A 60,948-nucleotide genomic window follows, 5' to 3' on the forward strand; every position below is an offset into this window, starting at 1 on the left:
ACTAAAAAGAAATTAGTCAAGAAATAGCTATATTCACAGTATAAAATAAAGTATGATCATCCCAGTACTTGCATTAAAATTCCACGATAAAATCCAAAATGCTTTCAAAATTAAAACAAGGCGTTCCTGTCGTGGCACAGTGGTTAACGAATCCGACTAGGAACCATGAGGTTTCGGGTTCGATCCCTGCCCTTGCTCAGTGGGTTAAGGATCCAGCGTTGCCCTGAGCTCTGGTGTAGGTTGCAGACGCCCCTCGGATCCCGCATTGCTGTGGCTCTGGCGTAGGCCGGCGGCTACAGCTCCGATACGACCCCTAGCCTGGGAACCTCCATTTGCCATGGGCGTGGCCCTAGAAAAGACCAAAAAAAAAAATTGAAATAACTTGTAGAAAGTAAGGATGAAATGGCACATGCTTAACCTAGAAAAAAATAATTATAACCCTTGGTCCATAGTCACCCTGTGTAACGGTTAATCCCTGTGAACTCACTCCTCATGAATGGGAAGAAAACAGGATAACTCTTTTCATCTTTGTGCCAGAGGATATGACCCCCAAAGCAGGGCAAGAATATGACTAGCATAAGTTTGGGAAAGGAAGAAACATAATTTTCCCATTAGATGTTATGATTTTGTGTATATAAACTCCAAAGAATCTAGAGTTTAAGAAATAGAAATAAGAGAGCTTTACAAGGTGTAAGTGGATAAAAATATCAATACACAATAATCACTTATATTTGTGTATATCAGAAACAAACTCTATTTCTGTAAGATAAAGTTTAAAGTTGAGATACTCTCTAGTGTAAAAATATCAAGTAGCTATAAACAAAGAGATAAGAGACAAGAATGCAGTAAAAGAAAAAGTATGTAGCCGCGTTAAGAAACATTAAAGCCCTGAACAAATGCAGAGGTGCACCATGCTGAAGAACTCAATAGGTACTATGTTAGTGACGTCAATTTTTAAAAATGACATATGGATATTATGGAATCCAACTCCATTCTTGTTTTTTTACGGGCCACACCCATATGGAAGTACCCAGACCAGGGGTCAAATGGGAGCTGCAGCTGCCGGCCGATGCCGCAGCCACAGCAATGGCAGACCTGAGCCATGTCTGCGACCTACGCCACAGCTCTCGTCAGCGCTGGCTCCTTTAACCCACTGAGCAAGGCCAGGGACTGAACCTGCATCCTCATGGATCCTAGTCAGGATCATTGCCACTGAGCCAAAACAGGAATTCCCAAATCTATTCTGAAAATGATTTTCCCAACTGTTGAATGTCTATGCTGCACACAACATCAGCAATAGCCAAAGCAATTTCTTTAAAAGAAGAAGAATGTGTAAATAATGGTTCCAGGAGGTACCAAGAGAAATCATTAAGATACAAAGGTTTTGGTCCAGGAAGCCCCTATGAAACATCTTAGAATTCCTAGAAATCAACCTATACATTTTTCTAGTCCTGATACGTGATAGAGGAAGTAAAGAAGCGATGGAGGAAAAGAAGGATCTTTCACAAAAGCGGTGTTGAGTTTTTCTAAAAAATGGCCTTAGCTATTTCTGTTATAACACCATATGATCGCCATTTTCATATCCAGTGAACACCTCATAAAACAAATTTATTAAATAGTTTGGAATATAGAGAGCATCTTCAAGAGTTTAGTCCAGATATATTTTCTAAAATTTTTTAAAAGAACAAATACAAATAAGAATATCAAAAGTTTTGACCACATTAAAATTAAGAATATAAAGTGAGAATAATAACAAGCCCTACGGATGAGGAACCAACTTGCCACAAACATCACTTCAACTTCTGGTATGCAGATGTACTCAGGAATAAAAAAATATATTTAGGCTAAAAGATAGTAGAATCGAGTATAACCTAATGAGAACAAAAAAAGAAAAACAAAAGATCAAATACTCCTCTGAAAATAGGGGATGATGGAGAAGGTCATGGAAAGCACAGAAATGCTATAAGCAGCAGCAGGGAGAAAAGGATGATACACGTAAAGATGTAGCTAAATGGAAGAACAGAGAAAATGACTTGAAATATTAATTGGCAGGAAAAATTACTGGATATATACTTAAAAGAAACAAAGGTCTGTGAAGTGTTAAAACAAGGGTGTGAAAATTGAAAAGAAAGTGCAGCAAGAAAAGAAGCAAGGAATAGAACAGGTGTTCAGTCACGTTCTTCAAGTGTGAAGGACCAAAAAGAAATCATCAAAGAAAAACAGCCCCCAAAATGCTGTGTAATCAATACATGATGCGTTTTAATTTATAATCAAACACACATGATTATATTAACTACATGGAGGAGTTTTTTGGAAAATGAACAAATACTAAAGAAAAGAAATGAAAATGACTAGGAAGGCCAAAGAAATTTTAAAAGAGGAACGAGGAATTCAGTAAGGGAGATTAACTCACAGCAGAGAAAAAGATAAACAGAAGAAATTGTAAAAGTTTATAGAGTAAAACCACAACATAGTCGTATCATTAACATTTACCATAACAAAGAAGTTGAACTAGAAGGGGATGTAAGAGGGATGAACACGAGTTTAGATTTGGAAAGAAGAGAACAGAATGTGTAGGAGAAATTGCAGGAAAGGTTTAGCATCTTCCTTGCAGCCCTGACACCTCAGTCACACCCGCATACTTACCGAAGCTGGTCTTGGTGGCCCTGGTGCAGGGAGATAACCCTCTTGGGCTGTCAGAAAAGCAGTGACAGGATGCCACAGTTATGGGGAAGGGGCTGTGTGACTTCATCTCCCACTGGGCACTAACTAGTTTGTTATCCAGAACGGCAATGGCTTTGTATACAGGGACTCTGACGTGCCCTCTGTAGTCTAAACTGCCCTCCCTGATGCCTTGTGTCCCCTGTTAGTTATTATGCTCATCAGTTTCAAGTGTGCAATTACCTTCTGAGGTAAAAATGGCTCCTGAGTGTAACTGAGCCTGCTAATTATTCCTCAGCGTTCCAGAACAATAACAGGAAGGTAATCAGAAATTTAATTCTCTCAGATGACAGAAATTAAGCCAATATTCAGTGCTACACTGGCCACCATGCAGCATCTCTGAGGCTGTGGTGGTGACTATTCAGAGCTGAATTCCAAGTTTATAAATTTTCCATGTAAAACAAGGGCATTGCTTTATCTTGCTCAGTGACCAAATCCTAATTTTTACTTGAGTTTCTAATACATACTCAGGAATATAAATTAAAATTAAACACATGAAAAATTTTACATTTTAAATTTCAAATCTTTTATTTTGAAGTGATTACAGATGCACAGTAAGTTGAGAAAGTAGTATGCAGAAGCCCCATTACCTCTTCACCCAGGTTCCCCAATGGTTGCACTCTTCATATTTACAACACACTACAAAACTTTTTTACAGCAATGCAGTATATATGTACAGTCATGTCATTTTTTCGCATGTATAGATTCATATAACTATCATCTCCATCAAGATACAAAACTGTTGGAGCCACACAGATTTCCCTTGTGCTGCCTCTTAAACTCACATCCACATCACCAACACAAATCTGTTTCCCACTATAATTTTGTTTTTTTCAGGAACATTATCTAAAAATAATCATGTAATCCTACAGCATATAATCTTTGGGGATTTCCCTTTATCACTTAACATTATCCTCTAGATCCGTCCAAGTGGCTGCATGTCTCAAGAGTGCAATTGCTTTTGTTATTAAGTAGGAATCCTAAGGTGGATGCACCACAGTTTAACACCTACCCATCAAGAGACACTATTGTTGTTTTGCAGTTTTGGCTATTACGAAGAAACAAGTTTTGCCTATTACTATGAACAATCATGTACAGGTTTTTGTGTAAACATAAGTTTTTATTTCTCTGAAATAAATGCCCAACAGTACAATCAATGGATAGTATGAAAACTGCACATTCAGTTTTTTAAGAAATTGCAAAATTGTTTCCCAGAGTGGCTGTACCATTTTACATTCCTATCAGCAATGTATGAGAGATCCAGTTTCTCTGAATTCTTTCCAGCATTTGGCATTTTAATGATTTTTTGTAACTTGTAGCAAATAACACACAACATAATCCTTATCATCTTAACTATTTATAGGCATATAGTTCAGTGGTGTTAGGTACATTCGCATTATTATGTATCAGATCTCCAGAATTTTTCATCTTGCAAATCTGAAATGTTACACCTATTAAACAACAACCTGCCTTTCCCTCCTTCTCCCAACGTTCTATTTTCTGTTGCTATGAACTTGGCTACTATAGATACATCATATAAATAGAATCATAAAAGTATTTCTCTTTTGCCACTGTTTCATTTCTCTTAGCTAATATCCATGCTATAGTGTGTGACAGAATTTCCTTCCTTTTAAAGAATGAATACTATTCTACTGTAGGTATATGTCACATTTTGTTTGTTTGTTGTCTGCAGCATATGGAGTTCCTGGGCTAGGAATCAGATCTGAGCCACAGTTGTGACCTATGACAGAGCTGTGGCAATGCCAGATCATTTAACCCACTGTGCCAGGCCAGGGATGGAACCTGTGTTCTAGTGTTGTAGAGATGCCCACTGATCCTGTTGCTCCACAGTGGGAACTCCTGTTTATCCATTTATTTTTTTTAATTTTTTGTTTTCTGTAATTATACTATTCTATTTATTTATTTTTTCTGTTCTTTTTGCCTTTTCTAGGGTTGCTCCAGCAGCATATGGGGGTTCCCAGGCTAGAGGTCTAATCAGAGCTGTAGCCACCAGCCTACGCCAGAGCCACAGCAACACAGGATCCGAGGGGCGTCTGCAACCTACACCACAGCTCACGGCAACGCCGGATCCTTTATCCACTGAGCAAGGCCAGGGATCGAACCCGCAACCTCATGGTTCCTAGTCGGATTCGTTAACCACTGAGCCACGATGGGAACTCCGATATGTGAATTCTATCAAACATTTAAAGAAGAGTTATCACCTATCCTCTGAAACTCTTTCAAAAAATTGCAGAGGAAGGAACAGTCCCAAACTCATTCCATGAGGACACCATCATCCTGATATCGAAGTAAAAGATACCACCAAAAAAAGAAAATTGCAGACCAATATCAGTGAACATAGATGCAAATATCCTTGACAAAATACTAGCTAACAATATCCAGCAATACATTAAAAGGATCATACATCATGATCAAATAGGATTTATCCAGTGATGCAAAGATATTTTTCAACATCTGCAAATATACCTCAAACAATAAAAAAAGTATATGAAAAACCCACAGCTAACATCATTCTCAATGGTGAAAAATTGAAATTATTTCCACTAAGATCAGGAACAAGACAAAGGATGTCCACTTTCACCGCTATAATTCAACATAGTTTTGGAAGTCCTAGCCACAGCAATCAGAGAAGAAAAAGAAATAAAAAGAATCCAAATTGGAAAAGAAGTAAAACTATCACTGTTTGCAGATGACATGATACTATCCCTAGAAAACCCTAAAGACAGCACCAGGAAACTGTTAGAACTCATCAATGAATTTGGCAAAGTTGCAGGCTACAAAATTAATACACAGAAATCAACTGCATTTCTATATACTAACTGAAAGATCAGAAAGAGAAGTCAGAGAAACCATCCAATTTACTATTCCAGCAGCTTTCAATATTTTCTGTCTTTAATTTTGGCCAGTTTGATTAGTATGTGTATTGGGGTGTTCCTCCTTGGCTTTATTCTGTACGGTATTCCCTGTGCTTCCTGGGCTTAAGCGAATGATTCCTTTCCCATGTTAAGGAAGTTTTCAGCTATTATCCTTTAAAATATTTTCTCCAGAACTTTCTCTCTCTCCTCATTCTGGCACCTATTACGTGATTATTGGTGCATTTAATGTTGTCCTAGAGTTCCCTTAGACTGTCCTCATTTATTTTCATTCTTTTTCTTTATTCTATTCTGCATCAGTGATTTCCACCAGACTGCCTTCCACCTCACTTACTTGTTTTTCTGTCTCCTGTATTCTGCTATTTGTTCTTTCTAGTGATTTTTTTTTATTTTGGTTACTGTATTTTGCATTTCTTCTTGTTTAATTTTTAAATCTTCTATTTCTTTGTCCAAAGTTCTTTATAACTTATGGATATTTGCCTCTATTTTTTTTTCCAAGATCTTGGATCAGCTTTACTATAATTACCTGAAATTCTTTTTTTAATAAGGGTTGCTAATCTCCAGTTCACTTAGCTGTTTTTCTTGGGTTTTGCCTTGCCCCTTTATTTGAGTCATATTTCTCTGCTTTTGTATAGCTTCTTCTGTGGTTTCCTTTTTGCAGGCTGGAGGGTTGTATAGCCTCTCTTGCTTCTGATGTCTGCCTCCTTGTGGGTGAAGTTGATACTGAGGCTTGTGGCTGGCTTCCTGGGAGGGACTGGTGCCTGCCCACTGGTAAGTGGAGCTAAGTCTTGTCCTTCTGGTGGGTTGGGCTTTGTCTCTGGGTGTGATTAGAAGTGGTTGTTTTCCTAGGAGGACTTTAGACAGCCTGTTTGTGGATGGGTGGGGCTGTGTTCCTACCCAGTTTGTTGTTTGCCCTGGAGATTCTCAGCCCTGATGGGTGGAGCCAGATTTTTCCAAAATGGCATCCTCTAGAGGATCTCATGCTGACAATTATTCCTTGTGACTCCACCTCCAATGTCATACCCCCGCAGCAAGCCATGGCCAACCCCAGCTTTCCAGGAGACACTCCAAGAACCCCAGGTAGGTCTGACCTAAATTCTTATGGAGACCCTGCTTTTCCCGAAGACTCAGTGCACATGAAGCCCTGTGTGTGCCCTCCAAGAGTGGAGTCTCTGTTTCCTCAAGTCTGGTGGAGCTCCTACACATAAACCCTGATGGCCCTCAAAGCCCAATGATCCATGGGCTCCTTCTCCTAATGCCATCCCCCCAGGCATGGGAACCTGATGTGGAGTTCAGAACTCTCACCCTTGTGGGAGAGCCTCTGTGATATAATTACCTTCCAGTTTATGGGTCACCCACCTGGTGGGTATGGGATTGCTTATATCATGAAAGTGCCCCCTCCTGCCACCTTGATGTGGCTTATTTGTCTTTGGGTGTAGTTTTGGTAGCTTCCAGTCTACTTTGTTGATGGCTGTTCAGCAGTTAGTTGCAATTCTGGTGTTTTCATGAGAGCTTACTTCTGCCCTACCGCCTTGTCCCTAACCCAGCACTATTTGTTGAACGGCTGTTCTCCCTCTTTTGAATTGCATTTGCTTCTTTGCAAAATATCAGCTAGGCATATTTGCACATGCCTATTTCTGGGTTCTCTATTCTGTTTTTATTGACTTTTGTGTCTATCCCTTCATCAATACCACAAAATCTTGATTCCTGTAGCTCTTGCTATATAATATAGTCTTGAAATTGAGGAAACTTATTCCTCTTACCTTATAGTTATTTTTCAAAATCATTTTATTTATCCTAGTTCCCTTGTCTCTCCATATAAATTTAAGGTATATATCATGTGTCTCTCCAAAGTGTTTACTGAAAAATTTAAAGGAATTATGTTAAGTATATAATGTAATTTGGGGAGAAATGACATGTGTGCTATGGACAATTCCAATCTGTGGAATGCATTTGTTTAGATTTTTGATATATTTCTTTAGCATTTTTTATTTTCAGGAGACAATTAGCTTTAATCAAGTATTTCATGTACATTTGTCATATTTTTAAGTTTTGATTCCATGTGTTCATGCTAGTATACAGAAATGTAATTTTTTTACATGTTTATCTTTTATCTTGCCACTTGCTGAATTCACATATTATTTACAGGATTTCTTTTAAAAAGTTAGTGGATTCTTTGAAATTTTAATGTAGACAATCATGTTATCTATAGATAAGATAGATTACTTATCTTATCCCATCTATGTACCTATTTCTTCCTTTCCCACCAGTGTACCTATTATTTCCTTCTCTTGCCTCCTTGTACTGACCAGAATTTGCAGCACTATGTTAAATAAAAGGGGTAATGGAAGCATCCTTACTTTTTTTATTGCTTAAGAGAAAAATATCTAATAGTTCACCATTAAGTATGAAGTTAGGTTTTCATAGGGTTTGTTAAAGGAAAGAAATACTCAAAACAATTAAAGTCCTCATTTCTGTACCTGGTTACATGTTTGTAGCTGATATTTGTAGTATCTTCTTCTACCCATTCTGTGTATTCACTTTGCCTTCAGAAAGCACTTCTTCTGATCATAGCTCTTGGTAGGTAAGTTATACAAACCTTCATTCCTGAAGGGTATGGGCCACTAACTGTCCTGCCTGAATTGGGCATTGACATTCACCACAAGACGTGGTGGCACTAAGAGTCACTCCAAGGCGTCATATGTACTTCAGACACGTACTCCATACATCCATGGTACAGCAGCAATCCAGATCAATGATCCCAATGAGCAGAGTAATTCAGTTTTTTTCAGTTGCTTCAGAGACATGATGAGCCCAAACTGGCCAGATGATAATCAACATCCCAGCCCATAGAATGATTGTTGTATCTCCCGGTGGAGGCATTCCTGCCTTTGACTAAGACCTCTAAGCCAGCAGATGCTAAGGTCATATGAACAGGAGGTTAAAATTGTGTCAGCGGCTATCTAGGGGTAATAGTGAGTGGTGTCACTCCCATTCCACCTCTTGATTCCTGGATCCATGGATTCAGGCTGTGGGAGAGGGAGCATTAAGTATTGGATACTGGTTTTGAGCATATATAGTCTCCTAGACATCATTGTCCCAGCCGTGTCAAGGATGGTCACTGGTGTATCCCTATCACCTAAAACTGCCAGCACATGAATATGCACTGATTGCATCCCCTCTGATCACAGCCAGCTCCCCTCCCAGCACTCTCACCCGATCCCTTCCCTACACCAAGATCCTCAGGCCTCAGGAGACTTCCTCCTTCAGGAGGTGACGTATTGCTCAGGCTCTGGAGTCCATCTGAATCCCAGACCTAGCATGATACTGGAGTTAATGTTTTTTGAGCTCTATCTTCCTCATCTGCGAAATGAAGCTAATAACTGTACTTGCATCTTAGGGTGATGGTGATGACTAAATAGGTAAGCATGTAAACCACTTAAGAGAGTGCCTGGCAATGATAAGAGATCAATAAAATCAGGATTATTTGTCTTCTTCCCTCAACATTTTCTTCACTATCCAGCAAGGAGCTCATTTTTATCACTTTGATTATACCCCTTGGCCAGGATATGCAGCTCTCCTTAGCCACTGTCTTTCCAGCCCTCTCACCCAGCACATGACAAAAACACTCAACAACCTAGGGAGAAGGGAACTTCCTCAAACCAGTCAAGGGCGTGCACAAAGAACCCGCAAATAACATCATACCTAATGGCAAATAAATGGATGGTGTGCCCCTAAGATCAGGGCTCTTGCCATTTCTCTCAACACGGTACTAGTCAGGGCAATTAGGCAAGTTAAGTAAAAGGAGTACAGATTGGAACGGGATAAGGAAAATCTCTACTCACAGGTGACATGATCTTAAATAACGAAGATCCAAAGGGCTTCACTTTAGAAAGTTAGAACTAGCAAGTGAGTTCAGAAGATACCAATTGGTAAGCAATTGTTAGACTTAATGAAAAAGACAAAATACACAAAATGAAAATTTAGTAAATTGGACTTCATGAAAGTTTTTTTGAAAAAAACAAGAAACAGACCAGGAGAAAATGTTTCCAAACCACTCATCTGACCAAGGAACTCTGTCTAGAATATGTCTCAAAACCCAATAGCAAGTAAAACAAATGATCCTTTTAGAAAATGGGAGAAAGATATGTCCAGCACAACTCACTGAAGGTGTATGGGTGGACCATGAGCACATGAATAGGTGCCCAATACCATTAGCCATCGGAGAAATGCAAATTCAACCACAATGAGATATCATCACATGCTCATGAAAATGGCTAAAATTTTTAAAGTGAGTGAAAAATGCCAGACAGAGAAAGGCAAATACTGCATGATATCACGTATGTGTGAAATCTTTAAAAAGTCAGAGAAACAGAGTAGACAGGTGGGTTGCCAGCCAAGGGCTAAGGTGGGAAGGAACAGGAAGGTGGTAAAAGGGTATAAACTTTCAGCTAGAAGATAGATAAGGTCTAAGGATCTAATTATAACATGGCTTCTATAGTTGATAACACAGTATTCTATCACTAAAATTTGCTAAATAAGTGTAACTTAAATGTAAAAAAAATAAAAAGCAAGCAGTGGCAACACCAAATGCTATGAAGGTGAGGAAAAACTAGATGACTTATACATGGCGAGTGGGATGTAAATTTTTTTTAAAGAGTCAGTCTGGAATTCAATTTGACAGTTAAAAAAGAAAAGAAAAGAAAAGAAAACTGAACATGAAGCTTCTCTATGACCTGACAATGACATTCCTGCACATTTATCTCAGATAAATGAAACTATATGTTCACACAAAAACCTGCACCCTTCATTCATAACTGTCCCAAGCTGGAAACAATCCAAATGTGTTCAACAGGTGAAGGGTACATCCATACCTTGGAACACCAACTTTATGTGCAATAAAAAGAACAAAATATTGCTATGCACAACACTGCAACACAACACAACAACAGAATGAATCTCCAGAGAATTACATCATGTGAAAAAAAATCAATCCCAAGAGGTTACATATAAATATTTCCACTTATATAAGATTCTTGAAATTACTAAACTGTAGAAACCCAGGACAGATTAGTGCTTGCCATGGGAGGATAGGAGAGACAGGCAATGACTATAAAACAGGAAGATGAGGATTCTTGTGTTGATAGGACAGTCTTGCATCTTGGCTGAGTCAAAGTGGACCCTGGTTGTGATATATTTCTGCCTGGTGTTACCATTGGAAAACCTGAGTAAAGAATTCACAGATCGCTCTCTTATTTCTTACAACTGCATGGAAATCTAAAATAATCTCATATTTAAAGTTTAAATTATAAAATTAGCTATTCAAGTTTTCTTTGTTTTGGGAGTTCCCGGCATGGTGCAGCAGAAACAAATCTGACTAGGAACCATGAGGTTGTGGGTTCGATCCCTGGCCTCACTCAGTGTGTTAAGGATCCAGCGTTGCCGTGAGCTGTGGTGTAGGTCGCAGACATGGCTCGGATCTGGTGTTGCCGTGGCTCTGATGTAAGCCAGCTGTAGCTCCGATTAGACCCCTAGCCTGGGAACCTCCATATGCTGTGGGTGCAGCCCTGAAAAGAAAAAGACCAAAAAAAAAAAAGTTTTCTGTTTTATTTTTCTATATAAACCAAACTTAAGTTGCAACAAACATTTTCAAAATTAAATAATGAAATTTTGGGATTGTTATTTTTAAAGGGGGGGCTGTTAGCTGCCCAAACTGGGAAAAATGGAAAGATCAAAGAGTGGCTCCAAAGTCATCAGCCCCTGACTGCACCCCTCTTCCTCTGTGGTGGTAGAGAAGGAATACGCAGCTGTGCCAAAGCAGCGCGTTGCCTGAGTGCTCTATTTTGCAGCCCAGGCAACATCACCTCCACTGCCTCCACTCCCTGGATTGATGTCAACCCTCTCACCTTCCCTCTGCACTCTCAGTACTTCCCGAACACCCTTGTGGACACTGCTCTGGCACCAGGAGCACAACTGAACCAACGATGACATATCTGCCCTCAAGAGCACCAGCCTGGTGAGGGAGACATTTGAGTAAACAAACATCTGCAAAGCAGATGCGCATGGAGAAGACACTGGATGGGACACATAACCCAACTTTAGCAACTGTTATCCCTACCGGTGTGAGCCAGGTGATTTTTAATTTTACACACACCTGGATTTTCCACATGTTTTACAATGGACACATATGACTTATATTCAGGAAATAACTTTTCAAGAAGCTTTCAATCAGTATGATAAGAGCTATATGGAGACATGCCCAGAGTCCCAAGGGAGGCGGGGGCTGGGGGGGGGAGATCATGGGAGTCCTGAGTTGCATGTTGAAGAATAGAAAAAATGCATACGTCAAATAAAGGGGAAATGGATCACTCTGTGAGAAGGAAGCCCACATTAAAGGAGATGGAGACGTGGAATCTGGAAACCACATATTGTTAAACAAGGTCGCAGGTGTAAATGGGGGTGGGGGCAACAGATGCATCTGAAGGGACAGAGGTGGATGATGTCTAAGGCTCGGAAGACCAATGAAGAGTCACATACAGACTCTACCCAGGTCATGGGGACCCACCAAGGAATTTCGAGCAAGAGGGCAGCATGATGATCATTTTTTTCAGAAAGATGACCCTCAGACCTGGAAAAACAAATTAATAAGAAAGCAGCAGCTCTGAAGAAGAACAGGCTCACTGGCCAGGAATCCAGGACAGGGTTGTTAACTGCAGAGAACAGAAGCCGCTGTGGATGGCTGGAGCAGAAAGGCAATCAATTAGTGGGTAGCGGGAGTTCACAGGATCTCTGGAGACAAGGGACCAGCCTCTGAGACTAGGCAGCCAGGAGCACAGCTCAGCAGTGAGGGGTGTGCCTGATGGAATCCCACAGTCCCGGCTCCTCCCACTGACAATGCCCAGAAGCCAGGATCCCTCGGCCAGTGCCAAGAATCAGGCAGCACCAGTTCGATTGTGGACAGTGGGCAGCTTCCCTTGTTCTCTGCTACCTGCTCACACCTGCCCTGTGAGCCCAAGACCTGCAGATGCACCTGGCAGGGAGGGCACTGCACGATCATGTGCCTAAGCAAGTGCCTAGGAGTCTAGTAAGATGGGTTTTCTGACCTCCTCCTTGGAAGGGGGGGGGGGCCTAGTATGGAAAATGACTGAAGCATAAGAAGGGCATGGGGGCTGCCACAAGAAACAGATGTCCATTTAGTGCCAGGTAAGAAATTGCGGAGCCTCTGAACAAAGGCAGTGCTGGCAGAGTTGGGGCTGAGGGATCGGAATGCAGACCCCAAGAAGCTGGGTCAGCAGAATCTGGTCCCTTTTGAGATGGAAGGAGGGGGTAGGAAAGGGCAGCATGGAGACTCCCAAGTGCATAAATCAAGAGCAAACCACCCACATCTGGAAGGAGGTGTGCACAGATAAGAATTCCTAAACCTGCATCTGGAAGCAGATGGTTCTTATCTAGATGATTGGCCTGATCTGAATACCCTGCTGACAGTTATGTGCCCCTAAATATCCATCTACCCAGGAAAACAACAGCCAAGGTCAACAGCACCTTCTCAGGTACCCAGTAGGGTACAGAGCATAAGGTTAGCGGCAAGTCTTTTTTTTTTTTTTTTTTGTCTTTTTGCTATTTCTTGGGCCGCTCCCGCGGCATATGGAGGTTCCCAGGCTAGGGGTCCAATCGGAGCTGTAGCCACCAGCCTACGCCAGAGCCACAGCAACGCAGGATCCGAACCGCGTCTGCAACCTACACCACAGCTCACGGCAACGCCGGACCCTTAACCCACTGAGCAAGGGCAGGGATCGAACCCGCAACCTCATGGTTCCTAGTCGGATTCGTTAACCACTGCGCCACGACGGGAACTCCGAGCGGCAAGTCTTTAGATAAAAGCTTACCGGTTACACAAACTGTGCTTTTTATATTTTGATGGAAATAACTTTAAAATATACACTTCACTGTCCTGTTAATGAAAGTATTCCTATAAGTTGTACCTAGTTTACTTTTGTTAATGAGTAGAGCTGATCCTTGCAAACACTGGGGACTTTACTGAGCTGTGGTTACTGGATCTGGAGGGCTGGCTCAGTGCCTTAAGGAGAGAATGCTTACTTTTCATGCATCATGGTGCCATGAGGAGAAGGGAGCTTCACTCCCATTTGAAGGGATTTTAAGACAACCTCAAGTTTGCTGGTCCACTAGACTCACAAGACTCAATGCAAGTTGAGGGGAAAGGTTAGCAAAAAAGTGCAGAGCAGCAGGAAGAAGATGTGTATCCGGTGGGGTCCAGAGAACAGGCACAAGCTTCTGAGCTTTCCCCCTTCAGGGACACTCAAGATGTGCCTTCTGCTTATAAATAAACTACAGAAACATATGTGAAATGTCTTTCCTCAGGGAAAACAATTGGCGTCTTGGGGTCCAGGGATTTTACAGAAGGCTGGTCACACAGGCACATCCTGTTACAATCAGTCGCGGTAACCAAGACACAGGACCCCAACAACGAAATCAAGAACATATCATCAGTCTTTGACATGTGTGCAGTCCTGACAAGCTGATGTGGCCTGGCCCACTTCTCAGACACACAAAACGAGTCATCAACCACCTACGTAAAGAACTTTCCTAATGCCACATTCCGGGTATCGAGCCAGTAGTGAGTCCAGGCGCCCTTGGAGACATGTAAAGACTGAACAGCTAGATCTGCTGTGCTCTCTCCTCACACTCCATCCCCTGACTCCTGGTCAAGGTCACAAATATTTGGTCTCTTTCATTTTTCCTCCTATTTTTTTCTAGGGGGAGGGGGGAAGGAATCTTTTTCTCTCTGGAAACTCATAGAAATGATTTTATTTTGAATGTCATGAAATGCCAAGGTATTTCAGTCTTTTCTTTTCTGCTGTTTATCACCTCTGCTGAGGGTTTTCTTCTTCATACGTTTTGTGTTTGCTGTGTTACCATACCCTCCTTTATCTCTGGACAGATATTATCAAACTTGGACTGCCTGTGGCTCGACTTGCTTTCTTTACATGGGTTTCTGCTCCAGCTGCTGGGGGGTGGCAGCCCTAGCAGCTCTAGCTCACCTCTTCATTGGCTACTGTCTCAGGGAGCTCAGGCCTCCATAACAGGTACCACAGACTGGGTAGCTCAAACAACAGACATTTATTTTCTCACAGTTCTGGAAGTGGAAGTCCAAGATCAGGTTGCCAGCACAGTCAAGTTCTGGTGAAAGCTCTCTTCCTGCCTGCCAGATAGCCACCTTCTTGCTGTGTCCTGGTATGGAGCAGGGAAAGAGATGGGAGTCGGAGAGGGGGCAGAAAGAGAGCGGGGGAGGTCCTCTGGCATCTCTTCTTATGAAAGTAATAATGCCATCACGAGGGCCCCAGGCTTGTGGCTTCATCGAAGCCTAATTACCTCCCAAAGGCCCTGTCTCCAAATACTGTCACGTTGGGGCTCAGGCTTCAGTAGCGTATAGAGTGCCTCCGAGCACAACCTGGACTAGGCTTCCTGGAACCTCCCTCTGGACTCTGCTCCTTGCCATGAGCCCCCAGTGCATGGGGAACGGGGTGTGCAGGGGCCACCTACTCCACCCACACCATTTGTTACCTATGTGTCATCTCCTCTGGGCATCAGGGCCCACCTCCCACAGGCACCATGTGGCTCTGCTGCTTCTCTGTCCTGGGTGCCGAAGGGTGAAGGCATGGTGGGTGCAGCTGCGGACCTAGGCGAGGACAGCCTTGGAACCTCCGTGTGACACTGGCCACCTGCCCCCTCCCAGCACTGTCACTTGATGCCCGTGGCTATCTCAGTTTCATGGCAGCTGTCCAGTCCACACACTTTTTGTGGTGCTGCTCCCCAACCTCAGACAAGGCCAGGACCTTCCTCCTACCAGTCTTCCAGAAGCTTCCCTACGAACAGGGCATGTTGCAGGTCATGACACAAAGACTCTCAAATTCTTCAAGAGGGCTCTCCACTCAAAGAAAGAAATCACACCACTTTCATTCAGAAAGACACCAACTGGACTTTTACTGCCCAGGGCAACTAGCTCCTGAGAAAGACAACCCATTTTTCAAGACATCTTAGAAATCATAAATGACTTTCCTTAAAATCAAGCATTCGCTAAACCTGGGGATTTTAATGGGTTGTTTGGTTTTTGGCCACCCCATAGCACATGGAGTTCCCAGACCAGGAATCAGATCTGAGCGGCAGCTGTGACCTACTGTGACACCAGATTCTTAACCCATTGTGCCTGGCCAGGGACCAAACCTGCAACTCAGTGTTCCAGAGACACTGCCAATTTCTTTGCACCACAGCAGGAACTCCTGGGGATCTTAGAAGATTCATTTGTTACTGGTGATATTTCAGTAGTAACAGGAAACAGGGTAGACTGCATACAGTTAAAAACCTCCATGCAAGCATAAGCACTGAGGAGAAAAAGACTGTTTTCTAGAAGCACCTGAGGTGCCACCATCAGGGGCACCTCATACTTCCTTAAGGCTCAGACTTTGTCAGCCTGTGAGGGAAGTTGGGCGGGGGGGGCACTTCATCTCTCCTTCCTCATAAGCTTCCATTGGGAGGGTCTACCCTCCCTCCTCCCCCACTCACTCAGCCCTGGATGCATGCCAGGGTCTCTGGGAATGGGGTTGGACACCAGCGTGTATTAAAAGTCCCCCAGGAGAGTCTGACGTGCAGCTGAAGACAAGAATCCCCAGGCTATGCTCTTAAGACAAAGGAAGGACTCACAGTGGAATCGCAGTTATTAGCTGTTGGGAAGAACAGGCCCATAAAATCTAAAACGGACAAAATTAAAAAGAAAATTTTAACTTGCCCTGCTTTTCCCCTGGGAAGGGTGGCCTTCTCTCCTGAATTCAACAAGGTCTTCTGACAGAGGGGTCTCCCCAGAGCCATGTGAAGGGTTCCCTCCTGGGTTTGGAGTCAGCCTCTGGTGCAACCTGTGAATCTGCATTTCTGACTACTCCCCCTTGACGCTGATGCTGCTGGTCTCTGGAACCCACGTTGAGTAGCAAAGCGCTAGATGGCGTCACAGCCCAGAACATAAAATGCAGCCCAGGCTGTTCTCCACCTGATAAACAGTATTCCTCCCTGGCAGGACTCCCAGGGCAAGACCGTCCTTCCAGAGCTTCCAGATGTGGGCGTGCTGCTCTGAGGTCCTTAGGTAACTGTTTACCCCAAGTTCTAGGGAATTAATGGCACTCATGAGAATATCAGAGCACCATTACCCTAGAATTTTGAAAACTCACCCAAACTGCACAATGTCAGGTCTTGAGCTAATACAAAGCAATTCCCAGAGACTTCCAAACTCCCTCTGTCTCTCTCTCCATCTCTGTCTCTGCCTCTCTCTCCTCTGCTCCTCCTTTTACTCTCCATCTCTCTGTCTCCCTCACTTCCCCCCTCTGGCTTTCTGCCTCTCTCTTTCTCCATCTCTCTGTCTCTCCCTTTATCTCTCCTCCCTGTCTCTGGCTTTGTCTCTCCATCTCCCTCCGTCTCTTCACATGGACTGTGGCCATATGCTGCCACCCCTGGGCCTGCCCTCTTCAGTCTCCTCCCCTAAGATGCTCAGGAGAATGTGGGCACCAGGAACATGGTCCAAGTCAACCAGCAAGCCTCCAGGTGGACCCCAAAGACCTGCAGCCGATGTGCCCAGGTCCAGGGCACCACAGCCAGCAGGAGGTGGACCCTGCACTGCTGCCTCTCCCCCCAGGCAGTCACAGAACCACAGAGCTCACTAAGGAGGCCCACACATGGGGAGTAAACCCAGGACATAAGCTTGTCTCTCCCAGCATATAGCAGGTGCTCACATAACACCTGTTTAACACTGAGGCTTGGGACACCTTCCCAGATAGTCTCTGTGGTACAAGGATTTCTGAGAGCTTGAGGACCAGCCCCTCGGCTCAGCCTCCTGCAACCTCCTACATGGCCACCTTCCATTGCCCCCCCCAACCCTCCAGCATGTGTGTCCAGATAATCTGAGCCTTTCCCTTGTATTTAAGACAGGACATCCAATAAAGACAGAGTCCAAGAGAAGATGATTGTTTGGCCCCCCACAGAGCTCAGGAGGTTGGGCCACAGTCAAGCCTCCCTCTCCACGTGCAGCCTTTTTCTGGCCCCACCCTTGATCCACACAACCTTGTGCAAAGTCCTCACCCATTCAGCTCCACCCTTCACAGGCGGGGTCTTCACAGCAGGACATAATGCGGGGGCTTCTTCCCCAAGCCCCGCTCACAGCCCCAAATCCTTCACTCCCAGAATCACACACAGACACGCATCCAGCAGAATTAAGCACAAAGGCTCCCGGGCACAGACTTACAAACCAAGGCCTTCGCTTCCTGGAGGAGATTGCTTGTCTGCTTCCTGGGTCACACGTGAAAGAGTCACTCTAGGCGAGCTGGTTGCTGGAAGGTGCGGTCTGGTGCCGCACTGAGTCACAACTTACGAGTGTGGCGCACAGCTGCCAAGGAGGAAACCTGTGTTCGCCTGGACAGAGAGTCCCCGGGGAAGCCGGCCAATCTTGCTCCACCTTCCGCATCCCTTGCCCGAAATCCCGGAGGACCCCCCTCAGCCGGCGGACCCGCGCTCCCCTGACCCGGGAGGGGCTGGTGCAGACCCTTCCAGGCGCCGGCGGCCAGGCACTCTCCTGCCCTGGGAGGGAATATTGACGACCCGTCCAGGTGTACCCGGGTGCGACGAGCACGTGTGGTGCGGTCACGGTCAGAAAGGGAGGGCCGTGACCTCGGAGCTGGCAACCTTCGGGCGAGACCCAGCGGAGCAGGCGGGCTCCGGAGGGAGGCCCAGCTTACTGGCGCTGGGCGGCGCCCCCAGCCTGCGCCCTTGTGTGCTGCCACCTACGGGCACCATGCTGTCCACCGGGGGCCAGTACGCCGTGAAGAAGAGGAGAAAACCGGTGCGGAAGAGGTATGTGGGGCAGAGGGGACGGGAGGGGGCAGCGAAGCCCGGGGGGACTGGTTGGGTGCGGGAGTGGGGGTGGGGTTCTGAGTCCTCTCGCAGCCCCCAGCTCCGCACTCTGCGCGTCCTCCGCGGGTTGAGAGCCGACTTTATCTGCCTGGGGAGGACAGATTTCATTTTAGAGTCCCTGCTCCCACCCCTGACACCCCTGCTGGGTTTTTGACGGTAAGGTCAAAGTGCAATTTGGGACACTTGTTTCTGGGAAGCACCGGGTCTCCATATTAGTGACCTGTGCCTTCCCGCCGGCCCCCGGCTCCAGGGCTGAGTTTGCTGGGCGCGCGCATCAGCAGGTGGCGGGTCCTGAGTCACAGCGGGACTGGAAGGGAGAGGCTTCCGGGATGGGCCACCCAACCCGGTTACAGAGCGGGTGCCGAGCCCCGCGGGGTGAGAACCCCCACGGGTGTGCGTCCTGCCCCGACTGACCAGGCAGGGTCCCTTCTAGGCTCTTCAGTCTGGAGCGGCAGCTCTGTGGGGCGACGGGGCTCTGGCAGGGAGGACAATGGCTCGAAGGTCCGGTGGAGCAGACTCTCCGAGGGCTTCCCGAGGCCCCGAGCGCTGGGATGACCCAGGAAGCGGGGCTGGTCCGGGGCGCTGCAGAAAACCGAGCGGCGGCGGCCGGGGCACCGGGAATCTTCCAAGCGACCTGAGATGCTCACCCGGCTGGCGCAAGGTTCCCAATGCCAGAGGCTCATCCATGTCTGAGAAATTTCCAAAAGCTCTGGAGACAAACTATTCTAGGTCCCTTTAATTTTTAAATACCAAAAAAAAAAAAAAAATGCCATGAGAGAAGCAAGGTACAAAAGGGAAACTGTCCTATGAGTCCATGTATATGAAGCGTCTATCTACGAAAAGCAGATGGGAACGGCGGCCAGGAGCGACTGCCAATGCTAAGGGATTTCTTTGGGGGCTGAAAAAGATCTGGAACTGGACAGTGGTGATGGTGACACAACATCCTGAGTATACTTAATGCCACTGAATGGTACACTTTAAAATGGTTAAAATGTAGCATTTACCTTATGTGTGTTTTACCACAATTAAAAAAAAAAATAGGGGGTTCCCCTTGGGGCTCAGCGGTAAGGAACTCAACTAGTATCCGTGAGGATTCAGGTTCCATCCCTGGGTGCGATCAGTGGGTTAAGAATCCTGCGTCGCCGTGACTGTGGCTGTGGTGTAGACTGCTCCAATTAGACTCTCAGCCTGGGAATTTCCATATGCTGCAGGTGCAGCCCTAAAAAGCAAAATGAAATAAATAAAATGAAATAAAATAAAATAAAATACAACCATGCAACTTCTCCATGGGAGCACGTGTATCCCAGACCAAGCTTATCAGAAGTTCCCTTTTCAGGGCAGCAAACCAGTAAGCATTGGTTAATTGGAAAATGTGCTCAAAATGGTGGGGTCTCTAAGAGTGCTGCAAATATCTTACATATTTTAAGTGAAAGAGTCAACATATATCAACTTGCCAGTCTCGTAATGCTGGTACACTTTATTGCACAAGTCATTTCCACAAGGTACTGTCTACAATTTAAAGAGCTTGTGACACTATACAGATATTAAACAACTTTCTCCCAGGTTTTACAGGAATGCCTGGTCCAACAGAAATTTTTTTTTTTTCCCAACAAATGTCCATTGATGCTTTTCAAAGCACCAGTATTGTTTCCTTAAAAACTGTGCTTTTGGAGTTCCCATTATGGCTCAGTGGTTAACGGACCTGACTGGTAACCATGAGGCTGAGGATTTGATCTCTGGCCTTGCTTAGTGGGCTAAGGCATTGCTGTGAGCTGTGGTGCAGGTCACAGACACAGCTTGGATCCCGCGTGTCTGTGGCTATGGCGTAGACCAGTGGCTACAGCTCCGATTCAACCCCTAGCCTGGGAACTTCCATATGCCAAAAAAAAAAAAAAAAAAAAGACAGAAACAAAAACCTGTGCTTTTGTTTCCTTGATGATTATTGACAAGATCTGACATGACACAGTCTTGGGACTTTAAGCAGTGATTCTCCATTAGCACAGAGCTCACCTTGTGGGAGCAAAGCTTCAGGCACCTGCGCCCCCCTGCCCGCAGCGCTGTGGTGTGGGCATGTTAGATTTTCGGAGCGACAGAACAGCACTGTACATGGGGGAACAGAGTTAGGTGGTTGCCAGTTAAAAGTCCTCTACTGGAATAACATCCTTCTTGTTTGCAAAAACCCTACACTCTTGCTTTCAGAATCATTTGAAATGTATTAATGTACTTGGTCCTCAGGCAACCCAGGAGGAAGCATGATTCCCTATTACCACTTGGGAAATATTGTGCACCAGGCTGCGTGGTGAGGGGGCTGCCTCCTTGCCTACCACCTCACTTGGACCCAGCCTCTTCTGCAGCCCCTTTGTGTGGCTTGTTGAAGAGGCTGAGATCCTGCCAGCAGGCTGGGGCAGACCTATCGGGATACATCTTCCGGACAGCAGGCTGCACTTTAGAGGATGGAGGGCAGAGTACCGAGCCCCCTCCCCACTGCCTTGGCCAGCTGGTCCGCCCCAGAAACTGGGGCGCAGCCGATGGAAGTGATCGGCACCAGCCTGAGTGGCCTTGCCCACAGCCAGTTGTCCTGTGTCATATATGTGGCGCCACAATGCAGAACCTGGGCCTACTGTGAGTGGCTTACTACACATTAGTCTCTGTCTTCCATCACTGTATTATGTAGAAATGTACACAGTTTTACTTCACATTTGAAAGAACTAGGGCCCTGGGTCATGGGTGGATTCACTTGTTAAATCTGCATAAACTTTGAATTTGAGCCCTGGGGAGAGCAGGGTGCAGCCGCCAACACCTGGTCCGATATTGTGTGTTCAAGATGCCCCAGAGACACTATGGCCCCATTCCGTCCGTCTGGAGGTGCTGGTGATCAGAACCTCCTCCTCGGTCTGCCTTTCAAATCTGTGGGGGGACCCTGGGCCCGAGCACGGAGAGCCCTCTGTCTCTGAGACACATACCCCCAGGTGAGAAGTATTGGCAGCCTCAGCTCGGGAGCTACTGATTTTATTTTATTTTTTGTCTTTTTTTTTTTTTTTTTCAGGTCTGCACCCGCGGCATATGGAAGTTCCCAGGCTAGGGTCCAATCAGAGCTGCAGCTGCCAATCTGTGCCAGAGCCACATCAGATCCAAACCATATCTGTGAACCACACCACAGCTCATGGCAACACTGGATCCTTAACCCGCTGAGGGAGGCCAGGAATCAAACCTGCATCCTCATGGATACTAGTCAGGTTCATTACCACTGATCCACGACAGGAACTTCAAGGAGCTACTGATTTTACTGAGTCTTCCCTTCAGCTTAGGAACAAAAGGCGAGGGATGTGGTCCAGGTGGGAAGAGCCCCTGTGAGTGGGGCTCCCTGGGGATGCACCCCTTGATGTAGAAGTACCCCTGCCCAGGCTAAGAACTGCTGACATCACAAGGGCTTTGAAGACTGGTCCTCACGCCAGCCTGTGCCTTTCTGGGCTCTCCGCCATATGCCTTCTTCCCTTGTCCACTGGCTCTCTGCCAGGCCTTTGTCTTCCCACCAGAACTCCTCTGCTGATCCATCTCCTGAGGTGGCATTCCAGCCCTCCTTCACTGGAAGGGTCCTGGAGGCCTCCACCACCTGCAGAGAGGCCCTCCTTTCCTTGCACTCTGAGGGAACAGGACTCACCACCCCACAGAGTCACAGAGCCTTCACCCCCATCGCTGCCACCTACTTAGGTGCTGGACCACTTCCTGCCCCTCTGGCTGCTCGGTCCTGGCTATGTGACACTGCCTACCCTGTTCACCCATGATCTCTGACCACCAGAATGGCCCTGCCCAGTTCGTCCCCCTCCCTTCCAGGCCCAGGGGCTCCCTGATTTCCCTGCACCCCACCTTTCTCACCTTCACTGGTCTCCTTGCCTTGCTCTCCTCTCCAGCCCAGCCCAGGCTCCAAAATGCTGTGTGCACCCCACAGACCTCCCACCAGACTCGTGGGCAGAGATCGGCCCCATCCCTCTGCCTGGACACCCTCCCATGGCCAGAGTCTCTGGGGTCCTGCCCACCTTCCATGTCTGTGGCTGACCAGGGGACCCCCTTCTCTGCTCAGCCCCTCCTCAGAGTGTCCTGAGCTCCTGGGCCAGGGATGGTGGCTCTTCCATCTCTGTCCCAGGCTCTTGCACTGTGCTCTACTGTTTGCTGTACTTAGCTGGAGTTCCAAAATCTGGGACCAGCTAACAAATCCCTCTCAGTTAGACAACCATTAAGGGAAAGTGGTGCCAGCTGAATTCGTGATCACCAGAAGTTTAAGATCTTTCAGGTCTCTACAGTGATGTGGGTGTGTGTGTGTGTGTGTGTGTGTGTGTGTGTGTGTGTGTGGTCAAGCCTCGGTTTAAACCCCACATCTGTCCTGACCTTTGCCCCCCACCCCACCCCACTGCAAGGCCTCCCTCCCCAGTTGGTGTCCTGGAGCTCACCGTCAGCTTCAGGGCTGTTCTCTGGGGCCCTACTCTGCCCCCACCACTGTCAGAGTCACCTGCACTTCGGTCCTCTGAGCCCCTCCCAGACCCGCCGGTCCTCGCACACACTCCACACCCACCTCTAGGGGGCAGCAAACAGCAGTGTAGTCGTCAAAGATGCCCTTGATCGTCTCTGTGGACGTCATAACTTTCCAGCTGAGGACGCCTGATTTTTCGCATCGGAGGGAACCCAGCACTTTCAAATTGCTGGTGAGGGCACAGGATGGGCGAAAAGGTGAGGTAAGGAACCAAGCCGTTCCCTTTAACACATATGGATCAGGTAAATTGACCCAGTGTGTCACAATGTCTTCTTATGATTTGTGGCTTGTTTTTCAACTCTCTTCATAGTATTTCTGTGAACAGAAGTTCTTCATTTAAATCTTTTTGAAGGCATCAATCTGTTCCTTTGTGGTTAGAGGTTTTTTTCTCTTGCCTAAAATGTCTGTCACCACTATGACGTCATAAAGTGTGCCCTCTGCTTTCTGAAAGCTTCATAATTTGTCATTCACATTTTAAGCCTGTGGTCCACCTTGAGCTATTTTAGGATGTGGTAGGGGGTGCCCCCTTAGAGACTTTTCCTATGTGAAATGCCAGTTATGCCAGCACAGTGGTTAACAGGTCCAGTTCCCCCTGCCCTTCCCAGTTCCCCTTGAGTCGGGTTTCCTTCTCGGTGCCGGCTCCAGGCTGAGCCTCTGCCCTCCCCCACCTCCACCCCACCTGAGTGGCGCCAGCTTTGCTTTCCTCGTGTTTCTTCCTCTCCAGGTATGTCTGACTCCTTTGCACCTCAGCTCACCCACATCGACATGAGAATCACCTTGCTAAGTTCCACCAAGGCACACTAAACAGAAACAAACGAGACACCTCTGGGGAGAAGCTCTTTGGGGAAATGGGCGTCTTTACTCTGCAGACCTTCCTGTGACCAGACTCGGTCTCTCCGTGTGGTGGGACCTTTTTAAATGACTCTTTTTGAATTTTATAAATTTCTCTGTACAGATCTTGCATATCATGACATGTACTCCTAAACAGGTTTTTATTTTATAGGGGTTTTTTGGTAAGATTTTTTTTCTATTATAGTTGATTTACATTGTTCTGTTAATTTCTGCTGTACAGCAAAGTGACCCAGTCTCTCTCTCTCTCTCTCTCTCACACACAGCACACACACATACACATTCTTTTTCTCACATTATCTTCCATCATGTACCATCACAAGTGACTAGAAATAGTTCCCCATGCTATACAACAGGATCTCATCCTCTCCAAATGCAATAGCTTTTGTATCTACTAACTCCAAACTCCCAGTCTATCCCATTCCCTCCCCCTTCCCCTCCCCCGGCAACCACAAGTCTGTTTTCCATGTCCATGAGTTTGTTTCTTTTCTGCAGAAAAGTTCATCTGTGCTGTATATTAGAATCCACATATAAGTGATATCATGTGGTATTTGTCTTTCTCTTTCTGACTTACTTCACTTAGAACGAGAGTCTCTAATGCCATCCATGTTGCTGCAAATGGCCTTATTTTTATGGCTGAGTAGTGTTCCATTGTATATATGTACCACATCTTCTTAATCCATTCTTCTGTCAATGGACATTCAGGTTGTTTCCATGTCTTGGCTATTGTGAATAGCAGTGCAATGAACATACAAGTGCATGTATCTTTTTCAGTGAAAGTTTTGTCTGGATGTGTGCCCAGGAGTGGGATGGCTGAGTAATGTGGTAGTTCTATATTTAGTTTTCTGAGGTACCTCCATACTGTTTTCCACAGTGGTTGTACCAATTTACATCCCACCAACAGTGAAGGAGGGTACCCTTTTCTCCACGCCCTCTCCAGAATTTGTTACTTTAAACTTGCTACTAATGGACATTCTGACCAGTGTGAGGTGGTACCCCATTGTAGTTTTGATTTGCATTTGTCTGATAATGAGTGATGTTGAGCGTTTTTTCATGTGCCTATTGGCCATCTGTATATCTTCTTTGGAGAAATGTCTATTTAGGTTCTCTGCCCACTTTTCCATTGGGTTTCTTTGGTTGTTGTTTTTTTGTGTGTATTTGCTGTTGAGGTGTGTAAGTTGTTTGTACATTTTATTTATTTTTTAAATTATTTTTAATAGTTATTTCCCCAATACAATTTTTTTTCCTACTATACAGCACGGTGACCCAGTCACATTCTATTTTTTTATATTATTATGCTCCATCATAAGTGACTGGGCATAGTTCCCAGAGCTACACAGGGCATAGTTCCCATTGCTAATCCATTCCAAAGGCAAAGTTTGTCTATTAACCCCAAGCTGCCCAACCACCCCACTCCCTCCCCCTCCCCCTTGGCAACCACAATTCTATTCTCCAAGTCCATGATTTTCTTTTCTGTGGAAAGGTTCATTTGTGCCATGTATTGGATTCCAGATATAAGTGATGTCATATGGTATTTGTCTTTCTCTTTCTGACTTACTTCACTTAGGATGAGAGTCTCTAGTTCCATCCATGTTGCTTCAAATGGCATTATGTCATCCTTTTTTAAGGCTGAGTAGTATTCCATTGTGTGTATATACCACTTCTTCCTAATCCAATCATCTGTCAATGGACATTTGGGTTGTTTCCAGTCTTGGCTATTGTGAATAGAGCTGCAATGAACATGCAGGTGCATGTGTCTTTTTTAAGGAAAGTTTTGTCCAGATATATGCCCAAGAGTGGGATTGCTGGGTCATATGGTAGTTCTATGTGTAGATTTCTAAGGTACCTCCATACTGTTCTCCATAGTGGTTGTACCAGCTTACATTCCTACCAGCAGTGCAGGAGGGTTCCCTTTTCTCCACACCCCCTCCAGCATTTGTTATTTGTGGACTTATTAATGATGGCCATTCTGACTGGTGTGAGGTGGTATCTCATGGTAGTTTTCATTTGCATTTCTCTAATAATCAGTGATGTTGAGCATTTTTTCAAGTACTTGTTGGCCATCCGTATATCCTCCTTGGAGAAATGTCTATTCAGGTCTTTTGCCCACTTTCCCATTGGGTGATTGGCTTTTTTGCCATTGAGTTGCATAAGTCGCTTGTATATCCTGGAGGTTAAGCCCTTGTCCATTGCATCGTTTGAAACTATTTTCTCCCATTCTGTAAGTTGTCTTTTTGGTTTCTTTTTGGTTTCCTTTGCTGGGCAAAAGCTTGTCAGTTTGATTAGGTCCCATTGGTTTATTTTTGCTCTTATTTCTGTTGCCTTGGGAGAATGACCTGAGAAAATATTCATGAGGTTGATGTCAGAGAATGTTTTGCCTATGTTCTCTTCCAGGAGGTTGATGGTGTCCTGTCGTATATTTAAGTCTTTCAGCCATTTTGAGTTTATGTTTGTGCACAGTGTGAGGGTGTGTTCTAATTTCATTGCTTTGCATGCAGCTGTCCAGGTTTCCCAGCAATGCTTGCTGAATAGACTTTCTTTTTCCCATTTTATGCTCTTGCCTCCCTTGTCAAAGATTAATTGACCATTAGTGTCAGGGTTTATTTCTGGGTTCTCTATTCTGTTCCATTGGTCTGTATGTTAGTTTTGGCACCAGTACCACACTGTCTTGAAGACCATGATTTTGTAATATTGCTTGAGGTCTGGGAGAGTGATGCCTCCTGCTTGGTTTTGTTTCTCAGGATTGCTTTAGCAATTCTGGGTCTTTTGTGGTTCCATATAAATTTTTGGATTGTTTCTTCTAGTTCTGTGAGAAATGTCTTGGGTAATTTGATAGGGATTGCGTTGACTCTGTAGATTGCTTTGGGTGGTATGGCCATTTTTACAAGATTAGTTTTTCCAACCCAGGAGCATGGATATCTTTACATCTTCTTTAATTTCCTTTATTAGTGCCTTATAGTTCTCGTCATATAAGTCCTTTACCTCCTTGGTCAAGTATATGCCCAGGTATTTGATTTTTGGGGGTGCTATTTTAAAAGGTATTGTATTTTTGTGTTTCTTTTCTAATATTTCATTGTTTGTATACAGAAATGCAACTGATTTCTGAATGTTAATCTTATATTCTCCACTTTGCTGAGTTTGTTGATCAGTTCAGTTAGGTTTTGGGTTGAGTCCTTAGGGTTTTCCATGTATAGTATCATGTCATCTGCATGCAGTGACAGTTTTACCTCTTCTCTTCCCATTTGGATTCATTTTATTTCTTTTGTTTGTATGATTGCTGTCGCCAGGACTTCCAGCACTATGTTGAATAACAGTGGTGAGAGTGGACATCCTTGTCTTGTTCCAGATTTTAGTGGAAAGGCTTTCAGCTTTTCTCCATTGAGTGTTATATTTGCTGTGGGTTTGTCATAAGTGGCTTTGATTATGTTAAGGTATGTTCCTGCTATAGCCACTTTGGTAAGAGTTTTGATAGTGAATGCATGTTGGACTTTGCATCTATTGAGATGATCATGTGGTCTTTGACTTTTCTTTTGTTAATGTGGTATATGACATTGTTGACCTGCACATGTTGAACCATCCTTGTGCACCTGGGATAATCCCACCTGGTGGTGGTATATGATGTTTTTGATATATTGTTGGATTCGGATGGCTGAAATTTTGTTGAGAATTTTTGTGTCTATATTCATCAAAGATATTGGCCTATGGTTTTTTTTTTTTTTTTTTTGGTGGTATCTTTGTCTGGTTTTGGAATGAGGGTGTTGGTGGCATCATAGAATGTCTTTGGGAGTGTTCCTTCTCCCTCAACCTTTTGAAAAAGTTTAAGGAGGATGGGTATAAGTTCTTCTTTGTATGTTTGGTAGAATTCACCTATGAAGCCATCTGGTCCTGGGCTTTTATTTTTAAGGAGTGTTTTTATGACGTATTCAATTTCACTTCTGGTGATCGGTCTGTTCAGTTGATCTATTTCTTCTTGATTCAGTTTTGGCAGGCTGTAAGTCTCTAGAAAGTTGTCCATTTCTTCCAGGTTGTCAAATGTGTTGGCATACAACTGTTCATAGTATTCTCTCATGGTTTTTGTATTTCTGTGGTATCCATTGTGACTTCTTCTTTTTCATTTCTGATTTTGTTTATTTGGGTTTTTTCTCTCCTCTTCTTGGTGAGTCTGGCCAGAGGTTTGTCCATTTTGTTTACCATTTCAAAGAGGCAGCTCTTGGTTTTATTGATTTCTTCAATTGTTTTTTGAATCTCTATTTTATTGATTTCCTCTTTGATCTTTATGAGTTCCTTCCTTCTGCTGAGTTTAGGTTTGGTTTGTTCTTTTTCTAATTCATTTAGGTGGTGGGTTAAGTTGTAGATTTGAGATTTTTCTTCTTTTTTGAGGAAGGTCTGTATTACTGTGAATTTCTCTCTGAGCTCTGCTTTTGCAGCATCCCATAGATTTTAAGTGGATGTGTCTTCATTGTCATTTGTCTTGAGATATTTTTTAATTTTCTTCTTGATTTCCTTATTGACCCATTGGTTTATTAGTAGCACGTTGTTTAGTCTCCATGTAGTTAGTTTTTTCTCATTTCTTTTCCTGTGGTTGAATTCTAGTTTCATGCCATTGTGGTCAGAGAAGATACTTGAAATAATTTCTATATTCTTAAATTTGTTGAGGTTAGCTTTGTGCCCCTCTATGTGATCAATTCTTGTGAATGTTCCATGTGCACTTGATAACTTGATAAGATGTATATTCTAATTTTTTTAGGTGTAATTTCCTGAAAAATGTCAGTTAAGTCTAACTTTTCTACTGTTTCCTTTAGGATCTCTGTTGCCTTATTGATTTTCTGTCTAGAGGATCTGTCCATTGCTGTGAGTGGGGCGTTAAAGTCTCCTACTATGATTGTATTCCCATCCATTTCTCCTTTTATGTCTGTTAGTATTTGTTGTAGGTATCTGGGTGCTCCTATATTAGGGACATATATATTGACGATTGTAATGTCCTCTTCTTGAATGGATCCTTTAACCATTAAATAGTGTCCATCTTTGTCTTTCTTTATGGCCTTCGTTTTAAAGGCTATTTTGTCTGATATGAGTATTGCAACTCCTGCTTTCCTGTCTTGTCCATTGGTATGAAATATCTTTTCCCATCCCTTCACTTTCTATCTGTATGTGTCCTTTGCCCTAAGGTGAGTTTCTTATAGGCAGCAGATTGAAGGTTTTTGCTTTTTTATCCAACCTGCCACTCTGTGTCTTTTGATTGGAGCATTTGGTCCATTGACATTGAAAGTGATTATTGATAGATACATATTTATTGCCATTTTAAACCTTGTTTTCCAGTTGATTCTGTTTCTCCTTTGTTCCTTTCTTTTTCTGGTTGGATGATTTCCTTTTCTTTTATGCTTGTTGTCATCTTCTTTTTGGTTTTCGTGGATGTAGTATTTGGTTTTGATTTGTGGTTGCCCTGTTTTTCAAGTATGTTAACCTCTTCCTGTATCTGCTTGCTTTAGCCTGATAGTCATATAAGCTCTAACACATTCTTTAAAAAAACAGTCTAGATTTTCTTATTTTCCTTCCCCACATTTGATGATTTTGAAGTCCTTTTTTTTTAACATCTTCATATTTGTCCTTTTGCTGTTCCTTGTGTTTATTGTTGCTTTTACAATAGGGTTTTTTTTTTCTTTTAGATCTGTATACTGGCTTATTTCAGTGATTGCTTTCCAACTGTTATTTCCTACATCCTATTCCTTCTTACTTCTTTTTTATTTAGAGGAGCCCTTTCAGCATTTCTTTTAGAATGGGTTTAGTATTGCTGTACTCTTTTAGCTTTGTTTGTTGGGGAAATTCTTTATTTCTCCTTCTATTTTAAATGACATTCTTGCTGTGTAGAGTATTCTAGGCTGCAAATTTTTCCCTTTTAAAACTTTGGATATATCTTGCCACTGTTTTCTGGCCTGTAGTGTTTCTTTAGAGAAATCAGCTGGTAGTCTTATGGGAGATCCCTTATAATTAACTCTTTGTTTTTCTCTTACTGCCTTTAGAATCCTCTCTTTAACTTTTGCCATTTTTCTTGTAATATGTCTTGGTGTGAGCCCGTTTGGTCAACTTGTTTGGGGCCCTCCGTGCTTTCTGTATCTTGGTATCTGTTTCTTTTCAATTTGGAAAGTTTTCAGCCATAATTTTTTCAAATATATTTTCAATCCCCTTTTCTTTTTCTTCTCCTTCTGTAACCCTTATTATGAATAGATCAGACCACTTTGTATTATCCCATAGATCTCTCATATTGTTTTCATGTTTTTTCACTTGGTTTTCTGTCTGATGTCCCGACTGGGTGATTTCTATTATTCTACCTTCCAAGTCACTAATTCATTCCTCTGCATCATCCATTCTGCTCTTCAGTGACTTTAAGTCAGCTTGCATCTCTGAAAATGAATTTTCAAATTTTTCTTGGCTCTTCCTTATATATTCTAGTTCCTTTCCAAAGTAATCTGCATTAGTGTTCATATCCACTTTTAATTCCTTCAAGTTTTATCTTAATTCCTTCAGTATTTTCACTATCTCCTTTTTGGACTCGGTGTCTTTTTAGAATCCAGAGTTCTATTGCATTATTTGCTCCTTTAGGAGAATTCTCCTGTTCTCTTAACTGGGAATGGTTCATGAGCTTCTTCATTTTGCTTATATTTTCTTATTCTGTGAGTTTAGTGAAAACAACTACTGTAGTCTTGGAGGGCTATTTATATGCATGAGTTCCCCTGGGTATTTTGTGAGAGCTTATTACTTTTTATTTCTAGGGTGTGTATGTGCTTCCAGGGAGATGGAGGCAATTGGCAGGGCTAATAGCTAGTGCCTGGTTGCTGGACACTTGGCAGCAGCAAGGACCCATGAGAAGGTGGTGCAGGCTGCTCCTAGTTACAGGGGCCTTGGAAGTGATAGTAATCAGGCAGGTGTAGGTGGTGCCTGGAGCATTTGGCAGTGGCAGCTGCAGGGTGGGTGTGTTCCCAGAGAGGTGAGAGCCACAACGGGTGGTGCTTGCTCGCAGTGCCCTCTTCTTTGCCCACCAATGAGGTGCCTGGGGCTGCAGGTGGTACCTGTTCACAGCCCCTACTGGTGGCAGGCCATGCCTACCTCTGGTGTCTGAGATGACTGCTGCAGTTTGCCACCTGTCCATCATGCAAGAGGTGCCATATTGCACTTAGCCCCCCACTGCCCTAGCCCAAGCAAGAGGTGCCTGGCCACAACTAGCCCACACAGGAGGCGACCTGTCACCCATAGCCTGTGCAAGTGGTACCTTGCCATCTGTAGCCTGCACCAGAGATCCCCCACCCTCTGAGATTCCATACATGTGAGGGAAATATATTCCTATGGAAGGTCTGCCCTTCCTCCTCTTGCCCTCCCCAAAAATGGTGCCTTGCTTATTCTGAGGGCCCAGACCTCCTCCCGGTTTCCCTCTGCTGTGGCATTCTGCACCCCGGCTTATGGCACACCGCTCCCCAGCCCATAGCACACTGCTCTTTAGCCCCTCAGGGTGTCTCCAAACAGCGAACAGCAGTCCTCTCCCCAGAACTGTCCTCTGGAGCCTGAGTCTCAGTGCCCAGCCCCCACTGAGCATCTCAGGCTGTGGTGTCCAGGGTGGTGGTACAGATGGTCTGTGTGGCTGTCACTTCTCAGTCCAGCTGTTTTGCCCTTCTCAGTCCAGCTGTTGCACTTTTCTCTGTGACTTTGAGGTCCTCCATCTCTGCTGACTTCCCTGTGGGTTAGGTAGCTCCCCAGGGTGTGGATTCCTTTCCTCTTTAACAGCTCCCTCTCAGGGGTGCTAGTCCCATCCTGATTCCTTTTCTCTCTCTCTCTTTTTTTTCTACCCAATTCTGTGGAGGGTTTGTTGCCTCTTTGGAGGTTTAAGGTCTTCTGCCAGCATTCAGTAGATGTTCCATGTGAATTATTCTAAATGTAGTTGGGGGTTTTTTAATGTGTTTGTGGAAGAAGGTAAGCGCCACATCTTACTCCCCTGCCATCTTGATTCTTCTCCTATTTTATGGTATTTTATATGCTATTTTCTCGTTGATTATTGCTGCCATCTCAGAATGCATTTATTCTGTTAGTATTGATTATTTAACCCAGAAATTTAATTAAACTCTGTTATTAATCTACAAATACACTTATGTTTCAGTTTGCTGGGCCTGTCTGGAAGTACTGCAGCCTGGGCAGCTTACACAGTTTATTCTCTCAGAGTCTGGAGGACAAGATGCCCAAGTTGGCAGGTGATTTCTTCCAAGGCTCCTCCACTGGGCTTTAGGTGCCACCTTTGTGCTGTGCCTGCCTATGGTCTTTCCTCTGTGCAAGCACATCTCTGGTGTATCTTTGTATGTCCAAATTTCCTCTCCTAAAGACATCAATCAGGTTGGACTAGGGTCTGCTCTGAACTCATTTTAGCTTACTCACCTCCCTAAATCATCACCCAATACAGGCACATTCTGAGGTGTTGAGGGTTAGGGCTTCAGTGTATAGATTTGGGGGAGGGGCACCGTTCCGCCCATAAAAACCTACAGATCTTCCGTGGAGGGCAGTTTCCCAAAGCACAGCTCCACAACAGCAACGCTATCACCTGGGAACCTGTTAGAAGCACAGGTTCTCCAGCCCCACCCAGACCTACCAAAGTGTGGGGCAGGGCCACTTGCCCTGCAGGTGACATTTGAGCACTGCCCATGGGCCAAAATATAATCTGCTTTAAGAGCTGATTTTTCTTTTTCAACTCAGTCATTGTCATTTTGTCATATTAATGTTTTTCTTCCCACAGTGAACTGGCTATGTCTTTCAGTGCAATGCTGAGACAGGTGGTAATGGCAGGCATTCTTGTGCTCAGGTGTCACAGGGTCTGATTTTAGTATTTTATCACTAATAGTGCCTTTTGCTATAAGTTTTTTGAAACTGCCTTTTGCAGTGAGGGTTTCCTATATATTCCAACTTGTCTAAAACTATTTTTTATAACTAAAGGATGTCACATTTTATCAAACACTTTCCTTCATCTATTGAGATAAATGTATTTTTCTTTTAGCTTTTCAATGTAGTGAATTACAGTAATGTTCCAATACTGAGCCAAATTGAATCCTGAGATAAGCTCAACCCGATCACAGCACACTATTTTTTCATATATTTCTGCTTTTAACTTTTGATTCAATATCTCTGTTTGTGAGTGAGAGTTACCTACACTTTTTGTTTCTTGAACTGTTCTGGTTAATTTTGGGGGTGAAGTTTATGCCAGCCTCAGAAAAATTATTTGGGGATAGTTATCCTTTTCTATTCTCTGTATAAACTTGGAACTTGATTCCTTAGATAGTTGACAGAAATCACCTGTGAAAATCTAAGCCTAGGAATTCTTTGTGGGAAGAATGTTTTGTGGAAAAACATTTTTCTTTCCTTCTAGGGCTGCACATGCGGCATATGGAAGTTCCCACAGCTAGGGATAGAATCAGAGCTGCAGCTCCAGCCTATGCCACAGCCATAACAGTGCCAGATCTGAGCTGCATCGGTGACCCACACCACAGCTTGTGGTAAAATGGAACCCTTAACCCACTGAGCAAGGCCACAGATCAAACCTACATCCTCACAGACACTGTGTTGGGTTCTTAACCTGCTTAGCCACAGCAGGAACTCCAAGAGGGAAAACATTTTTAAATGTTTTCTTATTTATTATTTTTATTGAGATATGTTTTACCTATAGAGAAATTGTCAGATCATAAGTTAACCATGAAATAAGTTTAATGAAAGTGTATCAAAATACAGAACATTTCTTTCACCCCAAAAAGTTCTACCTGCCCTGACACAGCTGCCCAGAGCAGCCTCTGATCTCACACTAGGATTAGGTTATTCCCAACCTAGAACTTTCTAGAAGTAGAATCATACAGTGTGCACTTTTTTCATCTGGCTTCTTTAGCAATTTAGTTTCATCCATGTTGCTGCATGTGTAGTTGGTTTGCTCCTTTCCGTGGTCAAGTATTTTATTTTATGAATGTCTGGAGAGTTTTTAAATCTATTCATCTGTATGTGGACATCTGGGCTGATTCCAGTTTGGGGCCATTATAAATAAAGTGCTGTAAGTATTCCTGTACAAAGCTTATGTGGACACATGCTTTCATTTCATTCCAATAAGTACCCAGAAATGTAATTGCTAGGCCAAATTTAACATTTCAAGAAACTGTGAAATAGTTTTCCAATGAATGAGAGTTCCAGTCCATTTAGGGAGTGACCATGATGGCCGAGTAGGAAGACCCTGAGCTCACCTCCTCCCAGGGGCACACCAAAGTTACAGCTGTTTATAGTGCAACTTTAGATGAGAAGGGCCTGGGAAAGATCTTCCACAACTAAAGATATAAAGAAGGAAGCACAAGCTGGGAGGGGCAGAGTGCTATAGTCAAGTCCCACAAGCCCAGGTGGGACCACAAACAGGAGGATGATCACGGTTGCAGAGTTTCTCCCCAAGGAGCAAGGGGTCCAAGCCCCATATCAGGTTCCCCACCCAAGGGCTCCTGCACCAGGTAGATGAGTCCCCAGAAGTCTGGCTTTGAAGGCCGGCGGGGCTTACTTTTGGGAGAGACAGAAGGCTGTGGGAAATAGAGACTCCACTCTTAAAGGGCACACAAGATCCTGCACACTCCAGGACCCCGGCAGAAGCAGTGAAGAAGCCTAGGTCAGACCCACGTGGTGATCATGGAGAGTCTCTGAAGAGGCAGGAGGCAACTGAGCTCACTCTGAGGACATAGACCGTGGTGGCAACCAGTTTGGGGAACTCCTTCTACCTCCTGGACACTGGTGCTGGCAGGTGCCATGGTGGAATCCTCCCTCTAGCTTATTAGTGCTGGTTCCCAGCCCTGCCTACCAGTCTGCTGGCACCAATACTGAGACACCTCAGGCCAAGCAGCTGGCCAGGCAGGGACACAGCTCTACTCATGAGCAGGCACACTGCCTTAAGACCCCCTCAGCCCACAGTGTGCCAACCACATTGGCTTCACACAGCCTTCACACCAGTGTGCCAGCACCAGCCCCAGGACCTCCTGGACCCATACCTGCCAATGGGCTGACACCAACTCCTGCAGCCAGAATCCCCAGGACCTGGTTCCTCATACCAGTGGGCCAGCACCAGCCCCAGGACTCAGCATCAACCACCAGTGGGGAGCACCAGCTCCAGGAACACTGTGGCTCAGGAACCTACTGTGTCAGACACTGCCCACCCACCAGCATGCCAACATCAGCTCTGGGGTACTTTGGGCCCTCAGCCAGCTGCCATAGGATCTGGCATCACCCAACAAAAACTTTGCCACCCCAGAACCTAAAGCCAGCCTTGTCAAGAACCAGCCTGGCCCAGCAGGGGACCACTAGACCCAGGAATCACAGAACCCAGCCCCACCTGCCAGGAAGTCAGCACCTAACCCTATGCAACCAGCTCTCCCATTACCCAGCCCCACCCTCGGTGGCTGGCAGCCTCAACAAAAGGCAGGGCCTAGAAACCAACCCAAACTAGGGCCAACCAATCATACCAGACCCCCTATGTAGTCAGACCACCACAACAGAAGGACCCATGCAACCCTTAGTGGGGACCCCGAGGCATATAGCACTGCTAGGAAGCATAGGACGTGTCCTACAAAAGGCCACTTCTCCAAAGTCAAGAAACATAATCAGCTTACCAAATACAGAGAGTCGAAAACATGAGGTAACAGAGGGATATGTTCCAAGTAAAAGAACCAGATAAAATCCCAGAAGAAGAACTTGGCCTTGTAAGCTTCTGGACCTGGAAACAATCATCTGTGTTTTGCTCTGAGCTTTGGATGGTGAAGGTGGAGTGGAAGTGAAATGGAGATAAACAAACTACCCAATAAAGTGTTCAAGGTGATGCTGATAAAGATGAGCAGAGAATTTGGGAGAAGAATGGATGAACAGGGTAGAAGTTAGAATTTTTTAACAAAAGGCTAGAAATATAAACGAGAAACAAACAGAAATGAAGAATGCAATATCTGAAATTAAAAATGCACTAGAAGGAATCAACAGTAGATTAGATGATACAGAAGAACAGATCAGTGACTGGAAACAGAGCAATAGAAATCACTGAAGCTGAACAGACAAAAAGAATAAAAGGAGAAGAGGACAGTTTAAGAGGCCTCTGGGACAACATCAAGCATATGAACATTCACATTATAGGAGTCAAAGAAAGAGAAGAGAGAGGAAGGAGCAGAGAATGTATTTGAAGACATAATAGCTGGAAACTTCTGGGAAAGGAAACAGACATCCAAGTTCAAGAAGCTCAGAAAGTCACAAGCAGGATCAACCCAGAGGACCAGGCAAGGTATGCTGCACCTAAAATGGCAAAATTAAAGATGAAGAGAATGTTAAAAGCAGCAAGTAGGAGTTCCCGTTGTGACCCAGTGGTAACAAATCCAACGGGTGTCCATGAGGATGCGGGTTCAATCCCTGGCCTCGCCCAGTGGGTTAAGGATCCAACATTGCCATGAGCTGTGATGTAGGCTCAGATCTGGCATGGCTGTGGCTGTGGTGGAGGCCAGTGGCTACAGCTCTGATTTGACCTCTAGCCTGGGATTTCCGTCCGCCGTGGGTGTGGCCCTAAAAAGACAAAAAAGAAGAAGAAGAAAAGAAAAGCAACAAATAACATACAAGGGAGTCCCCATAAGGCTGTCAGCTGACTTTTCAGCTGCAATCCTGCTAACAAAGAGGGAGTGGCACAATATAGTTAAAGTGATGAAAGAGGAAAACCTACATCAGTACTCCACCTGTCAAGGCTCTCAAGGGTCTCATTAGATTTGATGGAGATCAAAAGTTTCGCAGACAAACAAAAGCGAAAAAAAGTTTAGAGCCAGCTTTACAGGAAATGCTAAAGGGACTTCTCCAAGCAGAAAAGGCCACAACTAGAAGTAGGGAAATTACAAAAGGAAAAATCTCTTTGGTGAAGGAAAATGTGCGGTAAAGGCGGGAAACCAGCTGGATATGAAGCTGGTGGGAAAGTTAAGAGTCAAAAGGAGTAAGACCACCTTATTCAGAATAAGCCGCTAAGGAATGCTTCGACGTCTGTCCTTCTCCTTTCCTTCCTTTGGATTTCGAAGTGTTAGTATCTCTGTCTCTCCTTTTGTGGCTCAGCAGCTGTGCTGTGCTTTCCCAGTGATTGCGTGAGGTTTACAGTGTAAATCTTCTTACTAAATACCTTCAGAGAGTTACTCTACCACTTTGTGAATGTTGTAGGCCCCTCGCGGCCGTGTTCTTCCATTTCCCATCCCATTCTTTGTGCTGCTATTTTCATACATTTTGCTGTTTCCACACATGCAACACTATAATCATTCTTTACGCAGTCAAATAGCTTTCAAGTAAATTAAAACAACTAAGTTTGTTTGGCATTTACCCTCATTTTTGTCATTGTAGCTTTGTTTGTTCTTTCATGAAGATCCACATTTCTTTTGCCTCTCTTTTTTTTTTTTTTTTTTTTCTCATTTTTGGGCCACGCCTGCAGCGTAATTGGAGCTGCAGCTGCCAGCTTACCACACAGCGCTGCGGTCTTTGTACTGTTGCAGCTTTTGGCAACAATCCTTAACACACTGAGTGAGGCCAGGGATCAAACCCGCATCCTCATGGGTACTAGTCAGATTCTTAACCCACTGAGCCACAACAGGATCTCCCATAGGGTCCACATTCTGTCTAGTTCCATTTTCCTTCAGCTTAAAGAACCTTTTTAAATACTTACTGCAGCTCAGACTTTCTGTAGACACATTCTCTAAATTTTTGTTTGTCTAAGAGTGTCATTACTTTGCCCTCATTGTTTTCTTTTCCTTTTTTTTTTTTTTCTTTTTTTTTTCCTTTAGGGCTGCAAGTTCCCAGGCTAGGAGTCAAATCAGATCTGTAGCTGTCAGCCTACACCACAGCCACAGCAATGCCAGATCAGAGCCGAGTCTGCAACCTACACCACAGCCCATGGCAATGCTGGTCCTTAACTGAGTGAGGCCAGGGATCAAACCAATATCCTCATGGATACTAGTTGAATTCTTAACCTGCTGAGCCACAATGGGAACTCCTGCCCTCATTTTTCAAGAATCTTTTCTCCATATTGAAATCCTGGGTTAAGCTTCCCTCTTTTGGGACACTGTCTTTTGGCACCCACCCTTTCTGACGGGAGCTCAGCATTCATTCTATCCTTACTCATCTGTATGAAATTCCTCTGGCTGCCTCTAAGGTCTTCCTCTCCAACACTGGCTTTCAGAATTCGATTATGATGTACTTTGGTCGTGTGTGTGCGTGTGTGTGTGTGTGTGTGTGTGTGTGTAGAAAAAGGAAGTGTACACCCAGATTAATATATTTTGGGTATATGTTCATCTGTGGGGGCTCAATTATTAATAAATTATAATTTCTAAGTGGAGTTTCAGTCTTTTCTGTGTTAATTGTTGTATAGAGATTTCCTAATTTAAAAATCGCATATGTATGCAAGTGCATCAGGCCAGGGGAGGGAGGGACAATAAGCCCCTGGGTCCCTGTGCTGTGAGGGCCATCAGGTCTAACCTTCATGCATAGTGTGAAGCAGCCCCATCTGTGCCTGGGGCCACAGCCGTGAGGATGGTGGGGGCAGAGCCACAGTGGGGCTTCATGGATGAGCACAACTTGAAACTGTACACAACAGCTTCTGCCTCAGAACACCAAGAGTTTGAGCTGCACTGAGCCTGGCCCAGTGTTGGGGCCCCTGAGTGATACTGCAGAGGAGGTGATATTGAGAGTGAAATGGCAGAGGAGGGTGGGACAATGATCACTTTTCTTTTTCCCCTAAGTCCTAAGCTTCTGCCTCCAGAGGGAGCCAAGTCCAACCCTTCCAAACGGCACCGGGACCGCCTCAATCAAGAGCTGAGCAAACTCAGCCGCTTGCTGCCCTTCCCCGAGGACGTGCGGGCCCGACTTGACAAGCTCTCCATCCTCAGGCTAATCGTGGGCTACCTGAAGGTGAAGAGCTACTTCACAGGTAAGTGGCAGCTGTGGTTCAAAACCAAGGTGTGGGAGGAGACAGCAGGCACTAGCACTTGGGGTTAGCCTTCTGTGCAGGCAAAAGCCACATCATTGCCTTTGGATCTTGGGCAGAGGTGGAAGGCACCATGCCCAAGGCAGGTGTGATCAGTGAATCAGAACACAGGTGCATCAGTGCCCCATGTGATGTGCCAGTCTTGGGCTCCACGTCACCTCTCCTGCTGCCCATGGAAGGAGGGCTCCCTAGTGCCCCGCCTGGCTGTCCTCTGCAGAACAGCCTGAGTAGATGCCTATAGCCAACTGCCCAAATCCTTTCCTTCCTTTGCTTTGTCATTTCTTATGAGATCCAAGTGCCCCTCCACCTTGTAGAACTTTGGCTCAGAACGAAGGGCCTGTTTTTCTGAACCTAAGAGAGGAACCAGGACATTTTTTCTTGTCTTCTGGAAAACTTACTCTTCTAAAATTCCCCCTCATGTCATGGGCACAGGGCTTCCTGGTCCCACTCACTTCGCTGCATTGTTGCTGAAAGATAAGTGAAAGATAAGGGTGATGCTGACGAGGGCAGAGGAGGTCGTGGCTCCTGTGTCCTCTGGAGAATGTATCCCCCTCGTACCTTGCAAGCCAAGCTCTGGGTGAATGAACAGAGGAAGTCTAGGCTGGACAGTATGTTACAAATTGTTACAGCTGCTCAAAAAAAACCTCAGAAACTCACTGGATCCAATTGACCTTGATAATACCCTGAGAATTACAAAACTTTGCCCTGAATGCGATGATAACTATTTAATCATGTGCGTTATGATGTGGCGTGTCCACACCATGGCGAGCACACTTGAGGTGGTAGCCAAGGGCTGCGGCAGGGGTGCGCAGTGACTGCTAACAAGGTGCAGGGTTTTACTTTGGGGTTCTGTCAAGGTCTTACAACTAAATAGAGGTGACGGTTGCACAGCATTGTGAATGTGCTAAACGCCACCAAATTGCTCAGCTTAAATTGGTCTGTTTCATCTTATGCGCATTCCACGAGAACTGGAATCCTTTGAGGGTAGGGAGGCACAGGGCCCGCCAAAACGCTGTCAGCATGTGAAGGCCCTGAATGTCTTGCCTTCTGCTCAGCTCTGTCTCTCTCCGGCAGTGCCAGGGTCTGTCCACATCCAGCCATCACTGGATGCACAGAGCCTGTCCTCACCCACTCAGCTCTTCACGGTCTACTGGCAGCAGTGGGAATCCCGGGCAGCAGGGTGGCTCTGGCTCCCCCACAGGGTGGCCTGAAGGAGGCAGGCACGTGTGTGCCCCGGGCTGAATAGAGACATGTGCTGCGGCTGTTTTCACACAGGACTCCTTGGTCCTTTCTCCAGCCCAAGTCTGGTCTGTTCAGAGGTGCGCATCTGAGTCTCTCCCACCATGTTCCTCCTGAGTCTCCTCTGAGCGCCAGACCCACGGAGGGATGGCCCCCAAGGCTGTGTCTCATCTCGACAGGCGCAGGCAGAGCCTGGGGAAGAGGTTGGGTTGTCTCAGAAGCCGGCCTGGGAAAACAGTGCCCACTCCTCCTGGACCCTCCAGAGGGCGAGAGGGCCGGGCCCTGGATCCACACCCACATGGGCTCTGTCAAGGACACGTTGCTGTCCCCTGGGGTCCTGGCGTTCCTGAGCCATGCAGTCCACCTGGCTGCCACTCTAAGGGCCCAGCTTCCTGCTGCCATGGCCTGAGACTAGGGTCCAGGGCCTTCCTTCCACACTTCTGAGGAACTTTAAAGCCTGCTGTTCAAGGCTTGGCCTGGCCTTTTTACCCCTGCCTCCAACTCCAGACCTCTCATGGCCTTGGCTCCCCATCTTCGCCCCCTCCTTACCTTCCCTCAGAGTCCCCTGCCCTCCTCTCCTTTCTACTGGGTCCCCTCCTCCCCTTCCTCCCCTGCTCCCTGGCCCTTTGTGACATTCGTGGTGGCTCTGGTTGTACAGAGTCCAGAAACTCTGTGACTCTCCTTGTTTTCCTTCCAGGATGCCTGAAGGGGCAGATGCCAGTTTGTCTTTATCATGTAGTATCCAGTAAACAGAGGAGGGAGGCCAGGCCCTGGGGTTGGCACCTACCTTAACCCCATCTGCTGGTCAGAGGCTGCACCGAGCAAGGCAGGGAGTCCAAGGGCTCACAGGGCAGAGGACCACCTGGGTGGGCAGAGCCCAAAGGCCAGTAACTGATGGTCCCCCTGGGCTGCCCCAGTCCTCCGGGCCCCTCAGGAGATCAGACAGGCTCCATGCATTGGACCATGGCCAGGGCAGCTGTGTCTGCTCATGGGAGCCCACCACACCCGGGGCAGACCTGAGAGGAGAGGATCCCCTGCATACAGTCAGGTGGGAACCGCTCAGTCCCACCTCTCACCCAAGGGAGAGGGCAGCAAGGTGCCCCGTCATGGCATGTCCCTGCAGGGTCAAGACCCCTGGCTCCAACCAGCTAAATGAACTCCCATCTGGCATAGAGAGCAGTTGAGGCAACTTGATCACATAAAGTCACAGCACAGCTCGGCTCAGGGAAAACCAGGGCCGGCAGACACCTCCCGCGCTCCATGGGGAGGGCAGGTGGGAGCACAGAGCTGAGAAATGTGCTGGCAGCCCTGGGAAACTGCCTGGTTCCAGTGCTCGGAGGACCGTTTCCATCCTCCTGCAGAATTCACCGTGTTCCTGACAGGAACATGCTTTTAAAAAATGACTGACCGACATCAGGATTAAAGATTCAAGTAGAAATTCACATTATTCTTCAGGAAACGTTTCTAAACCTCGACAAGAATAGTGGTGTTGTCAAGCTCCAGGATGTGAGATGAACAGCCTGTCTCTTTGAATTTTACCTGCTGTCTCAGTAGGACAGGCCCAGCTATTCCACCAGGGTCCCCAGACAAGATGTGAGCTATTCTACAGGGGGTGTTGCTGGCACTGACTCTGAGCTCGCTGTGCCAGGGCCAGGTCTACAAGCCATGCCTCTTGGTCACCAGGTGGCTTCATGGCTCCTACCATCAGGCTCCAGTTCTGGGCAGGAGGAAGGAAACGAGAATGAGTTGGTGCCTACCTCCAGCATCCCTGGGTGACTTTGGCATATATCTCACTGTCCCATGGTCACCTGGTACTGAGACCAGCTCAGCAGGAATCATACAGTTTCCTTCAGCTACTCCCTGCATGATTCCTCTTGTAAAGGGAGAATTAACACCATAGTTTTGAACGGCCTGTTTTAATTCTTTAAGAATTTTAAAAGGTAAGGGCTCATGAATGAACTCATAAACTCCATCAGGGTTGGCAGGATCAATGCCTGGAGCCACTGTCTCCCTGACAGTTACTGGAAAGGCTAAATGTGTGGCGTCCAAATCGCCTTCCCTTCGAGCCTGTCATAGCCCCTGTTGAAGGGATGATAGATGGTGTTCAGGGATGATGCTCAATTTCTTTACAAACCTGGAAGTAGAGGCTTGACGAGTCCTCATCACCTCACTCCTAATAGGAGGCAATGGAGGAATATCAGAATCAAAATTTGCAGCCGAAGGCTCAGGAGCCAAATATTCTCTATGATAATTTTGTTCAGGGACTCTATTTATGTTCCTCAACAAAGGTGTAAACTCCCCTTCTTCTTTTGTCTCTAAGTCCTCTGTGGTCTGTGTTGGTTCTAAAACTGATTTACTTAAGCTCCAAGTACTCCAAAGGGACACAGGAATTGGACGCCCTCATCATGTAACATCCTAAGTTCCCTTCCTACCGTTTCCCATATCCTTACATCTAACGTTTCCAATGTAAGAAACCAATCACAATGTTTCTCAATAGTCTGAAAAAGCTCCAAAAGCTGTCTTTCACTTGTTTTTGCTCCCCCTTTTTTAAGGAGTTGTCCTAACAAACAAATGTAAGGACTAGAGTTTCCTGCAATTACCTTATTTCCCGTGTTACCCTGTAAATACCTGAGAGAGGGAACGTATCCGCAGGATATCTCCAGCGTGGCCACGCAAAATTCCTCCCTTCTTCTCAGGGCTCCACAACACTTCCAGTGAACAAAAATTCCGCTGTCGTCGCAGTCCTTCATTCCTCGTGCCCGCCTGTCTGCCCCACGTTGGGCGCCACTTGCTGAGACCAGCTCAGCAGGATGGGGCTGAAGAACGGGCGCTGTGGAACTTGAGGAAAAAAGTTAACATAAAACAAGACACAGAGACAGAAAAGGTGGGGGAACTGGGGGACTCAAGGTCTCAGGGACCAAGAGCACCACCTTAAGAAACCACACTGCTTTTATTGTGCTCTTTAGATGAGATCAAGTGAGGAGGGGCTATGGGTGGAGGATATGGGGTTTGTTTACTATTTTATAAGTTCTTTTACTATTTTAAAAGCCACTTAGCTGGTAAAGGTTAAGCCTTTACTCTGACCTCTAGGCACATAACACTCTTTGTTCTTAAGCTTAAGTCATTTACCAGCACTGTGACAGTTTTTCAAGCAGGAAGATGGGATAAAGTAAAGAAGGACAAGATGGAGTTTTCAGCAAAGAGGCTAAGAAAATATTGCAGAAACATGTCTTGCAACAACCTAGCTCCAAGGGAGGCTGGGAAATGTAGTTTCTCTGATCTTCGTTTAAAAGTGAACCAACGGAGGAGTTCCCCGTCGTGGCACAGTGGTTAACGAATCCGACTAGGAACCATGAGGTTGCGAGTTCGGTCCCTGGCCTCGCTCAGCGGGTTGACAATCCGGCGTTGCCGTGAGCTGTGGTGTAGGTCGAAGACATGGCTCAGATCCTGCATTGCTGTGGCTGCATTGCTGAGGGCGCCAGTGGCTACAGCTCTGATTAGACCCCTAGCCTGGGAACCTCCATATGCGGCGGGAAGCAGCCCTAGAAAAGGCAAAAAGACCAAAAAAAAAAGAAAAAAGACATTTGAGCCACCATTTATCATGCACTTATTAAATAAATAATCACCCAAAAAAAAAAAAAAAAAGTGAACCAATGGAACAGAACAGAGACCAGAAATAAACCCACACATATACTTACAACAAAGGAACCAGGAATGTACAATGGGGAGAGGAGAGCCTCTCCAATAAAAGGGTTAGGAAACTGGATGGCCCCACGAAAAGGGATGAAGTTAGACCACACCATACCCAAAAATTAACTCAAAGGGGATTAGAGGCTTGAAAGTAAGACCTGAAACCATAAAATTCTAGAAGAGAACATAGGTGGCAAGCTCCTTGAGGTAGGTCTTGCTGATGGTTTTTTGAATTTGACACCAAAAGCAAAAGCAACTGGAGCAAAAATAAGTGGGATTACATTACATCAAAGTAAAAAGCTTCTGCACAACAAAGGAAACCATCAACAAAATGAAAAGGCAAGCCCTGAATGGGAGAAAATATTTGCAAAGCAAATGATAAGGGGCTTCGTAGCCAAAATACGTAAAGAAACCATCCAATTCAATAGCAGAAACAGCCTGGTTTAAAATTGGGTAGAAGGGGGTTCCCGTCGTGGCGCAGTGGTTAACGAATCCGACTAGGAACCATGAGGTTGCGGGTTCGGTCCTGCCCTTGCTCAGTGGGTTAACGATCCAGCGTTGCCGTGAGCTGTGGTGTAGGTTGCAGACGCGGCTCGGATCCTGTGTTGCTGTGGCTCTGGCGTAGGCTGGTGGCTACAGCTCGATTGGACCCCTAGCCTGGGAACCTCCATATGCCGCGGGAGCGGCCCAAGAAATAGCAACAACAACAACAAAAAAAAGCCAAAAAAAAAATAAATAAATAAAATTGGGTAGAAGATCGAACAGAATGTTTTCCAAAGAGGACATAAAATGGCCAACAAGTACCTGAAAAGATACTGATTGCTCAGCATCAGTAGTCACCAGGGAAAGGCAAATCAGAACCACAGTGGCTTATCACTTTACACCTCTCAGAGTGGCTGTCACCAAAACGATAAGAAGTAGTAACTGTTGGCAAGGATGTGGAGAAAGGGGAACTCTGACACACTGTTAGTGAGAATGTCAATTGCAGCCCCTGTGGAAGACAGTATAGAAGCTCCTCAAAAAATTAAAAATAGAGTTACCTATGACCCAGCGCTTCCACTTCTAGGAGTTTATCCAAATAAAGGAAAACACAGCAGGAAAGAATAACCACACCCCATGTTCATCGCGGTACTACTTAACAGACAGGACGTGGAAACAGCCTCAGTGCTCCCTGACGGCGTGAGAGGCAAAGAAACTGCAGGCTTTATGGAACAGTGGGATAGTGTGCAGCCCTTCGAGAGAGCGGAATCACACCGTGTGTGGCCCGTGGATGGACTTTGAGGGCGTCATCCCAAGTGAGGCAAGTCAGACGGGGGAAAACCAGCAATGTGCGATTTCTTATACGTAGAACCTAAAACAGCAACAACAAAAACTCCAAGTTTATAGACACAGAGGACAGGTTGATGATTGCCAGAGGTGGAGGCAGGTAGGAGAAATGGGCCATAGGGATTAGAAACGTGCATGTGTGATGATTGCAAGAGTTCCTTTATGGCTCAGTGGGTCAAGGACCCTACATAGTCTCTGTGCAGATGTTGGTACAATCCCTGGCTTTACTCAGTGGGTTAAGGAACCAGTGGTGCCACAAGCTGCATGTAGGCTGCAGATGTGGCTCCAATCTGGTATTGCCATGGCTGAGGGGTAGGCCTCAGCTGCAGCTCTGATTCGACCCCTGGCCTGGAAACTTCCATATGCCATAGGTGCAGCAGTAAAAAAGAAAAGAAAAAAAAAAATTAAAAGTAATGATTAAGTAATGTACAATGTTTCCAATTATCAGCAAAAATAATAATAGCTTTTAAGGATATTATTTTCCTGTTCATGAATGTGAAGTTTTGTCACAATATTGGGGCACCATCCTCTCTGGGGAAAAGGACTGGGGTGGGGACTCCACAGCAGAAAAGCCCCCTCTGGACGAGCAGCCGGGCTTGACCCACCAAGGAAGGGAGCCCAGACCTTGGGGGCGCTCCCCGCTGCAAGTACTCGACGGAAACGCATCTCATCTTAGGAAAGGACTCAGGGAGTAGGAGAGGACACTATCTCCCACTGGGAGGTGCGGTCCCCAGGTCTTCTCCCTGTCACTGCTCCACCAGCTTCAGCACTTGGCTCCGTCATCTGTGCGTCCCCAGGTGGCCAGAGGGCTGGGTCTCCTTTCACAGGAAACTGTTGCCCTGCGGCCTCAGCGGCCTTCAGCCACGTGTCTACCTGAGGGAGCGGCAAGCCGCCCAGCCCAGCCGGGGCTCTGCGGGAAAGGATGGAAGGAACCGTGTGCACACGGAGCCGCTCTCTCTTTCCCTTAGCACGGAGCTCGTTTACCGACAGAGCATCGCTTGTTTAGTGTCGAAATCTCGGAATGCACAGAAGAGACAAAGAAACAGCAAAACAATGCAAAGGGACCGGTCGCCCAGTTACCCGGAGAGAATCGTGATCGTTAGGCGCTTCCAGCCTCTGACTGCATATCCACGTTCCTTGTGCAAGACAGCCCGGGAGTCAACCTCAGAGACGGGGGCTCCCGATTTAAGCGAGGTCGCCCCAGGAAGTCCGAGGCCCCGCCGGCTGTGCTCACGGCTCCTCGACGCTGAAGCCCAAAGGCTGCTGTGGGGAAACTGCCCACACGGGCTTCTGAGACCAGGAAGAAGGAGGAAACGTCGCTTCAGAGGTCACGTGCCACGAAGTCCTTTGCTGTGACGCTGCTCCCTCAGAGCGTCTTGCCCAGACTACCCCAGAAGGCCTCTGAAGGCTGAGCCGCGACAGGCTTGAGGCTGAGGTGGCCAGGTTTCTCACAAAGACTAAACTGGGATACAACAGCGGGGCCACGAAGGGTTCTGCTTTTTTCTGACTCTCGAGGGTTTACTGCTTTTCTTCAGTCAAGAGAGAAGCCGAACACTGCTCTTGGGCCTCTTGTGCAAACCTCACTGAAATTTCGTGAGAGGAGAGGAGAGGAAGAAATTCCCGGCACACCATCCCCTTGACTCCAGCTCCCAGCTTTTAGCTGGCCGCTAACTTCCGGTCAAGAGCTGAAAACAGTCTGCAAATACTATCCGGCTGAGTGTCTAAAACTCTCTGGTAAGGCCACCAGAAATCTGCCGACATTCCTTATGCCCTGAATCTTTTTTTTTTTTTTTTTTTGTCTTTTTGCCATTTCTTGGGCCGCTCCCGCAGCATATGGAGGTTCCTAGGCTAGGGGTCGAATTGGAGCTGTAGCCACCGGCCTACACCACAGCCACAGCAACACAGGATTGGAGCCGTGTCTGTGACCCACACCACAGCTCACGGCAACTCCAGATCCTTAACCCACTGAGCAAGGCCAGGGATCGAACCCGCAAACCTCATGGTTCCTAGTCGGATTCGCTAACCACTGAGCCACGATGGGAACTCCTGCCCTGAATCTTCTAAGTAAAGAGTAAGAAAAATGCTTAACTGGATAATTGTCACCATGGTGAAACTTTCTGTTTCATTTTTATAGGGTTATCATTAAATTGAAATCACATTTGGTTTGCATTATTTTAAATTGCGATGAATCTTTGGTCTGTGTTTCACCTATAGATGACGAAAGTGTAGACGCTGGTCTAGGGAACAATTTCCTCAAGAGCCAGGGTGTGGCTGGTTCATCTTGGAAACTCTTGTTCAGTTCCTGAGACATGGGGAACCCTTAACAACACTGGAAGAATTGAGGTGCATTCGTGTTTCAATTTTATTTTGACCCTCTGAGACATTCAAGGGAGGGAGGAGGTGAGGTTTCCCCTGGAGGCCTGCAGCTGGAACTTCTGTGCCTCCTTCCTCCCGAGGCTGGTTTTGTGGCCGGCCTGCAGGAGAACTGCAATGAAAGACGGAGCCACTCTGAGGCTGTTAACTTTGACAAGAACAGCTGTGTTGGGTGTGGGGGTGCAGATACATGTGTGTTTATGACCACATTTCTTTAAATGCAGTATCTCTGTAACAGTAGCAAAAGGAGGCACCCAGGAGTGCTGGGTGGCACCATGGCAGAGCTCCAGTGCCAGGCAGGCACGGCCTCTCCCCATGCCGAAACCCCTGCTGCAGCCTGTGTCTTCAGCTCAGAGACACGGGCCAGCCTGTACCATGAGAGCTGACTGTTAGACTTCCAGGAATTTTGTGATGGATGGCTAAACACAGCCACTATTAAAAATTAGGTTACATAACCTTATAATTAAATATAATTTGGTACCTGTACATGGCATTTTAGAAACTGGCCCCAACTGCATCATGAGAATGGCTGGAGAGAGGAGTCCAGTTGGGGTCTCTCTGGGGACCAAGGCGCAGCTGGAGTCCCTGCTCTCCTCCCCCTGCATCACTGCTAAGGAGCCCTGAGAACCTGGATCCCTTCTGGCAGGACCCACACCTCCATCTGCAGGCTCCTCCACCCCGCCCCCCACCAACAGCTGGCCTCTGCTGACCACTCTGCCTCATGGGTGGCCTGGACCCTCGCATCCCTCACCCCCAGCTCTGTCTCCCTGAGGCTCTCGGACTCTCCACCCTGTGCTGAGCCCTCACCAAGCTCCCCCAGCTCCCGAACTCAGGATCCATCTCAGCAAGTCATCAGCGTATCTCCGCCTCTCCCACTGTTTTGAGCTGACCTCCACCCCACCCCCACCCCCCACCCCCGCTCCCACTTCCAGCCAGGAGTGAGGCTGCCCTGGAACCTGAGGCTCCTCTTTCACAAGCCTCTTCTGCCCGGCCCTTAGACCACCTGCTCTGACTCCCACAGCCTGGGTGTTCCTTCCAGTTCATTTTTATGCTTTGATCAGTGGGTACATTTCAGTCAGGACCCTCTGGGCTGCCAGTAGCAGAAACCCTGACTCCAGCTGCTCTGGCTATTGCCTCACCCAGGGTCTCCCAGGACAGGCTCTCTCTCAGCCTCTCTGCCCCACCACCCTCGGCGGCTTCACCCCCAGGCAGCACTGTCCCCAGTGCACACTTCCAGGGACGTGCACTGGGGACAGGGAGGAGGGCAGTTCCAGGATGCCACCCTCTCGCAGAGACTGTTCACCAGGTGGGAACCCTGGGAGACAGAAAGGCTGGCAGTAGTGCAGGGAACAGGCCAAGAACACACTATTGTGCCCCAGGCCTGGAGACGCACTTGCCTGTGGAACATGGTCAAGTGCAGGTCCTGAGTCACTGTGCCCAGTGGGGCTGCAGAGCCTGCATCTCTAACAGGCTCCCGGAGCACTTCCAGCCCCAGACCACACCTTGAGCAGTGAGGGTCCACCCTAGGCCTCTCACTGACCACTTGGGCAGCACAACAACAATAGAAGCGAGTGTAGGCCTGGACTCTGGGCTCTCCATTAGAAGGGCACTGTTCCCCCAGTAGGGCACAGTCCCAGGGGGCTGCAGAGCTGCCAGAAGAGGCTCTACAGAGACCAGGGTCTGCAGAGGCGCCATCTGCTCAGACTTGGTGGGGGACATCTTTGCACTCACTGCCCCCTCCCCTTCCATGACCCTGTACCAGGCTCCTGGGAGGTGGTAGTGCTTGCAGAGCCTCCAGTGAGCAGAGTGTGTGTGTGCAGAGCCTCCAGGGAGCAGGGTGTGTGTGTGCAGAGCCTCCAGGGAGCAGGGTGTGTGTGTGCAATGCCTCCAGGGAACAGAGTATGTGTGTGTGCAGAGCCTCCAGGGAACAGGGTATGTGTGTGTGTGGAGCCTCCAGGGAGCAGGATGCGTGTGTGTGCAGAGCCTCCAGGGAGCAGGGTGTGTGTGGGGGGTGACTCCTGGGAGGATGTATCTGTGCAGAGCCTCCAGGGAGCAGGGTGTGTGTGTGCAGAGCCTCCAGGGAGCAGGGTTTGTGTGTATGCAGAACCTCCTGGGAGCAGGGTATGTGTGAACAGGGCCCCCATGTTCCTGCTGTGCTGCCTCCCAGCCTAAGGAGTGCCCGCCCACCTGCACATCTGATTCTTCTGACCTACTGTAATGAAATCACTGAGCCAAAACGAGTCTAGTTGATCTAAATGTCAGAAGTTGACCTAATGGGCTTTGAATCAAGATCTCTGTAATTTGGGATTTTCTCCAGCATGTTTTTTTGTTTTTGTTTTTGTTTTGCCTTTTAGGGCTGCACCCACGACATATGGAAGTTCCCAGGCTAGGGGTCAAATTGGAGCTACAGCTGCCGGCCCAAGTCACAGCCACAGCAACCCAGGATCTGAGCCTCATATGCAGCCTACACCACAGCTCGTGGCAACTCCAGATCCTTTAACCCACTAAGCAAGGCCAGGGATCGAACCCACGACCTCATGGATACTAGTCGTGTTCATTTCCGCTGAGCCACAGTGGGAACTCCCCAGCACATTTTGTTCATTCCCACCGTGTTGTATCAATCATGATCCCTCTCATCCACCACCACCCCCATGCCATGTCCCTGCCCAGGCACCAGAGGGTCAGCAAATGGGGTAGAAAGGTCCACCTGCTTCTAGGGGACATTTCCATGCCATGTGCCCACAGCATCATAGCTAAATGGTAACCCTCACTCCCTGATACATGCTTGCCAAGTCCAGCTGTCCTGCCTCTCCCTCTTTCTGTGACTCAGCATTACATTATTTTCATATTATGTCATTTATTCTCAGTGAGAAGTCAACATTCTGACCATCCCCACGAGCCAGGCCTTTTGCTCAGGTATTTCCTCTGACCGGGTGGCACTGTCCTCATCCCCCCGTCAGATGAGGAAAGTGAGGCTCAGAGAAGTCAAGAATTCTCCGAAGGAGGCACAGAGCTTCTTCTGCCACAGGGATGAAGTAGTTTAAAGCCATGAACTGGGAGTTCCTGTCATGGCGCAGTGGTTAACGAATCCAACTAGGAACCATGAGGTTGCGGGTTCGATCCCTGCCCTTGCTCAGTGGGTTAACGATCCGGCGTTGCCATGAGCTGTGGTGTAGGTTGCAGACGCGGCTCGGATCCCGCGTTGCTGTGGTTCTGGTGTAGGCCAGCGGCTACAGCTCCAATTAGACCCCTAGCTTGGGAACCTCCATATACCGCAGAAGCGGCCCAAAGAAATAGCAAAAATAAAATAAAATAAAATAAAATAAAGCCATGAACTGGAGCTCCAGGAGACTGCATAGGGCTCCCCGCCCTGTAAAGAAAGTAGGTGAGAAGGTTCCGCTGGAGAGGTGAAAAGCACCTGACGACGGCCACGTCTCCTTCCCCCGGAGAGACCTCGGGCTGAACTTGGGGGCCAGGCTGGGGCTGCCTGCCTGGCAGATGAGCACATGAGCCCCTAGCTTGGCAGAAGGTGCAGGGCAGCAGCGTTCCTGGGGTGGTGCAGAATTGTGGTGCAGAATTGGAGCAGGGCAGGCACACTGGGTCCCTGGGGGCCTGGCCCAGATGTCTCACCTGGAAGAGTATCCCTTTTCTCAAGACGTCTCAGTGCGAGGCTGCTCGAGGGGTGAATCCCTTCCCCAGCTCCACCTGCATCCTGCAGACAACCAGCGGCGGCTCCGGCAGCGCCTGACCCAGAGCCACACTAGTGGTCCTGGCTCAGGGCTCAGAATCAGGAATGCCCCTAGTTTCCGAGGGGCTCTGTGGTGACAGAGAAGGGCGTTTGTTTGTTACTAAGTTACTAAGTAGTAAAGTACAGACCTCTTTGTACAAGTGACTGTCCTCTGATTTCAAGTATATATAACTTAGTACAGTGATGCCTGGATTAATGTGTATTTTGAGACTTAAATCCCTTGATTATAAAAATCATCTGCAGACTTTGGGGAATAGCCAGTCAGTCACAGGAAGGCAAGGGAGCATGCTCATCCAGTCCCCTTGGTCCTTCCTTTGACAGGGAGGATGTTGCCCTGATGGTTGGCAAAGCCATGTGATAAAAGCAAAGCCCCTCTTTCAAAGATTTCTAACAAGCTTGCTAGTGTATCTTTGCCACCAACTTTCCTGAAGGCTTTAGAAGTTCAGTTATGGAGTTCCCGTCGTGGCGCAGTGGTTAACGAATCCGACTAGGAACCATGAGGTTGCGGGTTCGATCCCTGCCCTTGCTCAGTGGGTTAAGGATCCGGCGTTGCCGTGAGCTGTGGTGTGGGTCGCAGACGCAGCTCGGATCCCGCATTGCTGTGGCTCTGGTGTAGGCTGGCAGCTACAGCTCACATTAGACCCCTAGCCTGGGAACCTCCATATGCCGTGGGAGCGGCCGAAGAAATGGCAAAAAGACAAAAAAAAAAAAAAAAAAAAAAGGACGAATGTTTCGGGGAGTTCCCATCGTGGCGCAGTGGTTAACAAATCCGACTAGGAACCATGAGGTTGAGGGTTCGGTTCCTGCCCTTGCTCAGTGGGTTAACGATCCGGCATTGCCGTGAGCTGTGGTGTAGGTTGCAGACGCGGCTCGGATCCAGTGTTGCTGTGGCTCTGGCATAGGCCGGTGGCTACAGCTCCGATTCGACGCCTAGCCTGGAAACCTCCATATGCCACGGGAGCGGCTCAAAGAAATAGCAAAAAGACAAAAAAAAAAAAAAAAAAAAAAGGAGTTCAGTTATGATGCTATTTTCTGTATAAACCAAAGGAGGGCCATGTGTACCTGTTTCCAACATTAGACCCGTTGCCCGGATTATGCACCTTCTGGGCAAACAGGGTTTTTATATCTTTCTTGTTTCTAATCTTCATCTCAGAGAGAAGGAATCATGGTCCTCCCTACCCCTGAGAAGTCTATGGGGAGGAGTTTCCAGAGTTTGCCCTGGAGACTCATTCATTGCCAAGTAAATTATGAAATTACTTCCTCAGCTACATTAGTAATAATGTCTTTGGGACAGATACAGACTCAAGCCTGAAGAGAACACCAAGAAGTAGGAAAAGGCAGCCTTCTTGGCTCATTTCTCTGCTCCCTGCGGAACTCAGGGCAGCTTTTGCAGAATGGGAGGCTGCACCTGGAGCCATGTTCTCTTCATTTTTATAGACACAGGGAAATGGGGTTTGGAATGGATGGGTTGGTAACACGCCCCTTGATTCGTGGAACAAAGAACCAGGACAGAGAAAAAGTGAGCACTTGCTCAGGGACCCCCGAGCCCTGAAGCCTGTTCCAGGGGGATCTACCTTCCCTTATCTGTGACCCCCAAACCCACACCCTGTTGTGTACAAGTGTGACAGTGACCTTCAGCTCCCATCAGCACCAGGAGAAGGCCCAGCACATGGCATCTGCCTGCCCACATTCACACAGCTGGCCATCTGGCACATGGCATTGCTTCACATGCTCTGTTGGCTTGGATGTAACATGAGAGTGGAGGACATGGCTGTGAATCCAGAGACAGAGGCACAGATGTCAGATAAGAGTTCAGATGGACCATAACACGGAGTAAGAGGAGAGTGCTGCTGAATAGATGCCATGGTGGGTGAGGCCGCTCAAGGATGGCTGAGCAGGCCCGGAAGTGAAGGAGAGGCCACCACAGAAACCATGGGAAGACTCTTCTAGGTGGAGAGCAGTGCCTACAGGGTTCCTGGCATGGTACGAGCATGGCCTGTTTTGGAAACAGTGAGAAGACCAGTGTCCAGGATGGCAGAGCGTGAGCTCCAAGTGATTTCAGAGAGACAGCAGTGAGTGATGGCTTGAAGCAATATCTTAATTCTCTGCTTAGGAATTGAACCTCGGTAGCCTGGGTGAAAACCAGGAATGCCAGCCACTAGACCAGCTAGAGGCTGAAAGCAGAATCATCCTGCTTCTTGCCCTGTTGAGAGCAAAAATGTTTCAAAGAGGCAAAGACTGTAAAAACAGGTACAAAGTTTATTATTAGAGACACAGTACCATAGCACACAGAGATTAGTCTGTTTATCTAAGGCAGAAGCAAAACAGTTAACACACACCCAAAGGAGTAGCATGGCTGCAGGCGTCCCCCTGAACGCGGAGCACACGAGAGAGGTGATCTAAACCATTTTTACAGGACAGTTCTTCTGGGTCTTTGTTTTCCTCTGGCCAATTACCTAGTTTTCTCACACCTGACCAGACCCAGGGCCTCCCTGATGTGCATGCACATCTTTTGGCCAAGATGGATTCCAAAGCAAAGCATGGTGGGAAGGTTATCCTGACTTATCATGGCCTGGCTCCTCTCCCTTTCTGACCCAAAGGGGTCTCTGTGCACATGTGTAGTTGGGGTCTCGCTGATCCCAAAGACAGGAAGTGCATGAGTGGTCTTTTGCCCAAGCAGGGATCTGCCCCTCTCTGATCCTGTCGTTACCACTGTCAACCTAAAAAAATGCACAACCTGAATGTTGAGAGTTAAGTGTTATTTGGGGTGAAATTAGGACTTAAGCCCAGGAGACAGCATCTCGGGTAGCTCTGAGAAACAGCTCCTGAGGAGGTGAGGGGAGAACTAGGGTACCTAGGATTCTTTGCAACGAAGGGCAAGGATCAGGAGCAAAAGAGGCCTGGGCACCCTGAAATCACTCCTTTGATGTGCACATCAGCTATGGGGCCAGTATCCTGAGTTTTCACAGCCTGCAGGACTCACCGGCTCTCACTCTTGGAGGCAGCTGCATTCACAGATGACTGTGAAACTGTCCCAAAGGGGACGAGGGATAGTATCAGCATATACGATAAAGGGAGGGGCAGGTGCACGCAGCCAGGCACCCATTTTACAAAGGTTTGCGGCTGGTCTCCTGAAGGTCACCTCCAGACGCAAGGAGCAGACATCACCATGAAGGATTTTAGCGCTTTTCTAGATACGAGGAGATGCAAGAATTGGGCACATTAAATCTTCTCCTAAAATCATCTGACTCTCTGAAGGGCTCTTCTTCCAGTTTTCCCAGAGCACAGAGGGCCTCACTCCCAGTCTCCACCCCGGGCTCTGCTCAGCGGGGGCCCCGGGTCGGCAGCTGCAGGGGCTCATGGTTTACTCGGTGCAGAGGCTGATGGCAAAAGCTTCAATTGACAGCATTTACAGCCAGCCTCCCGTCTGTGCTTCAAGACAGAAATAACAACAGGCACAAGACAAATAATTGGTTCTTGTCTTCTGAGAACTTGGTGTGAACTGAAAGAAACAACGCTGTGAACTGAAGTTTTGGCACCTGCATCAGCCTCTGCACCGAGTAAACCATGAGCCCCGGCAGCTGCCGACCCGCGGCCCCCGCTGAGCAGAGCCCGGGTGGAGACCGGGAGTGAGGCCCTCTGTGCTCTGGGAAAACTGGAAGAAGAGCCCTTCAGAGAGTCAGATGATTTTAGGAGAAGATTTAATGTGCCCAATTCTTGCATCTCCTCGTATCTAGAAAAGCGCTAACATCCTTCATGGTGATGTCTGCTCCTTGCGACTGGAGGTGACCTTCAGGAGACCAGCCGCAAACCTTTGTAAAATGGGTGCCTGGCTGCGTGCACCTGCCCCTCCCTTTACCATGTCCTGACGTTCCCCCTTTTCCTCCTTGGGTGGTGTTTCAGCCTGGTCTGCAGGAAGGATAAAGAACATCACGGTCATCTGTGGAGGCAGCCGTCTGCCAGGGTGAGAGCCGGTGAGTCCTGCAGGCGGTGAAAACGCAGGATGCTGGCCCTGATAGTGCAGATGCACATCCAAGGAATAATTTCAGGGCGCCCAGGCCTGTTTTTGTTCCTGCTTCCTGTCCTTTGCTGCGAAGACTCCTATGCACCCTAGCTCCTCCCTCACCACCTCAGAGTGGTTTCTTAGGGCTACCTGAGATGTTGTCTCCTGGGCTTAAGTCCTAATTTCACCCCAAATAACACTTAACTCTCAACTTTCAGGTTGTGGATTTTTTTAGTCGACAGTGCCTACCCTGGAGCCCATCTGTCTCCTGCCTCACAAGGAGCCAGTCCCAGAAAACCTCAGGGGACATAGCTGCACACAACCCTGACCGCACAGCCCTGAGACTGCACAGGAGAAAGTTTTATCTTGGTGATTTTTGTTGCCCAAAAGCAAACTGAATTTTAACTAATACATCGTGGTCAGGACCTAAGATTTCGGTCCATGTTGTGGGGCCTTTTGAGGGTTTTGAGCAGGAAAGTGACATTATGTGCTTTGTAACTATAAGAAATGTGATGTGAAAAATAAATAAATAAAAAATAAGGAGTTTCCACTGTGGCTCAGCAGGTTAAGCACCCAACATTGTCTCTGTGAGGATGCAGGTTCTATCCCAGCCTCGTTCAGATCTGGCGTTCTGCAAGCTGTGGTGTAGATTGCAGAAGTGGCTTGGATCTGGTATTGCTATGGCTGTGGTGTAGGCCAGCAGCTGCAGCTCCAACTCAGTGCCTAGCCCAGAAACTTCCATTTGCTGCAGCACATATAGTGCAGGTGTGGCCATAAAAACAAACAAACAAACAAATGTGATGGGAGCTGCTGTTTGGAGGCTTCAACTCCTGGGAGAAGGTAGACGTTGGGACCAGTGGGGAGGCTGGTGTCTTGGTCCATTCAGAGTTGGTGGCGGTTCAGACCACGATGGGTGGAGGTGATGGAACAAGGGCAGGCATCTGGGACAGCAAGGTGTATCTTGTGCTTCAACCTGATCTGTACGGTAAGGCCGAAATGACAAGCCCCGATGGCCATGACTACGCAGTGCTCGTAGAGGGAGCAACAACCAACTTTCCTCAGGAGAAACAGCAAGGCCTCCTCAGAGTGGGCAGCATTCCAGTTGAACTTTGCCTGCAGAGAAGCTACAGTAACAGTTCGGACAAAGAGTTTGTGAATGAAATGTGTTGCCTGCTGTCAGCAACAAAGGATACTGTAGCCATCAGGCCATCAGGCCCTCAGCCACCACAGCCCCGCCAAACATGCACCCTGAGGGGGCTCGGAATGGGAAAGAATTGATAAGAGCCCCTGAGGTGCACATCGAAGGAATGGTTTCTGTGTATTTTCCCGTACACAGAAGAGCATTAAATTCTTTAACTAACAGTAATTTTTGGGTGTTCCAACGACATGGTCATTGTTGCAAAACCCCCCATATATCCTGGATCCTCCCTGACCTCTTCTGAGCAGCCCCTCGAGCTATTCTTAGAGACTCGAAGTCCTCAGTGTCCCCTGAAGAAAATCAAACTCTTAACTTTAAGGTTGTGCATTTTCTTCAGTGGACAAGTAAATTGATGTCCTTTCCCAAGTGGATGGCGCCAGTGTTCAACCAAATGTGTCTACTCGTGCTGGAACCAGTGTACAGAGCCACCCTCACCATTCTGGAGCTGAGGACCAGGGTCATCTGGGGTCTCCTCTCTATCCTGGGGTCGGGGCGGGGAGACAGAACGTATTCATAATAGCACCTTTTCTCTTTCTCAGCTGCCCTAAAGGATGGCAGTGAAGGCAGCTCAGCTGACCCACCCATGAACCCAGGAAGAAGTGAGCATCCCTCTCTACAGGTGGCTGCAGAGCTGTGTGCTGAAGGAGACTTGCTTCTTCAGGTATGGTGTGGTATGGACCATCTCTATCCCTGCCAGTAGCTGCGATCGTAACAGGATCAAGCCCAGAGTTTTCCAGAAAACTTTTTGTTTCAACTCTTATTGAAGTTATCTTTAGTTATCATGTCAAAGTTCTGGTTGAGTAGCATATTCTACAGCTAGTTTCCCTTTTAACAATGCCCTAATCACTGCCGTGTGGATGGCAGTCACACATGGGGTAGAAGGAGTTAGAAACCCTAATGGCTGGTCACGTGCCAGGTGCCTCCCCTCCAAGGTGATTCTCCATCTGAGTGTCACAGGCCTGAGCAGGAAGAGCACACATAACATGGGGTGACGGTGATACCGGAATCCAGGTTCTTGCTCACAACAGGACAGTCGAAGAATGAACTCCATGAACACACAGGCAGCAAGCAAGCAAAGTCTTCACTAAAGAAAAGCAAATAGCTCCCAGGGCTGCTGGGAGGGGGGAGAAGAGCCCCCTTCTCTACTGTCCTATAGGGATTTTGATCTCTTAAAGTGGGGAGGGGCACCAACGTGGGGGCCAGAAAGATGTGGTTTTCAACCATTGGCCTTGCTCAATTACCTATATCAGTCCTTGTCCAATAGGCGTTTTAGGGTTGGAAATGTCCCGTAAGTTTTATGGTTTCTTTGTCCTTTTCTTTCCTTAGATTGTCACCATTCCTCTCATTCCCTTTCTATCATTTGAGGGGTGGGCTAGAGATTCACATTTCCTATAGCAAACAAGCCTGTGGAGAATGTGCATTTCCCATAACAAAACAAGGTCTGTGGAGGTGTTTCTCCCTGGAGCCCTTAAGCCGTAAATGGTAATCAATGTCCACATCAAAAGAATGTATTGGAGCCCGTTCCTACATTGACTACCTGAGTTAATATTCTGTCTCAACGGGAAGCAGGAAAGAGAAGGTAGCATGTATTTACTTGGTATTGGTTTGCTGTTGTTTGTTTGTCATGGCTCATTTACCTGTTGGGGCAAATCATTAGGCTTTTCTCTGACTAAGGAGACTCAGTCTCAGCACAGTTATTCTGCCTTAAAGGCCTTTTTTTCCCCCACACCCTGGACATGTGGAATTCCCAGAACCCACACCACAGCAGCAAGACAAGCCACTTGCAGTGACAACACCAGATTCTTAACCCGCTGAGCTCCAGGAAACTCCTTTAAAAGTCTTAAAAGTCAGTTATTCTCCCTACTCTCAAGCTAAAGGAAATACTTTTTTCAATACTTCAGATTTTTTTAAAACTTAAAAAGAGACCTGCTAGAAAGATTCTATCAAAATGTTACCGTATATTGTCTGGATATATGACTCTTTTTGTTTGAACTGTTTTGTATTTATACCTTTAAAATAGAAATTTTAACAAAAAAACCTCTTGAAATGTCTAAAGAATAATTTAAAATTTGTTTAGTTGAAAATTACCAAGATTCTGTTTATTAGTCAGAGTTCCCCAGAGAATCAGAACCAATAGGATATGTGTGTGGGGAAGGGAGATTTTAAGGAATTTGTTCATGTGAATGTGGGGTCTGGCAAATTTGAAATTTGCAAGAAGTATGGAAGCTGGTAGGCCTAGGGAAGAGTTGATGTTGCAGCCTTCAGTTCAAAGACTTTCTGTAGGCAGAAATTTTTCTTACTCAGCGGATCTCAATCTTTTTCAAGTCCTTTAACTGATTAGATGTGGCCCACCCACAGTAATTTTTTTTTCTTTTTCTTTCAACAGCATGTTATAGTTTTCAGAGTATAGATTTTTTGCCTCCTTACGTAGGTTTATTCCTGGCATCTTATTCTTTTTGATATGATGGTAAATGGGATTCTTTCCTAATTTCTCATTCTGATCTTTCATTGTTCATGTATAGAAATGTGAGAGATTTCTGTGTATTCATTTTATATCCTACAACTTTACCAAATTCATCTTTAGAATTTCTATGTATAGTATCATGTCATCTGCAAACAGTGACAGTTTTACTTCTTTTCCAATTTGGATTACCTTTATTTCTTTTTCTTCTCTGATTGCCATGGCTAGGACTTCCAAAACTATGTTGAATAGAAGGGACCAGAGTGGATATCCTTGTCTTGTTCTTGATTTTAGTAGAAATTCTTTCAGCTTTTCAAAGTTGAGAATGATGTTACCAGCAGGTTTGTCGTAAATGCCCCTTATTATGTTGAGGTAGGGTACCTCTATGCCCACTTTCTGGAGGGTTTTATCATAAATGGATGTTGGATTTTGTCAAAAGCTTTTTCCACATCTATCAAGATGACCATAAGCTTTTTAGTCTTCAGTTTGTTGATATGGTATATCACACTGATTGATTTGTGGATATTGAAAAATCCTTGCACCCCTGGAATAAATCACACATGATCATGGTGTTTGATCCTTTTAATGTATTGTTGGATTCTGTTTGCTAGTATTTTGTTGAGGATTTCTGCATCGATATTCATCAGTGATATCAGATTATAATTTTCTTATTTTATAGTATCTTTATCTGGTGTTGGTGTCAGGGTGATGGTGGCTTCATAGTATGAGTTTGGGAATGTTGCTTCCTCTGCAATTCTTTGGAAGAGTTTCAGAAGGATAGATGTTAACTCTTTAAATGTTTGATAGGATTTGCCTGTGAAGCCATCCAGTCTTGAACTTTTGTATGTTGGAAGGTTTTTTTTATCATAGTTTCAATTTCTGTGCTTATGATTGGTCTGTTTGTATTTTCTATTTCTTCTTTGGTCAGTCTTGGAAGGTTGTACCTTTCTAAGAATTTTTCCATTTCTCCTAAGTTGCCCATTTCCTTGGCATATGGTTGCTTGTAGTAGTCTCCTATGATCCTTTTTATTTCCAAGGTGCCAGTTGTAATTTATCCTTTTTCATTTTGAATTTTATTGATTTTGTTGTAGAATTCCCAGAAACCACCTCGGAGGACACTCGAGGGAGATGGAGAACAGCTTTATTACACTGGTGGGTCCACGGGGAATTGCTTCCCAATCACGGACCCCGAACAGAAAGGGGGAGATATATTTATGCCTAACATGCTACAGTAATCTTTAGTTACATGCAGGATACAGAAAGATGTATAGCTATACAGAATGTCTTATACTGTTACTTTAATGATTAACCTCAAGTACAATCTGGCAATTCTGGAATATCTCGAGAACAATTGGGGCCTGGAGTTTCTCAAGTCCTAATGACTTTGTTTTCCTCGGAGCCGTCATATGGGTCACCTTAAGTTCACCAAGATGGTGATGGCAGCAAGATGGCTTCACTCTTGCCAAGCTCCCTATTCCCCTTTCCACACCCCTACCATTTGAGCCCTCTTCCTTTTTTTTCTTGATGAGTCTGGATAAATGTTTCATGTTTTTTCCGAAGAACCAGCTTTTAGTTTCATTGATCTTTTCTTTTTGTTGTTGTTATTGTTGTTGTTGTTGTTGCTATTTCTTGGGCCGCTTCCGCAGCATATGGAGGTTCCCAGGCTAGGGGTCCAATCGGAGCTGTAGCCACCGGCCTACGCCAGAGCCACAGCAACGCAGGATCCGAGCCGCGTCTGCAACCTACACCACAGCTCACGGCAACGCCGGATCGTTAACCCACTGAGCAAGGGCAGGGACCCAACCCGCAACCTCATGGTTCCTCGTCGGATTCGTTAACCACTGCGCCACGACGGGAACTCCTCATTGATCTTTTCTACTGCTTTCTTTACCTGTTTATTCCTGCTCCCAGCTTT

The 60,948-nt window shown here is 46.4% G+C and overlaps 1 protein-coding gene across 1 annotated transcript; it reads left to right on the forward strand.

Moving 5' to 3' along the window:
• Positions 1–18,034: 18,034 nt before the first annotated feature.
• LOC110259168 lies at positions 18,035–57,751 on the forward strand (the record flags this gene model as incomplete). Its single annotated transcript, XM_021082498.1, has 3 exons — positions 18,035–18,524; positions 38,751–38,938; positions 57,112–57,751. Coding segments are annotated over 3 exons (839 nt in total), but the record flags the coding sequence as incomplete, so codon positions are not given.
• Positions 57,752–60,948: the final 3,197 nt, after the last annotated feature.

This window comes from Sus scrofa, unplaced genomic scaffold (assembly GCF_000003025.6).
Source record: "Sus scrofa isolate TJ Tabasco breed Duroc unplaced genomic scaffold, Sscrofa11.1 Contig944, whole genome shotgun sequence".
NCBI classification, from domain to species: Eukaryota; Metazoa; Chordata; class Mammalia; order Artiodactyla; family Suidae; genus Sus; species Sus scrofa.